Genomic DNA, 72,089 nt, shown 5'->3' on the forward strand with positions numbered 1-72,089 from the left:
ACTATGACATCTAAGATTTTCATGCTGTTAAATTCAATTTATTGTGTAACATAAGGGCAATTAAGGGACAGGAGATGACATTATATTACATCAAAGTGAAGTACAGGAAAAGAAGGTGTGTATTACTAGTCATTGGGTGTATATAAACTTAATTTTGAGTGTTTTCCCCATGGTGAAATGGCAGATACTATTTCCAACAGCTCACTATGTGCCAGATGCTTTACTCAGAACTTCATTACTAGCTAAGAGCCAATAAATCATTTATTGAGAATTGGAATGAATAAAAGATAATAAACTAAAACTTCTCAAAAGTCTAAAGAATACCACACATATCCCAAAACCAATTTAAGAAGTTAATTAAAGTCCTAAAACATCTATCTACCTGATAACATCTGACAAATATTTATCATTCCAAATTATTTGTGGGTCCGAAATCTGGGCATGGCTTAGCTGGGTCCTCTGATCAGGGTCTTTCACAAGGCTGAAAACTGAGGTATCAGCCAGGACTGGGATCTCATCTGAAGGTGTGACTGGGGAAATGTCTACTCCCAAGCTCACATGATTGTTGGAAGAATTCCAGTCCCATCAAGTGTTGTTGGACTGAGAGCCTCAATTCTTAATTGTTGTTTTTGTTTTTTGTTTTGTCTTTTTGCTATTTCTTGGGCCTCTCCCACGGCATATGGAAGTTACCAGGCTAGAGGTCGAATTGGAGCTGTAGCCACTGGCCTACGCCAGAGCAACAGCAATGGGGGATCCGAGCCGTGTCTGCGACCTACACCACAACCACAGCTCACGGCAACACCGGATCATTAAGCCACTGAGCAAGGGCAGGGACCGAATCCGCAACCTCATGGTTCCTAGTCGGATTCGTTAACCACTGCGCCACGACGGGAACTCCTCAATTCTTAATTGTTGATGGAGGTCACTTTGGTTCTTTACCACTGGGAACTCCCCAACAGGTCAACTTTATCAAGGTCAGAAAGGAGAAGGTTTGCTGGTAAGATCGATATCACTCTGTTATCTAACCCAATCACAAAAGTAATGACTGTTACTGTTGCCCTAGTCTATAGCTGGATAAAAATTACAGGTTCTGCTCACATTTAACAGGACAATGACATAAGAACATGAAGTCTAGGAGACGGAAGTTATAATTAGACAACATTGTAGAGTCTGCTTGTCACATCTGCATCACCTCTTGATATGACACTCAGATTCACCTCTTTGCCTCTGCTGAATTTTGTGTCCCTGAATGCAGTTCAATTTCCAGAAATACTCCCACTGCTCCCTGCGCAGATTTACCCAGTGTCAGGAACAAATGTACAGAGACAAAGGTCACATTCTTTGACTTTGGTCAGGGGAACTTCCAACTGTTCTGTGCAAAAGATCTTTGTAGCTGTGCTGCACTTTCTTCCCTATTCTCTTTCCATCCCTTTCTCTTTTACAGGTCAGACTGCTTCATCCTCTGCAGCTCTCACTGCCTATCCCTACTTCCTCTCTTTATCCTTCACAGACCTTCTCCCCACTCCCAAACATCTTATATGTCTTGGCATCCCCTTCTCAGAATAACTGAACTAACACACAGGTATGCATAATCAAATCAATAGTTCTAGGAAAATAACAGTGATCAGAAGTATAGCAGAGCCATGATAAACACTATAAATAATTTTCAACCAAGGAAGAACTGACTGCCCTGTCTTTCCTTTTCTTTTAAATTTTTATTTTCATATATGTGTCCATTTGATCTTGTGTGTTCTCTTAATTATTTGTGACCCTTCACTTAGAGATTTCTCTGGGGTCTGAGAAAGAGAGCTGGGGAGAGAAGGGAAAGAGAGAGAGAGAGAGAGAAAAAAAAAACAGCAAATAGCTTTGCTTTTTTCTCTTTTTAGTGATACATGTGCTTGACAAAAAGAAATTCTTTGCCTTAGACATAGTATTTCCTCACAAGGTTTTAATTGAACAAGTATTATAAATAAATTGTGCAATTATCGTTAAATTTTTGTTACATGTAAGGGATATCACAATATTCACAATTCAGCCCTTTTCTTTAAAGTATCAACAGAGTTTCAAATTTATTATCATGAACAGATATCATGTCATTATGCCCATTTTATTGAAAAACAAAATGGACATTCCTAACTGTTAAACAGAGTAAGAGTCAAATAGCATCAAGAATAAACTAACCTGCAAATTCCAAGAAATCCCAGGCTGATATATTCTAGAGGATCTTTACAGAGTAATTTTCCCTGAATTCAAAATCTTTTGTTTTGTTCATCAGAATTGAGTTCTCTTCTGCACAAACAGAATAACACTGCAGATTGATGGCTTAAATATTAAAGTGCCAGAGTTGATACCTTGTGGAATCTCTATTTGTGGCGTTTCTGAACAGCTGCCCTCCCACCCACACAGTGTATGTAGACACGATCCTCCTCCAGGTGCTGAGCTTATTTCTAAATGTGTGCCCATCTTTCTACTGAGTTATCCTTTTCTAAGGTTGCGTAATTCTTTTTGCACTTGAGATACTAATTTTTGGTTGTTAGATCCCATTGTTAATACCTTTCCCCATTTTCCTGTGTTTTACCTTTGCTCATGATACGTGGTCAGAAAACAAGATTTAAAATTTTTACTTTATCACATTGACCACATATTGCAATTAGGTACCTGCAGGAAAATTATAGAAAGGAATTTCAGGTTACCTGTTATTAAGAGGCAAGCGGGAAAGGGGAACTTGGGATCTTCTCTCACTGTGCCTGCAGTTTTATTTCATTTAATAAAAGCTGAAGCAAATAAGCAACATTTGATACTTTTTATCCTTAGAATTAGGAAGACGGAGTTTATATGAATTTTAGAATTTATATCATGGGTATGGATAATACATAACATATGTATTATCCATGTTTTACATGGATACATTAATCCATGTATTAAACATGTATACACCATGTTTATGTTGCTGGTGGGTGCCATGACACTCTTTCTCTGCCAATTTCTGACTGTTTCAGACCAGGTAGGAATAATGTGAAGAGACCTAGAGAAGTTTCAGAAGGATGTGGAGGAAACATCTGGTTTTGTGACTCAGCTTTGCCCCACTGTAATCAACTCAGGTCTCTAAATTCAGGCTTCCTTCATTTATCCTGTCAAATGTAGTTCTTTCTAATTAAAAATATATCCCAGAAATAAAATGGTGATAAAAGAGAAGGGAGTCAAGGACTTTCCAAGAGACACTTTAGGAAAGGCATTTGAGACTGCATAAAGCACATAATAATGTTTTTCTGATAATGTGATGATACACATTTTATAGCCATTTGCTAAGAGGCAAAATGAAATCCACAGGGAATAAAGGTAAAAATCTGGCTGCAGATGTTGGCAATTTTTTGAGGAAATATGATTGACATGTCTGAAGAGCAACGTCAGGGATGTTTTTAAAGAGCAACAAAATAGAAATTATGCTGCTGGCTTGATATACGAAGGTTAATCACCAAGAGATGGTGCAAAGGAGTAGAAAACAAACTCAAGAGACATAAACAATGTTCCTTTTAGAATGAACCTAAGTGGAAAAAAAGGGAGCCAGGTCAACATTAAACTTGGTGGTAATGTGATTACCTAGCATAGAACAAAAGGCAACATAAGATCCCTTCATTATTCATTTAAGAAGATTGTGTAGAAGGGGTGTAACTATAACAGAAAATATTTTCTTTGGGGTTTATTAACTTCCCATTCGCTTTGACTTAAAATGAGTTCCCTTTGTTCTCTCTGGTTATTTTAATTTTCAGAGGATCTTATATATCTTAGTGACAGCATGATGCTTCATGTCTAGGTTTTCTTGTTAAGCTATATAGCCATTTTTCTTTTCTTCTTTGGTTTTTCAGAAAAAGTTAAAAAATTTGCCTTCTTCAACTTTTCACTCCATTTAATCCATATAAATTTTCTTGAGGCTAAAGAACTCCTGAAGGTGGACAAAAGAATGGCAGCTTGTCGTAACTCATGAGGGTGATCAAAGTCAGCCAGGTGCTCCCTTAACCTTTGATCACTTACACTGCGTTCAATAGCTGATTAAGAACACAGTGTTGTTCTGTGTCCTTAGATTCTGCAGTTCAGGGTAAGAGTATATTGGGGAATAAACACAGGAAATAGAAATGTCAAACGACTATCTGTTACTAATTATAGCACTTTATGTATATTACAATACATACAGCACTGTGTGTGTGTGAGAGTTAATAATCACTCTATCAGTCAATCAACAAAATAATCAAGTAGCTCCTATGACTGGCCTTCACTATAACCATGTATAGATTTCAGTTACACTGTTCTCCCTTTGTCAGGCTTAGGAAACTTTCAAAAGAATAAGCTAGTAAGTGGTGTGGAATAGAACAATAAAGAACTTTCAGAAGGAGGTGTTTCAAATCCTTTATGTAGTTCTGATGATCACTTGTCATAAGATATCTTCCCAGTATTTTCTGAGTTTGCCATTAAAGGGTTTACAGTCATCTTCAATGTGGAAAGCAGAAGTGAAATCAATGATAATATTTCTGAGCCATTACGATAGAGAAACAGGAAATTGGAAGTTGAAAATGCACTAAAAGGGGTGCAATTCAGAGAAAAATGATGGATTTTATTACCTGATATTCGTTTGTCCCTATGGATTACTGAAAGGACCTTAAATAGTTATTCTGTTGAGACTTATGCCTAGAAAATCCTTTGTCAAGAAAACTCTGCCTTTAAAAATATAAAATGATGGAAAATAGCAGGAGTGCTAAGGAAAAAAATCACCTTCTCAAGTTTCTGGCTTTACATGAAAATGAGTTTTGGGTGGTATCGTGGGAGAATGCATAGACAGGAAGTAAGAAAAGATGGAAAGGAATCTGAGAAGGAAATGGAAGAGGTTATTTTCCTATTGGGACCTGGCTTAGGGAAACAGCGTTTAAATTATAGGTATGGTGGGCAGGGCTTGTCTTATTCTGTAGTTGATATAGTGTGTGGTGTCTCCTTGACGTTCCATCAATGCCTTTGAATATAGATAATGAAAATGTCCCTTTGCCTACAGTGCAATGTACCAACTGAATACAAAGATGAAATTCTTATTTTTCACCTATGCTGGTCACAGGTGGACATTGATCTGCATCTGAAAATAATAAAGCATTCCCTTCCCCCCCTTTTAATCCCCCAAGGGCCTTAACCTTTTATTTTCCTTTTAACAAGCCACTTTTCTTTCCCAGAGGGACATTCCTAAACATTCTTAGAAGAAAAACAACTCTTGTCTCTTGGGCATCAGCTGGAAATTGCCTTAACTGTTGGCAATCCAGAATGCAAAGCCAGTATTCTGAGAAGAAGGACACAGTTCCCCAACCACATCAAACCTAGATGGGGATGAATCAATGCCATCATGAGAGGTATTAACTGCTGCAATCAAAAGGAGCTTCCCAGGGCCTGCAAACACTGTTTTGTTTTCATCGGAACACAATTGCTGGTCACATTAATTTAGACATATCTTTTCACAGGGAGTGAGTGGAGCAAATCCAGGCAATCAGAATGGTAGTAGTCTTCTCCTTCACAGAATCACCAGGAAGAGCAAAGGCACAATTAAGAAAAGAAAGTATCGGAGTTCCCATTGTGGCTCAGTGGTTAACGAATCTGACTAGGAACCATGAGGTTGAGGATTCGATCTCTGGCCTTGCTCAGTGGGTTAAGGATCCAGCGTTGCTGTGAGCTGTGGTGTAGGTCACAGACCGTGCCTCGGATCCCACGTTGCTGTGGCTCTGGCGTAGGCCGGTGGCTACAGCTCCAATTGGACCCCTAGCCTGGGAACCTCAATATGCCACGGGAGCAGCCCAAGAAATGGCAAAAGGACAAAAAAAAAAAAAAAGAAAGAAAGAAAGAAAGAAAAGAAAGTATCAAAGAAAAGAAAGTATCTCAGTGTATGTCCTTTCTTGGTATTCCATCAGATGGAAATTCTGCCAGGGCGGGGATCAGGCTTGGCTTCTCTAAACTAGATCTGTGCTGTGCTGAGTGGTAGAATTCAGAAAGCTTGCATGTCATCACAGCTCTGGAAGTCATTCTCAGAGAAAGGTAATCTGTCTTACCTCTCTCAGCCCTTCTCTATGTTGGTATTCTATGTTGGCACCGCCTGTTTTCAATCTGCTTTGTGGTGTTGATAGTCAATCTCTCACCTCTTGCTAGACTGTCCACAGGTCTGGATACTGTTCCTAGAACACATTCCCCAGTCTACTTCCCCTTGCTGTTGGCCATGCAGTTCCTGCTGCCTGAAATGCTTTTCCCAGCAATGTGTGGAATTAAATCTATCCCTCAAGCCTAGTTCAGATGTCATCTTTCAAATAAAACGTCCCTAATTTTCCTAACATGGTGTGTTTGCTCGCCTCTCTGACACCAAGTTTGAACATCTCCAACACACTTATTTAGAATTTTATGGTTTTCACAGTGCTGTCCTGCCAGCTGCTAAACCATAAGATCCCCAAGGACACAGAGCCTTGACTCATGTTTTTGTCTTCTGCATGTTATAGTAAATAAACGTGAACAAAGCAAATTTCAATAAGAAAAAAACAGAAGTAGTAATAATAAGAGTTTACACTTAGACAATGCTTAATAAATTAACTAGAGCCCTCTAATGTATATTAGTACATATAATCATCACAAAAGTAAAAGCTTGGTTTTATTATTATCTTTATTTTACAGACAAGAATATAGCATCACAGATAAAAGAATGTACCAAGCTCACGGAACTATTACATGGCAAAGCCAGGACATATTCAAACCCTGGCAGCCAATTTCTTGCATCCATGCTCTTATCTCCGTGCTCTACTGTATATTGTTTTTGAATGAATGAATGAATGAATAAGTGAATGAATGAATTATATAAAAAAGCACATTTATATTCTATTGATGCATATTATATATCAATATATGCATATAATATTTATATACTATTTAAATTCTATTTTACCATTTAACTTATTTCTTTCACATGTGCCAATATTTCTCTCTCTCTCTCTTTTCTCCCCCTCTTGTACTTAAAGCTTCAATCCAAGGAAGCTATTGACCTTTTTTCTTTTTTTGTCTTGGTCTTTTTTAGGGCCACACCCACATCTTATGGAAGTTCTCAGGCTAGGGGTTGAATCAGAGTTGCAGCTGCTGACCTACACCACAGCTACAGCACGCGGAATCTGAGCTGCTTCTGCAAACTACACCACAGCTCATGGCAATGCTGGATCCCTAACCTTCTCTGTGAGGCCATGGATCGGACCTGAAACCTCATGGGTACTAGTCAGGTTCATTACCCTGAGCCACGAAGCGAACTCTGACCTTTTTTTCTTATACTTGAGTTCTATAGACCAGTGAAAAATTCCCTCATTTTTTAACCTTCTTTTTTAAATGCAGTTTTGTAACTTCTCACAAATTACAAAAATAATACAGAAAGATCAGATGTACCTATCACAGAACTTTCCCCAGTGGTAGCATCTTACATCATGGTAGTACAGTATCAAAACCAGGAAACGGATATTGGCATAACAGCATTGACCTGCCTACAGTTTTCTCCGACATCATATTTTACATGCACTTTTCTATCTTTGTGTATAATTCCAAGACATTTTATATCATGCATATATTTGAACAACCATTATCGCAATCACTATAAAGACATTTTCATATGCTTTGCTTTTAGAATCACACACTCCTTTTCTTACCCTAACCTCTGGCAACCACTAAGAAAGTGCTCCATGTTTATAATTTTATATTTTGAGGATGGATGGAATCACACAGTATGTACCATTTTGAGATTGGCTTTTTTCTCTCAGCATAAATGATTTTGAGATTTTTCCAAGTTGTTGCTGCATCTAAATAATTCATTCCTTTTTTTTGCTAAGTAGTATTCCATGGTGTGGAAGATCTTTGTGTACATGTTTTTGTCTGAATGTAAATGTTCGTGTCTCTCTGATAAGTGCCCATGAGTGCTAATGCTGGGTCATAAGGCAAGTATTTTAGAAAGCTTCACTTTCTAAGAAACTGCTGAATGATTTGCAGAGTGCCTTCTACATTTTCCATTCCCACCAGTAATGGATCAGATGTCACATTTTTCCACATGTTTGTCAACTCTTGGTATTAGTAGCTATTTTTTTTTTAATTTTAGTCATTCTAATGCATAGGTAACATCATCTCACTGTGCTATAATATTCATTTTGCTATGACCTCTCATATTAAACATCATTTCATATGTTTATTTGCCATTTGTATATCTTCCTTGGTGAAGTTTACGTCTTTTGTCCATTTTTCTAGTTGAACTGTGTTTTTCTATTACTATTGAGATTAGAAAGTTTGAAGGCTGATCTTTCATCCTCTTAACTGGATCTTTTTCAGAATAAGAGTGTTAAATTTTTATGAAATCCAATGTATCCATTTTTTACTTTATAGTTCATGCTTTTGGTGTCATATCTAAGAACATTCCATCTAACTCAGATCATGAAGATCTTCTCCTGTGTTATCTTCTAAAAGTTTTACAGTTTTACATTTTAAATTTAGATCTATGACCTGTTTAGAGTTAACTGTTATATAAGGTTGAGGTTTAGGTTGAAGTTCATTTTTATAGCTATTGATATCCTGCTGTTTCAGCACTATTTGTTGAAACAACTATCCTTACTCCTCTATGAATTTCCTTTGCAACTTTTCAGAAATATTTTTGGGTGTAATTGTATGATTGTTTTTCTGTCACTCATTTTTTTTTTTAATTGAGTACATTGCAATGAAAGGAAATGTGGGTGTTAGTTCTTCTCTAGTATAAATACTTAATACAACTGAGATGGTCCTTCTAAAGGTAATGCAAATATAGGAATTTAATATAAAAAAATCCTCTTCAAAGAGACAGTTGTCTCCTTTCCGTATATATACCACATAGTTTGCAATCACCTATATCATAGAAACACTAACCTGGACAGGCCACATCCTCTCACCCTTCACAAGAACACAGCTGACCAATAATTACAAAGCAAAATAATAACCTGTAAGCCCATCAAAGCCAAAGCTATGAGTGTAGGACTAAAAGTTCCAAAGTTACTTGTTCTCAGTGGGGTCTATGTAATGGGAACCATAAGACCCACCAGCTTATCTTTCTCACATGACTGCCAAAAGGCTCCAATGAAATCATGTGAGTTAAGGTAATTTATAGAATGCAGATCACTAAACAGAAATAGAACGCATTTCTTATAAGGACGCCCACTATAGCTCTTTCACTTCTAGACAGACCCCACAGGTGACTAGCTAAAATCTCAGTGTTTTGTGCCCTGGGTCTTGGGTGGTAAAATCACTATTTCCACTATATGTGGATTTGACCAATGCCAATGGAGTTCCATCCAGACAAACATATGTCTCTTTTGGAAAAAATGTCTATCTATATATCTATCATATTTCTAAATGCAAGTCATTCTTGAATTCTTCATTCTGTTCATTGATTCCCCCCCCAATACAGAAAAATAGCTACTCCCAAACTTAAACATTTTAAAAAATGTAGTGTTGATTTGGGTCACTAATGACCTCTATGTGAATACTACATTCTTGCCTATTAGTTAAATAATAAATGTACTGTGTATCTTCTTCGTGCCAGAATCTGAACACAAAGAGGAAAGAAACATATGTCTTTGTAGAGCTCAGTGTCTTGTGCAGGCATGTGACACTGTCCACTGAGGCTGAACCATGCCAACCCCAGGAAGGGTCCGAGAAGATTAGGCCTTTGTCAACCAATGTGTTTAAACAAGCCATTATGAGTTCCCTGAAACAAAGCTCCAAATTCCTAAATCCTTAAAAATCAAATGGAAACATTGTAAATGTCACATAACATTTACATTTGTACAAAAAAGCATGAAATCCTTATATTCATTCATTCAGCAATCACTCATTGAGTATCTGTTCTGTAGGATCTTGGAATAAAAATCACAAGATACATTTCTTTGTTTTTAAAAGATCATAGTTTAACTCTTTATTTAAAAAAAGGAACTAGAAGTAAGATAATGCATATGAATGTCTGTTTTTCAAAAAGTGTAAATTTCTGTATAAATAGAATGTATTGTTATGATTAAATAATTGAGTTATGAAGAAATTTTCACTCATAGAATTGGTTATAATCAGATTAGCAAGAAATACGTTGTCAAGGGAAATGAAACCAGACATTATAATAGCATTTATTGAAATATCTGCTATTCTTTTGTTTAGCCTTAGATCTTAGTTAAGATTAAAAAGCCTTTGAAAATTATCCAAAATACTTAAATTTTGAGAGCAGGGAGACTCAGGCTAAGTTGATAAGCCTGGTCAGATTAATTACTATAAAAGTAAGCCCCAAAATCAATCATTTTGTTAAAAATAAATCAACTACATTTAGGAAAGTTTTATTGGCAGTCTCAGCTATGAACCACTTTAGTTCCAAAGATGTTTCCTGACAAATTACTTTTTACCTAACTTTAAGCTTTTAAAAAATGAAAACTCTCTATTATACTGCCATTCTGTGTGATTTAGTGATCTGTGTGTCCTACTACAAGTAATCAACACCTCTCTTTGGCTGGTTTGCTTTCCTTTAGGTGTGAATTTAAATTCAAACTCTTTTTTTTTTTTTTGTTATTCCATAATTGTTCATAGAAATCACCCATAGAAGCACTCCAGATGCATGGGGAACATAGAATGTTCCTGGCCTTCTTAAACACTGCTTAGGTACAGTGTATGATTCTGCCTAGGGGAAAAATGAATTTTTTGTTACTTTCTGATGCCTCATTGTTGACACGGCTAATCTGCCATATCAGAAGCATACTTCCCATGGCTGCATAATCCTGGAGAATATAATTTCCTTTCCATGTCTCCTTACTTGGGCAACTTCTTATAACCGCTTGTATTTCTAATAGACCTAAAGTGCCTATCATCAAATGGGCTAAAATCCTGCCTGCAAACATCTCTGAAACAGTCCCCGAGAAAGCATCTTCTGAGTGATGGTCTAAATCCCCAGTATAGCCAAGCTGCTGATCTCACTGTGGTGCAGCCCTGCAAAAACACTGCAGATCAGCTTTCTCATTGCTCAGGGGCCTCACCCTATCACCCATCCTTCAAACTCAGTTCCTTCTGGATGTTGTCTTTCTGTTAGACATGGTAAAAGGAATTCTCAGCGACAGTCAGGCCCAGATTGCCTCAGTCTACTGGGTACCTCTGTTTCTCATGTATATGCTCTTGAATTTCTACAACTTGTGAAGCATATCTTCCAGATAGCTATTGGAAAACTGCAGTGTCTTAGGAGTTCCCTGGAAGCCTAGTGCTAAGGATTCAGCATTGTCACTAATGTGTTTTGGATTATATCCCTGGCCTGGAACTTCCACATGCTGCAGACATGGATTAAAAAATAAATAATAATTAAAAAACTGCAGTGATATGAGTATTAAGTATATATTAATCAAATGCATCGAGAGAAATCTTAAAAACATGTTGCACTTTAAATGATATTACTGGGTGTTTGTTTACAAGCACCAGTGATGCACCTTTAGAAATGCGGTTTATCATTCTTAAAGTGCCATTAGCATTTATAAATAGAACCAGTGTCTTCAGACAGCTAATGCAGATGCTGGCATTACGATGACATTATGTCCTAAATACAGTTTGGGATGAGGCTAGCCACTCCTTTAGGCACTACTCAGGAGCGCAGGAAGTTAGGTGTGAACACCCAGGTACAGAACACAAAGGCAAGGTGAATAATATGTGGAAAAGATAGGAGCAAAGGATACAGGGCACTGACAGACAACAATGTGTGTTCTTCCATCCATAATCTCACGTGTATTTGATGAAGCCTCTTGTTCAAGTACTTGATTTATGCTGTTAAAAGTCTCTGATAAAATTAATGAAGCAGAACTACCATTGTGTATAACCAATCAAAGACTTTATACATAAATTTTAAGATTCTAGGAGAGTAAACACAATAAACATATATCTGATTTTGGATTTTCAATAGAGAGGGCAACATTAGTCATGGGCTGATGAGGGTAGCATCAAGAGATAACATGGGAGCTGGTGATCTAGTGATCTAGAACTAAGAGAGAAGAGATTTGCATAATACAGAATGTGTAAATCATATGAAGGATTAAAAAAGAAATGAAAATGAGCTTCTTTAAGTCTAAATGAAAGGAAATTTTCCATGTATGTCAACAACTTAAATATAAGAACATTACTCCTAGAATTTCTCCAGGTTTTGATTCAAGGGTTCTGTATTGCTAATTCCATTTACAAATATAATATTTGGCAGATGGACATGGATGGGACAGGGGTGGGGGCTGAGGAAATCCTGGAGGCAAACAGCAGGTGAAAATAAATAACAGTTGGGAAGCTTGTGTAACAAGAAAAGTTCAATGTAGAGAAAAACTGTTAAAATCTTTCTCCAAAATTTCAGAGTAGGATGAATAAGTAGAATGGAGGCCAGTGGCTTTACTGAAGATTATGTAGTTTGAACCAAGTATGATTAAAAAAAAGAACATTCTTAGCATCCAAAAGGTCCAAAAACAATTTTCTGGAAATAATTGTTTGTACTCATCTACTTATCAGGAGAAATAGTCATGTTAACATTTATTATACATCATATATCATACTGGAAATCAAAAATTTTAAGAAATTCCTCTTTTCCTGCTACACAAAATTGAGGAGCGTATTCATGGCATTAAGGTCAATAAATCTGTAAATTGTTTTGCTTCTTAGTGCATGAACTACATGACTCTAGACTCTTGTGTTTTGTTAAGACAGTACAATATTTACAATTGGCCATCTGATGTCTGTGACAGAGATTCAGTAAAAGACAGTGGAAAAAATATAATGAAGACAAAGTATTCTACTGTTATAGCATTTTATTGCCCAAATATATTTTTGTGCTTTGGTATTTCAGAGAGGTCTGTCACCCTAGGAAATTCTTTACTTAGGCAGACGACAGAATCCTGATGAAAATAATAGCAATTGTGAACTAAACTCCGGAGACTGGGTTAAATTTTTGCATTTCTCTATGGTATATTGGTATGTCTATAAAAGAGTTGCTGAGTTTAGATTTTCTCAGCTGAATTCTGGAGTTGGATTGCTATGATCAATTCCTCAAGAAAAGGAAAAAAAAAGACATCTTTATAGAGATTTAATGCAGATTGACACATGGAACATGGAGATGGATCCTCACAGACTTTCTCAACCTCATTGAGCTTCTATAACCAAGTGTCTCCAGTGGTAAAAATAAAACAAAATGCACATTCATCATGGGCACAGTAGTTTTATATACAAATCTAGCTGATTTTAAGCAAGAACATCTGTGCAAACAAGATTATAAAAGGTAATTTCAAGGCTACAAAGGAAGAGAAAGTATGTTGATTGGATTTTAAAGTAGACATGTTAAATGTGCACACCTACTGTAATGTGAGGTGCATGACATAATTTAATGAGTTTATTTAATGAAGATTTGCAGAAAAGTCTAACCAGAGAAACTTGTTAGGGAGTACTTGTAAGTGAAGAAATATCATATGATATTGCTTATATGTGGAATCTAAAATATGACACAAATTAATTTATGGTTACCAAAGGGGAAAGGGGGTAGGGGAGTGATAAATTAGGAGTCTGGGATTAGTAGATACAAACTACTATATATAAAATAGATAACAAAGGCCTGTATAGCATGGGAAACTATATTAATATCTCATAATAAATCATAATGGCAAAGAATATGAAAAAAGAATATATAAGTATATGTATAACTAAATCACTTTGCTACACACCAGAAACTAACACAACATTGAAGATCAACTATGTGCTATTAAAAATGTTATACGAAAAGTCCATTTTTTCCAATTCAGATATTTACTTGAGAACCTACCTAGAAGAGACATTTCACTACTGGTTGACTCCTTTCCTCCAGGAACTGACAACATTGTAAAAAGGCATAGGAGTAACTTATTGCATTGCAGAAAAGAGGAAGTTGTGGATTATCTGAGAACACAGAGTAGGAGCATCTAAACCATTCCACCCAAATCCAAAAGGTTCCCAGCTTAAATACTGAAGCTAAATGTTGAAAGAGTGAAAAGTTATTACCTAAAGAAGATAGAGGTCATTTCTAGAGAGAAGCAGTAATACATGCAAAGACACAGAAGTATGAAACAGCATGACCATCTGGATAACTGCATGTGGCCAGGCTCTCCCCCTTTTTCTGAATGTTCCTTCTTCACATGGAGAAATACTAAAGCAAGTATAAAGACGGAAAAATGTAGGAAGTGGAGGGCTCAAGCCAGGAAACACTAAAATTAAGTGGGAAAGCAGAAAAGAAGTCAATGAAAGCAACAAAGAAGGAAGGGCCAGAGAAGTAGGAAGATACAAGAAAATGGTATCACAAAAAGTAAGAGTAGAATATGATTGGAAAAAAAACAGAGTGCTCTATAGCTAGCCTCACATGCCAACCAAAGCCCAAACAGGTAAGGAGTAACTTAAATGTCTACTGACAGAGGAATGGATACAGAAAATGTGGTGCATACATACAATGGAATATTACTCAGCTATTAAAAAGAGCAAAATAATGCCATTTGTAGCAACATGGATGGACCTCGAGGTTATCATACTAAGTCAAGTAAGTCAGACAAATACAAATATCATATAATATCACTTATGTATGGAATCTAATAAAATGATACAAATGAACTTATTTGCAAAATAGAAACAGACTCATAGACTTTGAAAACAAATGCATGGTTACCAAGCAGGAAGAGTGGGGAGAGGGGTGAACTAGGGGCTTGTTATTGGCAAATGCACACTTTGTATATAGAATGGATGATCAATGGGGACCTGCTGTATAGCACAAAGAAATCTACTCAATATTCTGTGATAACCTATATGGGAATGTATATGTATATATATGTACATGACTGAATCACTTTGCTGAAATTAACACAACATTGTAAATCAACTGCACTTCAATCAAATAAAAAATAAACATACATAGTTTAAAGTAAAAAAAAAAAGAATATCATAGCTGAATGTAAGACATCAAAGGTCAATGCTGCATTTAGAAGGAAAGGCTCAGTGGAATATTGGTGGATATGTTTAGACTGTAGGCTATTGAAGAAATAATGGCAAATAAGAAATTGGACACTTAATTTTGGGAGGTAGTGGGATAGGTCAATAGCTGTATAAGACAAGAGGGATTTGGGCATGTTGATATAATGTAGGGAACAACCAGAGAGAGGAAAACATACAAAATATGGGAGAAGGGGAAGGTGATTAATGTGGCCAGTTCTCTCAGATGCAGGAGGGAATAATAAGTGATATCCACTGGAAGGATTGGCAATGACATGGAAGAAGGGACAGCTTTCTAAATTTAAACAGAAGGAAGAGGCAGAGGCTGAGGACAAATGGAATATGCCTGCTGAGTACAAAGAAAAAGATGTATCTTCAAACTTTAAATTCAACACATCAAAACACATCAGGCAAACCTCCTTGTTACCAGACCAAAAACTTTTGTTTCATTTTTATTCTTTTCTGCACACTTAATTTTTTGCTTGATTGAGTACATAATGATATTATCAGCTGACGTGTACCTTGTACATTTTCTCTTCTTTAAACAATAGGTGATTTCCATCTAATCATTGAAATGCTGGCCTCTTCTTTGGATGGCTTATAGCTTTTCCTGTTTGTTCACAGACTCATATATTCAAACATAAAAACAGCACAATATTCCTGTAATGGTGAAAAGTAAAGACCTGCATTAAATTTTACCCCTTTAGTATAAAAAGTAGAGCCATGCTAAATCTGGGACTATGTAAGCTGGATATACATTTAGCCTGACAGTCCCCAATCCATCTGCATATTTCTGAATCACCTCTGTCTATAACTTTTACTCCTAGCAACTTTTCTGCTGGAAATGATCAAATAAAACCTCATTAATGATCTAAAATAAACAAATCAGTATAATTCAACACATAATTTGAAATGCATTCATATTTAATGCATACCAATAACATAGCATAACATAATCATGGTAGACTAATGAAAATCAAATGAATTTTCATCAGTACTTACCAATTAAGATTTTTTAATAAAAATGCATAAAATTTTTGATTAGTAAAGAAGCCTGTGCAACAGGGAACACTATAAAAGAGAAAGAAAGAGTAAATCTATTACAAAACTATGGGAACATATGTTCCAGTAAGTTTCTAGTAGTCTCTCCTATAGTTAAATAATGAGGAAATTTTCAAGTTGGTGAAGACATTCTTGTTGCATGAGTGAAGACCTCTTGCATCTCAAAATTTTGATTTTGGCAGTATAACCTCTAAGTAGAAAGGTCAATAAACCACATTTAGTTACTCTGAAACATAAATAGCCAACAAATTATTTTTAGAAACTGATTAGTATCTCTCCCAAATGATCCCAAGAAAAAATGTGTTTCTCATGTTCCAGAATTTCCTCAACTCTTCAGGATCACTGGGCTCTACAAAAGCAAATGGCAACAAAAAATATAACACGTATCTCAATATTTTCAGTGAGCATATTGTTAGTTCTTCTTTTTAAAGTATGTGACCTGAAAAAAGTAATTTAAACTATTTGTGGAGTTCCCGTTGTGCCTCAGGGGTAACAAATCCGACTGGTATCCATGAGGATGTGGGTTTGATCCCTACCTTGTTCAGTGGGTTAAGGATCCAGCATTGCTGTGAGTGTGGTGTAGGTCACAGATATGGCTCGGATCTTGCATTCCTGTGGCTGTGGTGTAGGCTGGCAGCTTCAGCTCTGATTTGACCCCTAGCCGAGGAACTTCCATATGCCATGGGTGTGGCTCTAAAAAAGACAAAAAAAAAAAAAAAAAAAAAAAAAAAAAAGTAAAAATAAAAAAATAAACAATTTGTATCTAAATTTTCAATATGTAAAATGAGGAACTGAATGAGTGTGTTTATGGACACTTCCACTCTGAAATTAAATGGACCTTTAATGTGCAAAATATTTACAGTTCATCTTAAGATGGATTTTCCTGAAATGCAGAATACTTGTACAATTGTAAGACAGGAATCCTGGGCAAGGTACTATCTCCATGTGCCCACTGTGATCTGCTCTTAGCTGTTTTTATCCAGAGTTACAAATAGACACAGAACAGAGAGTGTTGTACAGACTTTTGCATTTGATTTTTTGTTGTTGTTGTTCTAGAGTTCATAGAATTCTCCAAAGTGCCAAAATACCAGTTAGCTGAATGAGATCATCCTTTTAGTTCCACAAAGGCTTATGTGACAGGGCGCCTGCTCAGTCAAGTGGCAAGGGAAATGTAGGAAATGAGGTTGGAGAACAAATAAGGCACAGATTACCCCTACGTGTGGCCTCCAATTTTAGGGAAAATAATAATCTAATCAGTTGTGTAAATTTTTAGGAAACCTAACTCTATTCCCAATTCAATACAGCACACTGAGCAAATACATGGACTTCCTTTCCTTCTGAAAAATCTCACTAAATGACACTGCAAATATAAACAAAAAGTAATGAAATCATAACAACACTAAAAACAAGAAAAGAAGATAATGGGTGAAGGGAAATTTAATTAATTCCTGATGGGCAGAGAGCAGGTGAGGTCATGTGTGTAGTGAAAGCAGGGTGGTAATGGGGCAGGAATATTACCCGTTTATGAGAGCCTTCACAGAATGACTGGTTCTGCATTTCCTTGTTACATAGTAAAGTCTCAAAAGACTTATTTAATTTTGTTTTTTAATTTTTATTGAAGTATAGTTGAATTACAATGTGTTAATGATTCATATATATATATATATATGTATATATATGCATGCTTTTTAAAAAATATTCTTTTCCATTATGGTTTATCATAAGACATTGAATATGGTTCTGTGTTATACAGCAGGATATTGTGGTTTATCCTCTCCATATGTAGTAACTTAAATCTGCTAGCCCCAACCTCCCACACCATCCCTTAAAAAATTTTTAAAACAAAGTTAAATGATAACCTTGGGTAAACTGTTAATGGGGTATTTGGACTAAATTAAAGCAGCCCACTATATATTATCTTGAACATTTACCATGGGCCCAATAAGGAAACATCAGAAATACCCCCGCCCAAGAGAGTAATACTTAAATACTCAATCTCCAATGAAAGTTCTGTTTAATTTGGCATTCGTGAGGTGATCTGAATATGAGCATTTAATCCTTGATCATGACTGCTAAAGGGGAAATTTTCTGGCTACAAGATCCATCTATTTTCATAGAGCCTAGAGTGAGTCCTCCCACAGAAGAGAAAAAGACTTCTGAGGTTTTTTGTTGTTGTTGTTGTTTTTGAGGAAGAAAACATATAATGATTTTAAGAATTTATACACTATCTACTTAAAATAATCCAAAACTTATGGATGAAATGAACTGTTAACTATGGATACTTTACCTGTTGAGAAAAAAAAATAGAACAAGAAAGAGAAGACCAATGTAACCAAGAGATCATACAACTCATACCAGAGGAAATAGAAACAATATATATTAAAAAAAGAAACCATAAACCAAAATTCTAGAGGGTATCTTTAGAGATTTTTAAGAGAATATTACTTTCATGCAATAAAAATAACCTAATAAAAACCATCATATGAATGACAGAAAATAGAAGATATTTGGAAAATTAGAAAAATCATTTTAAAGTAAGAATAAAACAACTGCTAATAAGTCAAGTTGACACTAATAGTCTCAAAAATAGAGTAGAATAATACATTGCTAATACAGATCTAAATGATAAAGAGATGCAATATGAACAAAGTATAAAGGGGCATTTAGAATAAAACCAGAAAATCTAAAACATACTAATAGAATATATTAAATGTAAAGACAAGAAAAATGGGGGAAGAAATGATCATAGGAATATTAGAGAAAAAATCCTAAAACATGTGTAAGTATACAGGTTGATAAAAATCACTATGCTAAGCAAAGTGAGGAGAAAGAATATGTGCTTTGATACATCCTGATGATATTTGAGATTTCCAAGTATAATGCAGAAATCCAAAAGCCTCCACAGAATCAAAATGAGGTTCACACCAAGCTTTTCATTGGTGTTGGTGATTGCAAGATGACAGTGAAATAAAACATTGATATTTTAAGAGAAAAGTCACTAAACTCAGACTTAACTGTGTAGGGTCCATTGGATGGATCTCCTTAGATTCTTTCAAACCATTTGCAGCCATTGCAGTCATGACAGATAATATGGGCACTCACAGTAATCTAAACCTGGGGCAGATCAGCTAAGCATGCTCAGAGTTTTAGCCTGCTCATTACTTTGAGACTGGAATAAAGGTAAGCAATCTGTTTTCTTCAGCAGCTCCCTAAAGACTTAAGTGATGGAGCCCAGCAGTGCAAGTGAACTATCTTCCCCCAGGGCAGACTTTGACTAATGGAAGAAAGGAGACAGGAGGAAGTGCCTGAAGATAAAATTGTCCCCCATCTTTTTTTTCCAATGATCTGTTTTGAGTCATAGTTTTGATACACATGCAAAGACTTTGCTGCTAGTTATGATGCATGTGGATTTGCTTTCCATTCCTCCTTGCCTCATCTTGCTGTCTGGGACTGCATTTGCACTTAAGTCCTGCCTCAGGCTCTGTTTCCTGGAAAACCTGGTCTAAGACACACATCTATTAATCAAATGTGACATCAACTAATTTTATATAAGAAAGCACCCAAAGTTTTATGTTTTGTACTTTCTTTAAAAAAAATGCTCTTGAGGAAAAACTATGCCAAAACACCAATAGCAACAACAAACAAAGAGAAAAAGATTCTATATCCAAGAAAAAACAGGAAGAACTCTGAAGTACAAAGAAAAGAAATACCAGTGAGTCAACTGTATTACATACATAGAGGCATTTGATATCAATTATAATAGGAAGTCAGAGGAGTCCATGAAAAATGTCTTTAAGAAGAAAATATGTTTAGTTGTACAAACGGTATAATCTGGAAGATTTTAGTAATGAGAAGAAAGGCCTTTTAAAACTGAGACAATAACAAAAATCTGTATGTGATTCCAGCATTACGAAAAAAATGGGACATGATCTTTGAGTGATGGGTGAAGTAGGTTTAAAAAGAATACATTGGAACCTGATGTTTAAACATTCTTTTCAAGCAGCACAATTTTAGGGTCATGGGATTATATTTACTTCGCTTTGTGTCAAAATACTACTTGAAGTAGTGTATATGATAATGCATCACATGCTTTTACAATCCATTATTTTAGAAAGAATCAAGAGAAAAGGCATAAAATAATAGCTGGTAGTCATAGATAAGAAATCAAATAGGAAAAGCTCTAAGAATATTTAAAATAAAGGTGGCTAAAGTGAGAAAATACAAGGAAAAACCAATGAGGCCAATTAGCTTATGACTGGTCACAGGGACTTTAAGCAGAGACTTCCAAGTTAATGGAACTAAAACTAAGTCAATAAGTCAACAAATTAAAGTCTAGGCATATTATTTATATATTTAGAGACAACACTTAAAAGAAGTAAAAATAACATAAAAATCAAGAGTTGAATGTGAGAAAAAAAATTGGTGAGTAGTGTAATTTTTCTAATTTTTAACTTATACAGGTGAAGAACTAATATATGTGTCTTAAAATGATAAATTAATAGACAGATATATACATTTTATTCACACTTACAATGATAATCAGAAGAAAAATAAAACAAAAATTTTTTGAAAATTGTTAAAGCATATTCTTCTGGAAGTGTGAGCCTGGAGTAAGTAAGGGGGAGATTTAAGCTTTCCATTATATGTTCTTTTGCATTTTTGAAGTTATTTGTTTACCCACTAATTAAGTACCTTTTCTTTTAATGAACTGAGACATCTTAATTCTCTTGTTTGTGTGGAGAATGGATTAGAAAAAGAGGATTCAAAGGCAAGAGATAAGGTATAATGCTATTTCAATAGCTAAGGTGAGAGATGTTAAACCCTAAAATAAAGGGGTAGCAGTTTATTATCAAATACACTTGAAATTTAATAGATATTAAAAGATTACATATTTAGTAGTTAATTTGAAGTTGGGAATACAACGAAGAATTCAAGGCTACTTCTCACTGGAAGTTCTCTAGTGATATCATCCTAGATAAATAAGGGATTCAAAAGTAGAGCATATATTGATACATTGATAATAGTTATGAGAGTCAGCAAGTTAGAGTTCAATTTCTTCTTAGTGAATTTTGCCATTTGGAGCTTGACATGTCTATGAGTATTGAAGTGAAAAAGCCTGGAGCTCAGTTCTTGTTTTAAGAGTTATATTTGATGACCATAGAATATTAGTGGAAATTAAAAACCATCCTAATAAAGCAGATCACTTTTCATCAAGAGAATCAAGTCCAGAGTTCTGAAGACACCTCCTGTGAACATACAGTCATAAAAAAAAAGGATCCTAAGGGCAATAAAATTTGAAATAGTAATCACAGAAGAAAACAGGGAGTCGGAAATGACTGGTTTCAAAACTGAGAATGAGGAATGAACTTTGAACTTTGAATAAGACAGAGCAGTTAAAGTCACAGGGAGTTTAAGTGAAAGAAATTGAAGCACATTCATAAAGTGCAAGAGGAATGTGTGTTGAAAAATGAATGAGAAGTACTCAAAGAGCTTGATTTTAAAATCAGAAATTAACAGAAAGTGTAGACACGTGGAGTTCCCATGTAGCTCAGCAGGTTAACTATCTGGGGTTGTTACTGCAGTGGCTCTGGTTACTGCTGTAGAGCGGGTTTGATCTCTGGCTTGCAAAACTTCCATACGCTGTGGGTGCGGCCAAAAAAAAAAAAAAATAGAAACGCTTACTTATGTATATGCTGAGGGAAAAAGAACTAATACTAATGGAAAAGATGAAGGAATTGAAATTATATAAATGCAGAGGTGATAACAAAGCATACATGAGACCAGGAATATGACATATGACCCACATATTGAGGAATCATTCTTGAATACTAGACTTCTTTTCCTCTGAGTCTCATAGAAAAGAAGCATGGATATTATTGTATGGATGAGACTTTGTATTTATATCTGTAAGTTTCATATTTGAAAGTATTTATTTGTAATAGCTTAAATGTTCTTCATGCTACTGAAGACAAAAGTAAGTGCTAAGCCATAAGGAAGAAGATTTGGGATAGCAATGATTGAATAATTTGTTGATGGAAAAAGCCTGAATGTTTGAATACATCTTCTAGCAAATGGAAGGTGAAACTGTCCACCATGAGGTCTGAAAAATTCAAAGCAGTGAGGACCTAACTGGGACCATGGATCCCATATTGCTAGAGATAACCTGACAGACCATAAAATTTGGTACCACGGCATTCTGTAGTTCAGCTGTAGGAGTAAAGAAAGTGGATGATTGAATTCTGGATTCTAGACCCTGACTGCAGGACCAGTGAGGAATCTCAGAGGCAAGGGAGTTGAGGATACCAGCAGGAAAGTGGTTATGGGGAAGCACTGCAGATTCTAGTTTGAAGAGGAATGGAAGACAAGTGAAAAGTACTAATAGAAAAAATTTTGAAGCACTGAAGTTCTACTTTAGGTGGAAGAGGTGCAGTGATAATAAGGAATTAAAAGATAAATTCTAGTGAATAAGTGGAACGTATATTTAATATGTGAGTGGAAGGGATGTTTCCAGATGATTAGGTTGAGGAAATAGTCATGAGAGTGTGTAATGGGAGTTGAGTGGGGATTGAGTTAATATTTGAAAGTGAGTGGTTTTGAGATGGCTGTGTTGGATGTGATTTCTACCAAGAAGGTGAGAGCTCTAAATAAAATGAAGTATGTGAACTCTCTTAATACACAATAAGTATGCAATAAATAATCTGTACATGATAAAAATATTGTCCAGTATTTTTTTCGTCTTTTTGCCTTTTACTTGAGCCTTCTCCTGCAGCATATGGAGGTTCCCAGGCTAGGGGTCGAATCGGAGCTGTAGCCACCAGCCTAAGGCAGAGCCACAGCAACACAGGATCCGAGCTGCATCTGCGACCCACACCACAGCTCACTGCAACGCCGGATCCTTAACCCACTGAGCAAGGGCAGGGATCGAACCTGCAATCTCATGGTTCCTAGTCGGATTAGTTAACCACTGCGCCACGACAGGAAGTGCAAATATTGTCCAGTATTAAATGACACAGATACTGGAGTTACCCTCATGGCTCAGCGGTTAACAAACCCAACAAGGATCCATGGGGATTCAGGTTTGATCCCTGGCCTCACTCAGTGGGTTAAAGATCCAGTGTTGTGCCATGAGCTGTGGTGTGGGTCACAGACACAGCTCAGATCCCACGTTGTAATGGCAGTTGTAACTCCCATTAAACTCCTAGTCTGGGAATTTCCGTATGCCACAGGTGTGGCCCTAAAAAGGAAAATAATTAATTAAAAAATAAATGACAGGTGCTGAATGTTTTAGGAATCCACATTAGTTGCCATACATTAAACATATTTGCATCCTCTCAAAATTCATTTGTTGAAAACCTAATGGTATTAGATGGGGCTTTTGGGGTGTGATTAGTTCATGGAGGTGGAACCCTCAACTTCAGCTTTTTTAGTGGCCTTATATAAGAGGTCTCACAGGGATCCCTTGTCCCTTTAGCTGCATGCTGACAGCAAGAACTCTCTTCTGCAATCCAGAAGAGAGCATTGGTAAGAATCTAATCTTGCTAGCACCCTGATCTTGAACTTTCAACTTACTGCCAGAACTGTGAAAAATAAATTTCTGTTTATAAGTCTGTTATTTTAATATAGTAGCTGGAATGGACTAAGACATATTAGTCTTAAGCATTCTAATTTCACTTGAAAAATATAAAAGTCAGAGGAAACATCTGTGTCTACCCTTTCCGATTGGAGTGGATAGAACAAATATTTCAAAAATTTAGTTGGAGGAATGAATATGTTGCCTAAAATGATGAATTTATACAAAAAAATCTGCAGACTAGTATTTGCCAAATCTTCCTCCCACTCAATTTTTTTATTTTAAGTGTATAGGAGCATTTTTAATTCCATTTCTAATTTTACCTGAAATCAGTAGAGTTTGATTCAAGTTGCACTGATTATATCATGATTATAATGTATCTTCTCAATAAAATTGGAATGTTTTGCCACTTTTTTAATGCAGAAATACACTAGAAAGATTGAAAAATATTTCAAAAAATTGCAAAGAAGCTTTTATATACTCAAAGGAAACTTTGTGTGAATACTTTTCCAGCACATTTTACATCTTTATCTTACATTTGACATCTCTGCAATAGCTCTGAAAGCCATGTTTCATCCATGCATATGCTAATTAAAATGTATGCCACATTCTAATAATCATTCTTTGAATTTTTTAAGACAGAGGGCTAGAATATTAAAATTAAAAGTTTTATCTCAAATGACAACATGCATTGCTATGGAAGTTTAGAGTATTTTTTTTTATTCAAGCTTGTAATGATTTGACTTTCATCATTTAAATGACTATTGAGAAAATGGAGTGGAAGTTTAAAAATTATCTGATACATATATACTGCTTAAAAAACAAACAATTCAAAAGAAAATTACACCTGTCTTCGTAATAGCAGGACTGGGCCCATGAATTATTCAGATGATGGGCTTGATGCTGTCATTGAATGGCCCCAGCATACACTTGAAGTTTCCAGATGGAACCATAAGGGGGAAGTTTTCCTATTCTGTGAGGATACTATTATTAATAAGGGAGCATTCACCCCTCAACCTCTTCTTTGCCTTTACTCCCATTTTGACACGTAAATTGGTCACACCTTCCTTTATTTGTTAGATTATAAGAATTTTAGTCCCAAGGACAATTTTTCAAATGTTATCAGTGATTGAAAACAAGTGGTTATAATGAAAGTGGATTTGCAATCTTCAGTCTGGCATTTAGAGCTCTGAATGCTATAATTATGAAGCCATCCATGTGTGTGCTTTCATAACATATTATGACAGAAGATTACATTCCAAGTCAAGATTACTCCCCAGTATAGTGGTTTAAAATACGGCTTTTCTCCTTTTTCTCTGCACCATCTTCCAAATTAGAGTTTAGCCAAAAAGAAGCTAAGGAGGACTTAAAAAAAAAAAAAAAAACAAAAAACCTCCATTCACTAAAAGTAGCTTGTTAGCATTTTCATTCCTATTTCTGCAAAACCTTCCGGGTTTATAAAAATGTTTATTGTGGGGTATACAGAAGGTAATAGTGAGGTAAGGGTCCATTCTCCCTACACACATTCATCAAGTACCCATCATATAAATGCTGCTAGAAAGGATGCAGTGTTATTGGGCATTTTATACATCAGGTATTAAAACATGATTGTTTTTAGTGTCCCATTTCAAATCTTTCATCTAGTAACAAGTAATGTCAAATGGAAACTGTAGGAGGACTACCTGAGGGTTGTCTGGGTACTGTCACTTTTTGTATGTATCACAGTCAAGAGTTGTTGGGTGAATGACTTCTTCTTCATTGAACTCACCTAAGCAATGATCATTTACATTGTCCTTTTATTCACTAATAGGTTTAAAAGGGGAATTCAAAGACAAAGCTAATCGTGAAACCATCTGGTATAGAGTGGATTAACTGTCAGGGAGGCTTTACAATCCCCATGTGCCCACATGAGGGGAAACAATGTATTTTTTGGTGTCCCTTAAAAAAAAATCTGATAATATGCTTTGGGGCAGAAGGAGGAACCAAATAATTTAAGAGAGAGAGAGAAAAAGAAGCCACATATTTCACTGGATAATATTTTTGGGTACTAGACATTTGTGGCACAGATTCGGAATTTTTCTCTTAAAATTCCTCTCTCTTTCTATAATATTTTTACCTTGAGAATTTCCCAGTTTTGTTAAAGAAGGTGTATGTACAATCCCTGCCTGTCTGTACATGTTTTGTGTTTGTTGATCATCACCCCTTGCACTAATAGGTATTTTAATTGCTTCCAAACTTGTGTTATTAAACCATGTAGAAGGATTGAAAGAACTCCAAAACTAAAGAAAGTAATTTTGGTTTAGAAACCTCAGCTCCACAATTGGGAAAACCCACTATATTTCCCCTCGTTCCACCAGGAAGGATCTCTCCAGATTCCCCCAAGCTCTCTCAATCTTCTCTCTTTTCCCCATTTTCCTGGTAAGGTCATCACACGTTCAAACCCAGCATCCTGAGTGTCCCCGGGTGGGCTGTGCCATCTGGTATCATTATGAACAAGGAAGCACTGTTCTTCCCAGAGTGTAATCAGACTCTTTATGTTAGTGCAGCTGTCATCCCAGCACTGTGGCTTCCTGCCATTATGGCTGCAGGGGCTAACTCTGGCTACGAGAAGACCAGCAGCCCCGGAAGAGCCGGCACCTTGCACACCCAGGACCCTCCCCACCCCTGCCTGCCTTGCACTGGACAGCTGGTTCCAACACTTGGCAGATGGACACCCATCGTGATGAAGTCTAGTCAGTCGATGTTATTTCTCAGTTAGAGGCATTACGGTTCTTTCAGCTTTGGAAATCTCACCAGACACCCGTTATTTTCTTGTTCCTAAGTAGCTTAGCCATGGATGCATCTGAGTTCCTAAGGTTCATTGTGTGTTGGCCAGATCTATGTCAAAATTCATCCTCCACATCCACCTGGACCCAGGGATTTCACAGTCTGCTTGAACTTTGGGGAGATCCTGCTTCCAAGGAGGGCCTAGAAACTTGGAAGATGCATAATCCTTTGATTTCAGGGCTTCCTCAAACATATAGTTATTAAGGAAAGAGAGCAGGCATGAAAGAGAAAATGAACTTAAAATCCCTGCTAGAGGGGTAGTCATGGACCCAATTCACGTTCCAGAGGGGCAGAGTGGGAGGCGCCAAGCAGATATCCTTCTCACCAAACAATGCCATATTTAAAAGATATGATAGTTACTTGCCAAAATAATGTGTTAACAAATACAACTTTTACAGAGATTTGTGCTTATAATCAATTCAGAGATTCTAGCCTCTTTTCCATGACCTCACTTAAAAAAATAATAATAGAGAAATGCTGGATATCCCCACAGTCTCAGAAACCCTATGGAGTAATGGTACTTACTCAAAGGCTCTCAAGCTGCATGTGGCTCTTGCATAAGCTCTCAAGTACTCTCATTTCCACACAAGAATACTGCATTATTCTAGACTCCATGGGGATGACATAATCGTAGAGTCCTTCAGGAAGCACTGATTTGCAAATGAGGCCACAGAGTCACATGACAGATCCTGTGTGTTGGATGGCTAGACTATCCCAATTCCAGAATTACAGATTGATTCTTAAAATAAGAAATACATATGTGAGCAGGAGTGCCTATTTGTGTGTAATCCTTTTACATTTTGTGAATATCAGTTGTTTTATTTACTGTTTATGTGCGGCTGAAGGAGGTGCCCTGCATAATATTTTTAAATTGTCAGATTGCCTTTTCCATTAGGCAAATAGGTGGATTGTGTTCATTAGATTCATTATAAAATAGGGACTTTTTCACTGGAGCATACTTAAATAAAACTCTGTTCGTATGATAGGTAAGAGTGATATTTCTCTTTTTTTTACTTTTTAGGCTGTGAAGCAATTAAGAGGAGGTTCACAAGTCTAATTTCTGGCTATGTGATCTACTGAAACAGGATACTTTTCCTTCAAATATCAGATTAGGTAGTTGGAAGCAAATTAAAAATTTTTGCAATAAAACTGGGCACTGAAAGAAGAAAAATTTAGAAATGAAAGCATTTGAAATTCCTAATGTCTTTGATAAGCCCAGCCCACACCAAGTAGATTGTGGTTCTCTGGAGATGTTGACTACTCAGCTGAACAGCAGCTTTTACTCCCCCCCACCTTTTTTTAGCCTAAAGATTGACTTTCCAACCAGAACAAATTATATTAACATGTATGTACTCCATAACCAAACACCCAAAATGTACTTCCAGAGAATTTGAACCTCAGATTGTATATGTTTAAATTTTCTGTCCTGCAGCACAGTAAAAAAAAGGAGGGTCTAACTATGTATATAAGCAACACTTCTGTAAAACCAGAGCCTTCTTTTTTTGCACTTATTTTTTGCACTGCTCATTTGAAACTCAAAAATGAATTTGCTCTATTAGTCAACCTTTCAGATGGATAAGTAAAACTCCTCCTAGTAATTTTTTTGGAAGACAAATAATATATTTCACTCTTTCAGTTTTGTGCACAGTGGAGGTTACAGTAAGCGAGCAATCAGATTATTTTGATTTAATAATTAAGGCATATGTGTTTGGCTAAGGGAAGATTTGCTAAATGGAGATTGCTGTTTATTAGGATTCCCACAATCTCATCAAGAATTTTCAAGTAACAGAAACGCAATGGCAATAGCTTAATTAAGACAAAAAATTAATACATTTAAAAGGTGTGATCTAAAAAAATATTTTAAGTCTATAGGTGTGTCTTCTAGAACATAAGTAGAGAAGTGCAGCCCAGATTCTTAGTAGGAATGGAAAAATATCATCAGGAGGATGGGCATTTTTTGTTGTTGTTGTTCTCTCTGTCTGTCTCTTTCCCTCTCACCTGCTTTATTTTCCTTTTGCCCTACAAAATAAATTCCTTTGCTTCTAATTCTCTATGACAGGTAGAAGATAACCACTTCACTATTTTCACTGTACTTATTTTAAGAAGCCTATTTAGAATAATCTGAAATTCCTCATCTCAGTTAAAAAATACATTATCTATAATAGCCACTTCTTAAGACAAAGTAGGATTTCACAGAGAGTGAAGGAAGTAGTAGCTTTTTTTTTTTTTTAACCACATTTAGTAACCCAATAAAATACTAATTTTTAAAAAGTTTTTTTTTTCTCTTCTGAACTCCCTAATTTTTCCCCCACTAGGACACCTGCATTTTAATGTTGCCTTCTCACTGTAAAAGACCTCTACTTCAGAGTGAATCCAGCCTTCCTTGGATGTTCCTCCCAATATCCTAGGATTTAAATTCAGGTGTCTGGGAACCAGGCAAGTAACGTCTGCTGGCAAGAACAGATAAAGATTTTAAGAGACAGGAGAGAGTGGTGGGGCATCCCGGGGACTGCTGGCAGGTAAAATGTGTAGTTGTTACTCAGTTTTAGCCATGAACTATCTCAATATTTAAATGTAAACTGAGCTTTTAAAACACTTTAAGGACTAAACCAAACATGCTGAATTTGGTCTCTAAATAGGCTGTAGCATCTGCTACAAATTGGTCCTCCTATTCCCTCATAGAATGTGGAAACTCTCAGTGTCAGTAACATACATTGAAATTAGCAAAAAAAAAAAAAAAAAAATGGATATTAAATACATTCTCATTAAGGAGTGGATGTTTTATCCCTAGAGGAGAAACTGTGCCTAAAACCCCTGGACTATAATGAAAGGAAAGAAATACATAACCAAAATCGTTAAGATTCATTGAAAAATTTTGTGTTGCCATGCTAATTTTACCTACAGGATTTTTCCTATTATCTTTAAAATTAATGAGCCTAAAATTAAATAGCTTTCCCAAGGATATATGGCTAGTAAGTAGTAGGGCTAGACTTTAGAAATAATAAAATTGGTCTAATTTCAAGCCCAGATATGTAACTACGATGCACTGTTGCCTCAAAGAGATTTAAGATATCCAGTTTCCATAGTATTTTGGCCACGTTTTTCATCTAACATGTTCTCTATTTTGAACTCAACAAAGATAATTTTATGATTAGATTCCACACTGTTTTTCTGATAATGACTTTGCCTGACTCTAGCACCTCCTAGTAAGGAACTAAGGAGTTGTTTTGCTATAACCAAAGGTTAAAGTGGTGGTTTGAGGGGTGCTTTAAATCTGGAAAGGGCTTGAAGGGGCTTCAGAAAGAGATGCTTTGATTTTGAGACTTCAAAGTAGCCCTTTTACTTCAATACGCTTCAGAACCTGTCCTTTCATTTGAGTTAGGGTCCGAAATTAATGGGCCTTTCTCATCTACTCCTTCTTTGTAGGCAATAATACTTAAGTTCTTTAACAGCTGGTGCTGCTTGATTTTGTTTATAGGTAAGTAGTTTTTATTCTCATTCAGCTTTTGAACTTTGGCTTTTCTAGGCAAGTGAAATGTGAAATAAAATTCTGAGATTTTTTTCCCTTAGGTAAAAACATATTCTTCCATACATTTTTTTTGTAGTTGTTTTGAAAAGCATTATTATATAGAACATCACTATGTGTCACATATATGTCTGTTTGAGAGAATAGTTAAAAAAATTTTAAAGCATAGATATGTACCTACCACCTAAGTTAAGCACTGGAGATTACTGGTACTTAGAATCACCATGCATGCTTCAATAATTACATTTCTCACTCTCCCAACTACCACACTCATCCTCCACAAGATAACCACTACCCTGACTTTTGTGTTAATCATTGTTTTGCTCTTAAAGATTTACTTAGGATCTACATAGATCTGAATAATATATTATTTATTTTTGCCTATTTTAAAATTCATTCAATGCAATTATATTTATTTCATTCACCTATAACTGGTCTTTTACTCAATGTTTAGCTTGGAGATTTAGACATTTTGACATATGTGGCTGTACTTCATTCACTTTCATTGTTTTATGATCTTTTCATTGTATGGCTCTATTGATCTATGACATTCTGGATGAACCCTTGGGTTATTTCCATCACTTTGCTATTGTGAAAAATGCCACCAATAATATCTACACATGCATATGAGTGTGTGTATATCCTGAACACACATGCTTAGGATACAAGATACCATTTCTCTAGCTTTTAGAATTGTCAAATATCCTAGGTAATGACATTCACACAAGGATGGACCCATTATACTCTTGCAAGCTGCAGGTAAGATTTTCTTTGCTCTACATTTTCATCAATACTAGATATTTGCCAATTTAGTGGGTGTGAAATGGTATCTTATTTTGGTGTTAATTTCCTCTGGTTAATAATAGAGTGGAAGATAGTTTTAAAAATATACATTGAGAATCATTTTCTTCTACCTAATTTTATGATTTAGAATTTCCTTTAGCAAATTCTACAGAGCTTTTACAAAAACATTCCTTTTTATTTATCTGAAAGTTACATTACTCTCATTATTGAAAGATAATTTCAATGAGTATAGAATCCTGGGTTGAGATTATTTTCTCTCAATATACCTAAGAAGGTATTTCACTGTTTCAATCTTCCTTTTTTCTTATTATCTAGTCAATACATAGTCCAATGCTGTTTTTCTATCCCTGGTCCATTCTTATTCATGTGTCTTTAAGATAGTTTCTTCTTTTTTGGTATTGATTTTGTACATTTTAATTATGAGCAGTGTATATTCATTTTTATTTATACTTAAAAAGTTTTTGAGTTTCCTAATTTTGAATTTGCTATCAAAAATTCTGAAAATTTCTTTGCCAAATATTCTCTTTCAGGTTCAACGTTCTAATTCTAGAACTTCAATTATTCACACATTACAATTTCTTAGTCTATCCTTATGTTTCCTCACCTATATTTTATTTAAAAAAAAAACAAACTCTCCATTTCTTATCTCTCTCTGAGCAATGAAAATCACATTTTGTTCCATGAAAGTAACTTGATAATTACGTTGTTGAAGTCATTCTTAAAATAAAACTTTGAAGAGAAATATTACCATAGATTATCAGGTGATTGGAAAAAAATATGCACTTTTTACGTTAAAAGAAATATACAGCATTTTGTCTTACCATGGCTTAACACACAAAAACAGTGTCTACATAAATAAGACAGAATCTTTTTTTTTTAAACTTTAAAAGCAACAAGGTGGCTATGAATCTATGGAAATGATTCTTCATTTATCCTTTCAAAGAATTTAAGTGCATTTAAAAATAAACTTACTGGAGTTCCTGTCAGGGCACAGCAGAAACAAATCCGACTAGGAACCATGAGGTTGCTGGCTCGATCCCTGGCCTTGCTCAGTGGGTTAAGTAACTGGCGTTGCCTTGAGTTGTGGTGTAGGTCACAGATGTGGCTCTGATCCGGCATTGCTGTGGCTCTGGCGTAGGCCGGCAGCAACAGCTCTGATTAGACCCCTAGCCTGGGAACTTCCTTATGCTGCGGGTGCAGCCCTAAAAGGAAGAAAGACAAAAAAAAATAAAATAAAAATAAAAAAATAAAAACAAACTTACTATCCAAAATAAATATTTATTTGAAGATAAGTGAAAGAGGTTATGCACAAACCTGGACCAATTCCAAGTGCCCTCAATTTGGGGGTCATGAATTTGATCCTATGATATTGTGATTTGTGAAAGAAATACTTATTTGATCTTGCTCATTTCTCACACAGAGCTCTGAAAACCCTTGGAATTTCCTTAGCAAGGTGGACATCACATCTTTAGTTATGTTAATGAGGGGACTTTTGGAAAGCCCCTGGGTAACCTAAGGAGGAGGGATTGGTTACCAGGAAAATGTTCAATCCCACCCTCTGACCTCTGTGGAGGGGAGAGGAACTGGAGATGGAGTTCAGTTCACCCATTGCTGATGATTTAATCAACCAGGCCAAAGTAATGAGGCTTCCAACAACCCCAGAGGATGGAGTTTAGACAACATTCAAGCTGGTAACTGGGAGGGGTGCTGGGAGAGTGGTGGCATCAGAGATCATGGAAGCTCCATGCTTGCACATACCTTGCCCTATATATTTTTTCCATCTGGCTACCCCTGAGGTACATCCTTTTATTTAAAAAACTGGAATCTACTAAGTAAAACATTTCTCTGAGTTCTGAGAGCTACTCTAGCAAATTAATCAAACTCAAAGAGGTGGGTCTTTGAAACCTCCAGTCTATAGCCCATGGTCAGAAGCCTACAACCTGGACTTGTGATTGACATCTGAAGTGTATCTTGCCCCCAGGGGATAGGGAGAGGAAGTGGAGAATGGGCAGTCTTCTGGAACTGCAGTGAATCTTGTATTGGAATCTGATGCTATCTCTGGGTAGAAAGTGTCAGAATTGAGTTGAATTATATGACACCCAGCTGGTGTGGCAGAATTGCTTAATAGTGTGAGGGAAAACCCCCACATCAGAATTATAATTATTGATCAGAATTGCTTGAATGAGTAATGAAGCTTTCATAAAGCAAATGATTACCTCTATTCTTTGCATGAGTATCATTTCACCAATGAGAAGCTGGTGTTCTAATGATCTTCTGAGTATGGTCTAGCAAATATCACCCACAGTGTGAGTCTTGAATTATTGACATGTTGATATTTAAAAGGAGCAAATAATTCAGACATGGGAAACCAGAAACTTTGTTTGCCTAATTAAAAAGAAGCACACTATATAGACTAATGATTTATTTTTTAAGGCCACCATGGCGACAGCTTATAAGGTCTAAATAGTGCCCTTGAGACCAGTAAGTATTAATATGTCTCCAAAAGTTTACTAAACCATCAAAAGCACTGGCACTCAGAAAATCTGTTTCATTATTTGTCTAAATACAAAGTAGGCAAGCACCTTGCATTTTTTAATTTACTGTAGCTAATTTCCACATATGTGGGTGTGTGTCATTTCTTAAAGAGTAAATAAAGTACTATGTCTCCTTTAAAGAAATAATCATGGGCTTAGGACCACTGACATGTTCTTTCAACCACCACCTAAATCACAAACCTCTCAAAAGCCCTTTAGTCCCCAGATTGTCAACAAGGTAGGTCTAGTTCCAATGAAGAATCACAGGGCACATCCCATGACCTGTTCACTAAGGGCAAAGAGCAGGTGCAAGGTCTATGTTTCTGGCTGCTTGGCGCCTTGTTATTATTTTTATAAATAGTCGGTGCATCAGGAACTCTACAGGGATCCAAGTCTTTCCTTGAGCCCAATCAAAGGATTAGTGTGATTCAGGCAGAGATTGAATCTGCGTGGAAAATTGTCCATGCTGAGTTTTATTAGAGGGTGCTGCTGAGTGAGATTTGTTACTAATCACAAGACAAAATTACAGTCTCTTGAAATGAGAAACCAGTAAACAAAATAATAAAAGTCATTTTAATTATTAAATGACAGTGTTACAAATTATATGCCATTTATCAGTGCCATAATGAAATACAGTAAATAGAAAAAAAAATCCGTATGGTCCATTCACTGTAATTTACTTTTGTCTAATATATTATTTTAATGATTTTTAAATGTAACTAATTAATAAATTGCTAATTCTCTTCAGAAAGCAATATCTATATTTTAATACGGATGTACCATTTTTATTAACCAGTGCTTTATGTTGACTGAAGAACATTGAAAACTCTGAAAGGTCTTCTTTACAAGGTCCAAGTTATCAGTGCCTAATGATGCTAAGTGATGAATTGCTCCAATTTTAATAGAACAATCAGGGCCTAGTGTTTCCATTATCCTTCTCAAAACACTTCCCATCCATGCTATTGTTGTGCTGATTAGCCAGCGTTATTTGTAAAGACTTTGTAAATTGTAAGTCAGAGATAACAGGTGATTCTTTCTTGTTATTTGAAAACCAAGCATGTTTGATAATTTTTCAAGTTTGTAAAAACTATTAAAGTGTCAATATCATTTTAGGAAAAGAGTGATGAGCTGTTCTACTCAGTACAACTGGATGCAAAAATGGCTTTTTCCCCTAATACCCTTGAGGACAGACCAAGTATTAATATTACCTGGCAATAGCTGTTTGGGTTAAATCTGTTTATGTTTAAAATTTGATTTATCTATCTATCTCTCTTTCTATCTACTATCTATCACCTACCTTTCATCTATCTATCTTGTTAAGCTTCTGAAATAAAACTTTTAGCCATATATACCAGTTTTCAGGAAATAGAGCACAACTAAAAATGTAAAATGACCTATTAGTGATTAATACTTGACTTACCAAAGCTTTTCTATGCACAGAAAAGAGGGACATTTTAAACATAGTCATGCTTCTAAGGCTTTAAATTTAACCAAAACACTCCTTGAAGTAAGTATGCTCTATTCTCCTCTTAACATTCTAGTGAATACATATGAAATGCCTATTACCTGCCAGCCTCAAGTCATTTCTACAAGATGAAAATGCTTAATAGTTAATTACCCAGCGAAACACAGCAACAAATTCTTATTTTTTATTAACTGTAAGATTCATTATCCAAAAGGAAAAATTTTCTTAAAAAGAAGTATTCTAATTTATAGCATTTTATTAGATAATCTAGGAGATGAATTCAGGTAGGATGTGTTAGGATAGATAGCCAGTGAGAAGAAGAGTGTTAAGGAGTAACTGTTGGGAGTTCCTCTCGTGGCGCAATGGAAACAAATCCAACTAGGAACCATGAGGTTGATTGAGGGTTTGATCCCAGGCCTTGCTCAGTGGGTTAAGAATCCGGTGTTGCCATGAGCTGTGATGTAGATTTCAGATGCAGCTAGGATCCTGCGTTGCTGTGGCTGTGGTGTAGGCCAGCAGCTGTAGCTCCAATTCGACCCCTGGCATGGGAACTTCCATATGCCGGGTGACTGCAGCCCTGAAAAAAGCAAAAAAAAAAAAAAAAAAAAAAAAAAAAGGAGTAACTGTTGCATACTCTTGAATCCCCATAAAATACTGCATTGTCAATCTAAGACATCTATTTTTGGTGGGGATAATATAACATGGCAATGGTGCTGCTTAGTGTTAAGGCAGTCTGACAGGTAGATGTGTTTTCCTTTTGTGTGGCTACATCCTAAGAAGACAGCTGATGATTTTCCTCATCTTCTTGGAAACTCTTAAAAAAGGTATGTTGAAAAGAAAACTGAAGAGAATTAGAATGTTCATAAAGAAAAAAAAAAAAAGAGAGTATCATTGCCCCATTATTTAGAATGTGCGAGACACAGTTTAGAGTTATTTCAGTCTCCTTCTAACTGAGACACACAATGGAATTAACATTATTGATTCACCAAATAAGGTCCCTGTTGTTTTTCTTTTACGCAAAAAGGTAAAAATATGCTATGGGCTAGAAAAGTAACGCTTAGAGATGATGCTTAGAGAAAAGGTAATGGCAAAAGGCTGAATGCAGAAGGGGATAGAAGAGGAAGGATGATGTGATCATTGCAGTTATTCATAAGATGCAACATACAGCTTTTGAAACTTTAGACTATGGGAAAAATATGAGTTAGACTGGCTATAAAAAACTGATAAAGCCTAGAAACATTGGCTTTTATTGGACTATAGTAAAGAAATTCATTTAGATTGCTTTTATATTTGCTTCAAATAAAATTAGGAATAGTTTATTTTTGCAATTCTATCACTAAAAAATGCACACACATGATTTCTGTGAAAGTTTGGATTGTTTTATTTATTTAGAACAATCTCCCATCATTATCATTAGTACTTTTACTTTTCTGTGTAGTCTATAACTACACAGAACAAAAATTAATTTCTCACATTACTATTCTGAAGATTTCTTAATATGTAAGCTGGTTCTTTATCTATTAAAATGTATACTCCAACCACCAAAATTTAAAATTCTTTATTACATTTTATATTTATGTAAATATAATGGCTGTGGTTGTGTGTGAGTACATCCGTGGGTATTTTTCTCAAGAAGGCTTTTCTTTTTCTACAAGTCTCTTTTATAAATTTTCTTTTGCATTCTCCTTTCAACACCAAGAATAATACTCTGTATGCAGTGTGCCATTTCGATTGCTTTAAAACATCAACATAGATAATAAGAACAAACACTGAGAAGGCCCTTAATATGTGTCACAATATCTAAACACTGTATGTGAATTAGCCAGTAGGTAACTGTTATAACCATTCTCATTTGCAGACACTGAGATGTTATGTAACTTTCCCAACGTCACATTGCTAGTAACTAGGAAAGCAGTCTGGCTCCAGAGTAGATAGATAATCTTTTCCTTTCCTTCCTTCCTTGCTCTCTCTCTTCTTTTCTTCCCCTTTTCCCTCCTTCCCTTCCTCTGTTCTTCCTTTCCTTCTTCCCTTCTTTCTTATTTATTTATTTACTTTGCCTTTTTTTGCCTTTTCTAGGGCCGCTTCAGCGGCACATGGAGGTTCCTAGGCTAGGGGTCTAATCCGAGCTGTAGCTGCCAGCCTATGCCAGAGCCACAGCAACGCGGGATCCAGACTGTGTCTGCCACCTACACCACAGCTCACGACAACGCCAGATCCTTAACGTGCTGAGCAAGGCCAGGGATCAAACCCGCAACCTCATGGTTCCTAGTCGGATTCTTTACCACTGCACCACAACGGGAACTCCTCTTTCTTTTCATTGAAGTATAACAATCATACAATAAACTGCACATTTTTAAAGAATACAATTTGATAAATGGTGACATGCATATATCTCTGAAGACATCACCATAATGAAGGTAATGTAAGTATTCATCACCCCTGAAAGTTCCCACTCTGTCTGATTATAGCCCCTCCCTTGCCCCTGTGGCCAGATAATTTCATTTGCTTTTTGTTAAATTTATTTTTATTTTGTGGTATTTTATATAAATGAGGGATATAATGTGCATTTTCTTATTTCAACTAGAGTATTGTTTTGAGATTCATCCATGATGTTATGGGCATTAACTGTTCATTTCTTTATATTTATGAGTAGCATTTCTTTATGTGGCTAGTCCACTGCTTGTTTATCCATTCACTTCCTGATGGATATTTGGTGGTTTCCGGTTTTTCACTCATACAAATAAATTGCTATGAACAGTTATATACAAGTCTTTGTTGTGGACACATGATTTTATTTCTCTTGAGCAAATACCTAGGAGTGAAAGGTTGGATTGTATGACAGATGTATGTTTAACATGTTTAACATTTTAAGATTCTGCCAAACTGTTTTCCAAATTGGTTGTGCCATTTCACCCTTCCACCAGCAGTACATGAAAGCTCCACTTCCTTCACATTCTTGCCAGCACTAGATGTGCTCAGTCTTTTTACTTACAGCTATTCTATTGATAGGGGGTAGGATCTCATTGCGGTTTTATTTTCATTTCATAGTGACTAATAATGCTATCCTTCATTTCACATGCTTTTCTCCCTATAATATATATTCTTTGGTGAAATGTCAAAATCTTTGCCCATTTATTTTTGGTTTGGAGGTTTTCATATTACTGAGTTTGAGAATTTTTAAGGATAGTTTTTGGATGTAATTTTTTTTTTTTTTTTTTTAAGGGCTGCACTTATGGCATACGGAGGTTCCCAGGCTAGGGGTCCAATCTGAGCTGTAGCTGCAGGCCTACACCACAACCACAGCAACGTCAGATCTGAGCCATGTCTGTGGCCTACACAATAGCTCACAGTAACACCAGATCCTTAACCCACTGAGCAATGCCAGGGATTGAACCTGCATTCTCATGGATACTATTCAGATTCATTTCTGCTGAGCTATGACAGGAACTCCTAAATTCTCTATCAGACATATGATTTGCAAATATTTTCCAGTCTCATGGTTTTAACTTTCATTTTAACAATATGTTTCAAAGAGTAGAATTTTTCATTTCAATCAAGCCTATTTATCAATGAATTCTTTTATAGTTTATGCTCTTAGTGTCATATATAAGAAATCTTATGAATTTCTCATATGGTTTTATTTTAAATTTTTTAGCTTTAAGTTTTACATTTAGGTCTAAGACACATATTGAGCAAAGTTTTGTACATAGTGTAAATACAGATTCAATTCTTTTAGCATTTTTGTTGAAAGTAATTCCTTTTCTCAATTAAATGTCATTTGTACCTATGTAGAAAAATAACTGTTCATATACATATTTCCGGATTTTCATTTCTGTTTATCTATTCCATTTATCTGTTTTTACATTGAGATCACATTGTTTTGATTACTATAGCTTTATAATAACTGTTTAAAACAAGTAATGGTAATTTCCCAATTTTGTCCTCTTGCAAATTAGTTTTGACTCTTTTAGAGCCTTTGTGTTTTCATATGAATTTTACTATGCTAGTCCAACACAAAAAAATCCTCTTGGGAGTTTCATTTGGACTGCATTTAAATCTATAGAACCATATTGGAAGAATTAACATCTTTATAATATTGAGTCTTTTGAAGCATAAGCATGATCTATCTCTCATTTATTTTGTTCTTTAATTTCTTTCAGCAATGTTTTGCTGTTTTCAGTGTAAGTTTTTCACATTAGATTTTTGCCAAAGAATTTCATATTTTTGATCTTATTGTGATATTCTAAACTTTAATGTCTGATTTTTGTTGTATTTAGAAACAACATTGATTTTTATACATTGATCATGCCATCTGAAACCTTACTAAACTTACAAATTGTTGTTTGTAGCTTTTTTTATAGATTCCATCACATTGTCTACATAGATAAACATTCTATCTGCAAATAAAGACAGTTCTATTTCTCTTTCTAATGTGATGCCTTTAGTTTCTTGTTCTTACCTCATTGGACTGGCTAGACTCTTCAGTACAATGTTGAATAGAACTGCTAAAAGTAGATATTCTTATTTTGATCTTACAAGGAAGGTATCCAATCTTTAATCATTAAAAAAATGTTATCTATAGATATAAGAAATTCACTCACATGTCTATAGAGGCTGGAAAGTCAAAATCTGAAAGGTGGACCAGCAGACTGGAGACAGGAAAGCAAAATGCTCTCATAGAAGCACCCAATATCATGCTTGATCAAACACGTAGTCACCCTATTGCCCAGCCCATCACATTTTCTTTGGTATAAAACAGTGCTGTTCTCTTTCCTTACAAAAATGAAATTACTGGCACTCAAATAACTAGGTAAATAGGAAAGAAATTAAATTCAAAATGAGATATCAGGATTTTAGTTCTGTTGTGTTCCTACTACCTCTGTGACATAACTACAATTCAACAATAAACTGCATCTGAGCGCTTTATACTTACCTGGGTGATAGCATATCAGAAAATCATGTTAAACTCTAAGAAAAAGTAACCTTTGTAAATATATTAAATTGAGAAATTCCTGTTTTGGTTCGGTGGTAACAAACCTGACTGATATCCATGAGGATGTGGGTTTGATCCCTGGCTCCACTCAATGTGATAAGGATCTGGCGTAGCCACAAGCTACAGTGCAGGTCACAGATATTTCTCTGATATGACATTGCTGTGGCTGTGCATAAGCCAGCAGCTACAGCTCTGCTTCAGGCCCTAGCCTAGGAACTTCCATATGCCATGGGTATGGCCCTAAAAACAGGAAAAATATATATTAAATTTAATTCTACTAAATAGGAACTGTTTTTTTCAATATGAAACATGACTTAGGTCAGCAAGTTTAAGTCATCACCACAAGCAAGAAAGTTCCCAAATAATCAAAATATTGAAATCTACTCATTTTGATATATGTATTTGATATTTTGCTGCTTGACCATTCACTGTTTCCCAGTGTTACTAAAAGATTAATGATAGCAGGTAACTGTTAAAGAAAATAAATATGAGAAAAAAAACATAAATAAATATGAGAACATTTGTTAGCTCTTTTTCCATTATATATTTCGAAGACTGCTATTATTTGAAGTGGGAGTGTCTGTCTTAGCACAACACAGGAACCACTTGGAACATAGATTGAAAGGAATGGAAGAGATGATATTTAAGATATAGTTCTTTCTTGAACCAAGTGCTTTATAAACAAGGACATCAGAAAACATGAAGTAATTTGTTGACTTTTATGGACACACTTTCTCAAAAATGTAATTCTAAAAAAAAAAATTACTGCAAAAAGAGAGCACTGAGTGGGCTCATGCTTTGAATGTTTTATAGAAACTACTATGTTAACTCTGTCAGCATGAGTGTAAGTGCTCTTTTGTGTGGTTTACCCAATTTCAGAAAAAGGGGCTTTTGAGAACTCAAAATGTTTAAGTCCATATTTATAGTTATATGAGTTAATTAAAATCATCTATTTTTTTTTTTTGTCTTTTTGCTATTTCTTGGGCCGCTCCCGCGGCATATGGAGGTTCCCAGGCTAGGGGTCTAATCAGAGCTGTGGCCACCAGCCTACGCCAGAGCCACAGCAACGAAGGATCCGAGCCGCGTCTGCAATCTACACCACAGCTCACAGCAACGCCGGATCGTCAACCCACTGAGCAAGGGCAGGGATCGAACCCTCAACCTCATGGTTCCTAGTCGGATTCGTTAACCACTGTGCCATGACGGGAACTCCCAAAATCATCTTTTACTATCCCAAATTTCTTAACTCTTTCATTAATTCAAAGTATCTAAAAAAAACATTCAAATAGATGGCACTGATGAAAATGCAATTGATGTATTTAGTTACTATATTTTCTCTCTAGTATTCATTTGAGGAGGAATTTTGGTAATTCTTAGGTGAAAACTGACAATAGTACTAGTAGGAAGTTTCTGCTTTTTGTCAACATTGTGGACTACAAAAACTTGAAGCTGAGGAATAATCCTTATGCCTGTTGAACTTAAAATTTTATGCATTGTAGGCTATAATGCCTTGAGACTGAGAAATAAACTATTGACCTTTCAATTTTATGCAGTCCTTTCCCATTATCTACAACTATTTATATGTGCCTAATCTCCATGGCATCGTCCTTGGCCCATGAGCATTGAGCACCATGAGGTTTTTCAGGATGCTCTTTCCAAGCATTGTGAGGATGCTTGGAACACAGGATTCTTTACTGAGCTCAGAAAAGAACCCCTGGGATTCTAGAAATTAATAGATCTCTTTACAGCAGCTACTCTTCCTATGAAAAATATTTGCATTCATGGAGCTCTCTCCACAATCCACTATCCATCACACCTATAATTTTGACCATTATTCCTTCTCCCAGCTTCCATTTTGCTATTCAAGGATAGATACCATCTACGCTTTTCCCCCTACCTTTAACTGACTTGTCTTATTTTGCAAAGATGTATATCTTTAATTTAAGGAAAAATTACTTAGCATTTTCTTTGGAAAGTAGCATTTGAATGAATAGTAGCTCAGAATTAAAATATATAAATGAGGGTCCAGCTGGTATAAATAACAAGTTCCTGATGGAAAAATAAACGTGCAAAACTGTGCATTCAATTCTCTCCCACTGGTGATCTAAATTAACAGTGTTCAGGCTTGCTGGCCCTTTTCATTCCTAAATCATTCTTTAAGAAACCCACAAATGGAGTTAGAGCATCTTCACAGAAGTCCAGCGGAGCCAGCATGCTGTCTGAAGTAATGTTTTCACCTCTAGAGAAGGGAGTGGGCTTTTTGAAATTAGCAAGGATGGCTTTGATATATCCTCCTGTCTGTCATGAAAGACTCCACTTGATCTGGCTTGTGTTCTTCCTACCTGTCTCTGATTGATTTCATGTAATCCTGATGTGTTCTTTGTCATTGCCTTTCATGAAGCCAATTTCCTGCAGGTGGTAGTTCATTGCTTTACCATAATACAATGATATCTTGTGGTATCTTTTTTTCCCCCTCCAGTCAAGCTGAGGCATTATCTGCAGAGATAATAAAAATATTTTCCCCTAGATAACATTTTAGATATGTCACCTCATTAAACCTCCCTAAGCTCTTTTCATAAGTTGCAAATGTTACCTTGTCTACTTGAAAAATTGAGAAATCTAGACTGCAAGTTAATACAATTTGCCTTTAAAGTACAGGAAAAGTGTCAGGGATTGAAATGGTATCCTGGACTTAAATTCCAACCTTATTTCCCTTTTATCAGTTGGTCAAAGCTAGACAAATTTGTTCAGGAAATTAGCCATTTCAAAATGACAGAAGACACTAAATATGGACTCATTTTCCTACTTATTCAAAGTCATCAGAATTTACTAAATTCCGCCAACCTATGCAGATTTCTTATAACCTTGTCATGAGCTCAAGATGCCATTTTTCATAGTAGCTTATTTGGGACACTTACTTCATGAGAATATAATGATCATTGCAACATATCCATTCACACAAATTGCAATATAATTCACAGTATTATCTTACACTGTAAAAATGAGCAAAATCTGTGTACCATCACTGGTCCTATTGACCCAATGCATTTGATCAACATGTGTCTTAGGTGTGTAAGGGTGGAAAATTTTTCCCTTCTTCCCTCCTAGTTTCTTTGGCTGGTCTAAAAATTTAAAAATTGAGAGAAGGCAGATTAGGAGGATAAAAACAAACTGAATTTGAAAAAAAAAAAAAATGAGACTCCAGCACAGTCAGGCAATGGAGGTTTATATAATCCTGAGCTAAGGAGAAGCAGGTAAAGATCCAGGGCTTTAAAGGGGAAGAATTCATAGGAGGACAAGATGGACACATGTTTGGTAAACAATTTTTCGCCAGGCCATGCAGATGTCTTTCTGATATATAAGTCATCTCTGATAATAGCTCTCTTCCTGGTCCAAGTCTGCTATCTAAATTCTTTCAGGCAGTTGAGGGGTGGGGATGGGGAGGTAAAAAGCTTTTCCTGCATCTGCTGGGTCTTAATTACCTTTAGCTCAAAACAAGGCACATGCCAAAGTGATACATTTTGGGGTGTCATATTCTGCTCCCCTTAAAAAAATTCTTTTGGTGATATCATCAGTAATTTGAAATTCTGTCTTCCTTATATTTACCAAAACATGAAAGAAATATTTCTAGTTTTATAAAATATGCCCCTGACATAATGCTAACTCTGCTCAATCACTGAGAGGACAAAGAGTTTGCTTTGATGCCCTTTAGCTTCAGTTCTATTAAAGCTATCTGGTTTATGTTTTTCTGCTACTGAGTCAGCACTATTAAAAAAGTGACACTTTATTTTTTTCATCAATAGAAAATTACTTGTTCTAAAAGCTAGAATTTACAGGACTTAAATGGCTTACTTCCATAGTTCATAGATCCTTTCTCCTAGAGTTTTAATTTTTGTAAGCATGGTACTACATTAATTCACTTATCAGTAGCTATTTGGAAGCAAATTTTATGTAATTTGGGGCATAATCTTAAAAAGTGGCTTTAATCCACAGCAACCAAGCTCTCTTATATTTTTGTTCTACTCTTCTACATTGAAAAATGTAAAAATTTCTTAATTATTATATATTTTATTATAATGTAATTACTATGAGTCACCAAACCAAATCTTCCCTTTTCATCAAAATCCGTTTTGCCTACAAACTATGTTAGCTATTAATAAGTACAATAATACAAACTCATGTTTTTACTTCTTTCTTTTCATGTATTGTTTGGTTGATTATGTATTTTCTATTGGGTTTGATCTAGTTCATCATTTCTTATAACTACGAACTTATATATTACCAAAGATCAATTAATTTATCACCCAATGTAACCTCACCTGATACACTACTATGCAGGGTTTTTAAATTTATAATTTATGCACTGATTATCATAATAAGTGATCCCAGAAGTGTTGCTATAAAGCTAAGGACCTTGTTACTGCATATGTTAAAACTTTTTCAGTTTGTTAGTAGGCTTATTGTTCTACTGTTAGAATATGTATTTCAAAAGAAATTGAAACTATTAAATTATGAAAGGTTATTTTTAAAAGAAAATTTGGTGGCTAAAAGGAATCATGGATACAAAGAGTGAGAGGGAAATGACGGGGAAAAAGGAAAAGGAAGATGGGTTAAGAGAAAGTTCACCCTAAGGAGATGTCTTTCTTGGGGAGGAGGAAGTAATTTACAGGACGACAAAGTAGTAACACCAATGTACAAAAAGGGCCAAGAGACTCTGCCAGCCTGAAACAGGTGTGCATGGTCCCTCTTCAATAAGAAGAGACTGTCCAAGGTTGTTTCAGAATTAGAAAAGAAGGAAGAATTAATTTTACTAGGCTAGTGAAAGTTTTTATATCTCACATTTGGGACCATCTGAAGGAGACAGAAAAGAATAGGAAGGATGATGGAGAGAGAGAGTTGCAAAAGGTCAAACAAAAAACATTTGGCATTTTTGGTGTATTAATAATAACAAATATGACCTAGATTCTCTGAGGTGTGATCTTTTAATATGATAGAGGTGAAATATATATTACTTACTCCAGGTGGTAAAATAACAAAGTTTATCATAAAAAGAGATATCTGTAGAACCCAAATGAAGAAATTTCTCCTTTTTCGTGTGGGGGTTTGGAATATTTATTATTGAATAGTGTCTAATTAGGCTCAGCAGCTGATAGCCATCTGCAAACATTCCTCTCGACTATCCACTAGGATGTAGACACCAAGACGAGGGAGGAAGAGAGAGAGCAGACATGAAATACTCTAAAATGATAAATCTTTTCCAGTCCCTCCAGCCAAAATATCTATACATTTGAAAACATCAAGATTGATTGCACTTGATCTTCAGCCACTCTCCAACATAAAGAATATCACATGAAATTTCAAAGCCACTCAAAGCTTCTGGAGCCACGCTATTCCCTTCCCACCCTTTCAATGACTTGTATTTAGGAGAGTCTATTATCAAAGGAAAGCCTGTCCTCAGACTAGCACATGAAAAAGGCACCCAAGTGGCCAGGCAACTCCCTGTTGCCTCCTTCGGTGTGAAATGTTGCCTGGGAGCCTGAGGAAGCACTGTACTTTCTCAGAACACAACTTCTGTGTGCAGCTTTGCTTATTTTCTACTCTAGCCTAAGCAGATATACCATCAGCAACTTGACCCACTAAAAAGAAAACAAACAATCAACAAACCAGTCTTTACCTAGTTTTCAAGTTTAAATGTGTTCACAGAAATCCAAGAACTTGCACAAATTCTAACCTGTTCACTATTTATCCAGGATGTTTGGTTCAAATGAATATTAGCTGCTAACGGTTTAATTATGATTGGCAAGGCTTGAATGCATTCTTGCTGTTTGAGGATAGGTTGAATAGATAAGAAGAAGATGAAGGGAATTATATGTGGCCATCCAATGTGATAGTGGCAAGGAAATGCCTGCGGAAGGGCTTGTTTGTCAGTGCTCACTCAAGCTTTTTGGCTCCTAATATTTCTAAATTATACCATATCTTGAAACATTGAGTTAGATTATTTTACAACATAGCAGAAAAGTACTGTTTTGTTTTCTTGTTTTTAAAATTGCTTTCTCTTTTAGATTCTATGGCTCTGGATTTCTTTCCAGCCTCAAGATATAGAATCTAATTCTATGTTGGGATTGGGCTTGATCTTGTTTAGCTTGTTCTATAGTTGCTTTTTTTTTTTTTTAATAGTATATTTTCTTCATCGATCATGTGTCCTAGTCTTTATTGTCTACCTCTTTATAATTATCTACTCCTCCCATCCCTCATTTAATACAGTGGTTTGACTGAACGCAATGGCACTTTATTAATTTCATTTTAATATTCTCAAAAAGAAATTTACCAAAACTGCACATGGAATTTCTTATATTGAAGTATCATCGTTGTATATAAAGGCAGAATAATGTGTTCTGCATATTTTCTACTAAATGTTTTGAGGAATTCCAATATTTGGCAGAAAAAGAAATGCCATTGGAAATGACTCATTCTATAATTAATTACTCCTGGTGAAATACCACCCAAACTACAACTACATTTCTACATTAGAAGTTTTCTAAGTTCAAGCTTATAAATGTACCAATTTGGTCATCATGATTTCTGTTTTGAAAAATGGTATGTAATGTGTTTATGTTCTTTGTAACATCTGTATCTTCAAAGAACCATATGAAAATAAGATTGTATCTTTTCTCTGTAATAGTATTGATTTTTTTTCCTTAGGTGAATAAGAGACTTTCTTGTAAAGAATCTGTATTTTAAAGTAAAACAGAATAAGGTTTATAAGCCTGCAATGGAAGACCTTATAAATTGATCTCTGAAGAGACACAAACTCAATAAATACTTCTCTACCACAAAAACAATTCTCTCATAAGAAAAATTATGTACCTTTTCTTCTTTTTTTTTGTAAAATCTCTGCTCTTCATATCAAGAATACAATCCATTATTTTTATCTAGCCTTCTTTTCATCTCAGGTAGATGCAGGCTAATTTTATAAGCCATCCTTTGAGTTTACAACTTTAATCTTCAGTATTAAGATTTTATCCATTAAGAATATGAAAAACCCAGAGCTCATGTTGTGGCTCAGTGGTAATGAACCCAACTAGTATCCATGAGGACTCAGTTTCAATCCCTGGACTTGCTCAGTGGGTTAAGGATCCAGCTTTGCCATGAGTTTTGGTACAGGTTGCAGAGGTGGCCTGGATCCTGCATTGCTGTGGGCTATGGCTCTGATTTGACCCTTACCCTGGGGACTTCCATATGCTGCAGGTGCAGCCCTATAAAAAAAGAGAATATGAAAAACCTATGGGAAGGATTTAAAATATTTTTTCTGGATTTCCCGTCATGGCTCAGCAGAAATGAATCTGACTAGCATCCATGAGGATGCAGGTTCGATCATTGGCCTTGCTCAGTGGGTTAACGATCTTATTGCCATGAGCTGTGATTTAGGTCACAGGTGTGGCTCAGATCTGGCATTGCTGTGGCTGGGGCATAGGACAGCTCTGATTCAGCCCTAGCTTGGGAACCTCCATATGCCATGGGTGTGGCCCTAAAAGAAAGAAAGAAAGAAAGAAAGAAAGAAAGAAAGAAAGAAAGAAAGAAAGAAAGAAAGAAAGAAAGAAAGAAAGAAAGAAAGAAAGAAGGAAGAAAGAAAGAAAGAAAGACGGACCTGATTCTGCAACTCAGCAAGAGCTTAATTAAAATCAGTGGAGAATTTTTTTTTTTCTAAATGTCTAATGCAAGCTACTACTTTGTTCTTCTAAAACACCTTTTCCTCTAGAGAAAAGTTCTAGAGAGTGTGCTATATGATGAGTACAATAATAGGCACTGATTTGCATTATTGGGCAAGCAAAGATTTCCAACTAAATGTCATATGAAAACAAGGCAAAAGTGGCCTGAACTTTCAAGGAAAGTCCAAGTCAAAAGGCCCAGGACCTCTTGAGCTGCCCAACTTGAACCATAAGTCTTTGACTATGGTTGTAAGACTTATTCCATACGAGTTACAAGTTTCCTTTCTCATGTCTCCACATGGCTGGCTCTTCATCTGCAATAAAGCATGTATTTTATTACATCCACACTTGTCTCAAAAAAAGCAGATGTTTTTAAGACCATCACTGGATAAATGTTGGCTAAACAAAGCCAGAACAAACCCTTCCATTGATCTCTTCTGAACTTCTGGGCAAGGGTCACAGTGCTCTGGGCTCATCTCCCCCTCATGAGCTCATCCTTCAGAGAGTGTTACCTCCTTTAGGGGTTCAGGATACCATATGGCATGCAGAGGAAATGCTGAACGATGACAGCTAGTGAATCAGTGTTTCTAAACCTGGTCTCAGTTTAATAGTTACTTGGGGAGACTTAAAAACACATACTCCTGAAGTTCCCATTGTGGCTCAGTGGTTTACTAACCCAACTAGCAGACTAGTATCCATGAGGATACGGGTTAGACCTCTGGCCTTGCTCAGTGGGATAAGGACCTGGCATTGCCATGAGCTGTGGTGTAGATCACAGACATGGCTTGGATCTGGCATTGCTATGGCTGTGGCTGTGACTGGCAGCTGCAGCTCCAATTTGACCCCTAGCTGGGGAACTTTCATATGCCACAGGTGTGGCTCTAAAAAGAAAGAAGAAAAGGGCCAAAAAACATACTTCTAGTTTTCCACAAATTTTCACATTGTAATTTCTGTGGATGTGTCTGCGAATGTGAATTTTTGCAAGCTCTCCAGCTGACTCTACTGGTCAAGCATGTTTGTGAAATATTGTAGTACAAATAAACCTGAGAAATTGTCTTAAATACTATCTTGGTTAAGCACAGCATACAAATAAAAATTTTAAAGTCTGTTAGAGCTGCTACATCTCAGATCTGAAGGATGGGATAAGGCCTTAATGATCCCAGCTTGAAATTGAGGTCAAGGTTATATCTCTTTAAAGCTTCCTAAGAAGTGTGTAAATAACAGTCATTGCACTTTCTCAGGTACCTAGCTACAGAGCCATCCCATTCTTCTACATCCACTAAGGAAGGAGGGGTGTGTGGTTGTGGGGCAGGACCCCTAGGAATTCAAAGAAAAGGCAATTAATTCAAATCTGATGAAAACTCAACATTCATCTTCTCTGTTGCTGTGGGTTAGGTGAAATAAAGTCACCTCTGGTAAACAGTGCACTACCTTATTTCAGTAAAACTTTAAAATTATTTATAAGGTTTAGAAAATGATTTTGCAAGATATATGGAGAAAATCCCCATCACATACTCAAATCCTGGCAGGAAGAACATTTATTCCAATAAATATAGTCATGGTATATCGCTTCTTAATGAAAGTTATTTGGTTCCTTCCAGATGGAAAAGTAAAACCAAAGTCCCCAGTCCACTCTGTGGATCAAAACCTCAATAAGTTTGTTAATCCAGGCATAGTTTGCTTATAAAATATGTACATCTTAACATACTCTCTTGGGATAGAAAATATCAATTTTAATAATTCCTTCTTTGAAAAAAGTTAATACTTGTCTAGACATAATACTTTCAGTTTTAGAATTACATTCTATGGTAGTTGGTTATACCCAAATGCATCAGAAAAAATTACTTTTTCTCGTATGTTTTGAAAAATACTCCTGTCTTTCCATATGTACTTTATATTCCCACTCTATGAGATTTTAAAAAGTTTAATGACTTTCATCCTATATTTACTATCACAGTCTACACTTTTTATCATTTTACCCTTTTATTATTTTCCTAGGATTATATTAAATCTGCCAGAGTTTTTATTTCTATTCAAGAACTATTTATTGAGGTTGTGTTAAGTGTCAGATACTGCACTAAGGCCCAGAGATACCATGATGAGTCAAACAAACTCTCCAACTACTTTTTTGGTGATGCTTCGTACTAGGAAAGTGTTCTACATTCAGAAGTTTGGGGTTTTATGCACCTGAAAAATCTTGACATGATATGAGCTTAGCATTAAAAAGCACCCTTAAAGATGGACATATAGAAGCCACCACCATGGAGTATTTGTCCAGCCAAAGTTTGAAGAATTTCCCTCAATAGGAACAACTCATTTCATTTCTTATTTATTTATTTGTTGAGAGAACATATCTCATTTTAAGTGTTCTTACCACAGTCATTTTTTAAAAAAAAAATCTATGGATTGTCATTTTTCTTTTTATTTGGTAACTCATTTTACTTAAAATATGCTTATGTTTCAGTCGTGTTTCTTGTATTCTCCTTCTTTGCTCCAGTTACAGTTACACTCCTGCTCATTGCTTCAACCTTCCTTGGTGTTTCTTTCAGAGAGTTACCATTGGTGACTAGTAAATACCAATTTTTACTGTATGGAAAATAATCTATTTTACCTTTATTCTTAAATAATGGTTTATATGGGCTTAGAGTTTTAAATGGATCTTGAATCCTTCAAAATATTAAAGGTACTTCCTATTGTCTTTTGCTATTTATTGTTGTTGCTGAAAAGTATGCCCTTGTTCTAATCATCATGCCTGTGTAGCCAATGTGACTTATTCCTTTAGTAGCCACAGAGATAGCCCTTTACTGTTTTTAGTGTGTTGCTACTTCACAACAGTTGTTTGAGGATTTGTTTCTATGAACTCTCTCAGGACTCAAGGTTTTCTCCTTTAATTTTTATCTTATATTTCAGTGCCCACCACTAGAAAATTCTCGACAATTTTCTCATTAAATAATATCACATTTACTCTGCTCTTCCTTCTCTACATTCTCTTAAACCTGTGTTCCCTCTTCTCACACTTCTTTCCTACATTTTTTTTGGGGGGGGCAGTGGTTGTGCCAACACATGCAGAAGTTCCCAGGCCAGGGATCAAACCTGCACCACAGCAGCAACCAGAGATACGGCAGTGACAGTGCCAGGTTCTTAACACACTGTGCCAATAGGAAACTCCTCCTATATTTGTCTCAACTCACTTTTCGTATTTTCTATAAGTTTATATTTATTGTGCTTTATTCCAAGTAATTTCCTCAGAACCATTTTCCAGTTTACTCATTTTCTTCTCAGTTGGGTATTTGTCTATGCCACCATTTCACCTTGACTATAATTTCATTTATTGTTTTGGAAGAACATTTACAATATGCCTCCAGTCTTTCTCATATTTGCAAAATATTTTACTCACAAACTTTCATAATTTGTCTTTGACAACTTTTTCAGACACTTAACAAATTTGGTAATATTAAAGAGAGGAACAGATGTTGACCCAGAGATTATTGAAGTTTTTATTTAAAACCTATATGTTAGTGAAGTTTTTGAAATAATTATGGAAATACAGGGAATTTATTTGGAATGAATTCCAGATTTATTTTCCCTGCCAACTATTAACCCTCAGGCAATACCTCACTCCTAGGTCATTACTATAATTATAAGGCAAACATTTAAAACCAACATAGATGTACATGTATATGTGTGTGTATGCAAATGTGTGTGTGTATACGCACACACATGTGTATGGTACTTAGGTATTATCATAACTGGTGTGTGTGAATAGAGGATTTCTGGGAATTTTTAATTAACTCATCACTCACAAAAATCAGTTAATTAGATTATTTTTCATTTTCAGTTCACATTATTATAATTAACTTATTCTTGCAAGTACCGTTGGAATAATGTAAAAATATCAGAAGCTGCTTTCAATTAAAAGCTTCATGTTGTAACTAAATAGACTGGATGTTTACCACTAAATTTAAAACACATCTAATTCTGATGAAGAAAAGTGCAGTATGCCATTTATGCTAATCGTGTGGAGGTACAGATGTTAAAGAGCAAACGGCTTGTTCTTGTCGAGTATTTTGTCTCATGTGTCCCAGTTAAGACTATCTTATCTTGGACTTGCTTTTGATACTGCAGCAGTTGCTGGGTCTCTGATTGGGCGTGAAGCCTTTGCTGTGACTCCTGCTAAGATAGTTTGCAGAGTGAAGCCAGTAGTGCCACCACACATGCACCCCTTTTAAATTACTCTGCAAGGTTGAGAGCTGGGTGATTGCTATATATAAGATCTCTCATTTCTTCCCACCAAGCTAACCCCCCTCAACCCACTTCTTACCATTCAGTCTGTGCTTCTGTTGCCTTCTGTTGAGTGATTTTTAGCTTTTTCCTGGCATTCAGCCTAGTGTTATCTGTGAGTATGCTGGTGCATCTGTTTGTGTTAGGAATTTATATCTTCTTTAATATCAGTAATTTGAGTTGAAGCTTTATAATTAAAAACAAGGAATAAATGTTTATTGATTAATGAAATGGCTTGCATAGTATAAATAATATAGGTCTTGGTGGCCAACCTGACCATCAAAAGCGTCAAATCTGATGATACTCTGAAATAAAGCCATGCATTTAGAATCTAATCTATTCAGATTTTATTTGAACCCTATCTGTTTTTTGGATTCTACAATCATAGAGTATCAAGGAAAATCTAGAATTTAGAAGAAAGTCAAGAAAATGACTTAATGGCCAAGAAACTAGATCTATTGGACAAGAAATTATGTCTCCTGAACAATTCAGCTAGCACAAGAAATATGTTGGACAGGAAAGAGCTCAGTTGTAGTTATATGTGTGCCAAAAAATAGAGGGTGAAAGCATATATTAAATAAAGAGAAAATCAGGGATGTTTCAAAATTGTCTCTGTTGCAGGAGGTTTGAGGAGCTTTGCCATTTTGGTTTTCTCTTTCAGTGTTTGCATTTATTCCTCAAATAAATGGGTCATGGATTCCTCTGTTTTTGGTAGGCTAAGTTCCTGCCTCTATCTTCCCATTTAAAGTAACCTCAAATCCCAGGATCAATGAAGTCAGGCTGTGGATTGTGCTCTGTTTATCCAGAGAAACAGAGTAAGGTTATTAGAGTAGACCATCAGATTTAAAATAAGATGACCTTGACCAGAATTCCTCCTCTGCTCCTTACTCTCTGTGGGATCATGAGCAAATCACTCAAATCCTCAATTTTTTCGAATATAAAATGGGCAGTGATAACAGATAATTTATAGGACTCAGCAAATTAATAAGCTATGGTTCATTAGAATTATAAAAATAAACAGATAGTTATAAACTTTATGAAATGAAAAACAATCTGTGGTAAAATATTTAGTGTTCTACAAAGGGAAGAAACAGGATCTTTGCACATCGTATGGGTGAATCTGCAGTAATTTTGGAACCATTTTCTCTGGAGGTCATGAAATGCTGGGCATCATTTTAACATGGCAGAGCTAGAAGGAAAAACTAGCTAATTTTCAGACCCCTTTCCAGCTTTATTTGTCTTTGACAAAATTAATATCATAAAAATATTCCAATTTTTCCTTTTTAGAGATAGTTATCATTAATGCCTTAGTAGAACTGTCTTGATAGATACAATCTCTGGAATTCCATTTTTTGCTTTCATATAGTTTTCAGTATCTAAGTTTTACATAAACAAAAACAGAAGGCTTATTTCCAAAATACCAAACTCCATAGATTACTAGATTGGTCACATAATGAAAGAAATATATCTTTGTTTCCAAAAATTTGTAATGGACAGACTCACCCTCTTTGTGCAAACCAGAAGTATACATTAGTCAAAGAATTTCCTTGGCCATGACTCTGGATATAGGTCTTCAGGAAGATTTAGGGAACACAATGATGGCAGCAAACGTAAGTATCTATAAGTCATATAGAATCCCCATATCCCCAGGAGCAAACCACAACTCTACAGAGTTCTCCTGATTCCCAGAAGAATGCCGGCTTAAGAATTGTTGATAAACAATAATATTAGATGAAATACAGGTGTCATCTAATATTATTTATCAACATGGATACCAAATGTGTCCAAATGTCTTTGGCAAGAGTACCAGTGCCCCCAGTTCCCAGGCAAGCATTTTTTCCTCGCCTTCACAAGTTGCCATCTCCCAACTGCCCGGTGCTACCGCCTCTACTACCACACTTCTACACCCCATGGACATCTCTGTCAATCTCCAAACTTCTGTGGGATCCCTATCTCCAGTTGGGCTTACACATGACTCAAGAGTGGACAAGGTCCTTCTTCTAGCTTCCTAGGGTCCTCTTGCTATGTTGAGTCTTCTCTGGACTCTGTGTGTCCTCCTGTTTGGGGATAGCTCATGGAATTCTCACGTCGGAACGTCTATCTTATGCTTGTATAAACCTTTTATCCCAACAAGGTAACATGTCTTTGCAGAAACAACCCACGAATTTTAAACTCCTTTTTCATACCTTTTCCTCTGAGGGGTAATGGTGGAGTCCACTTCCTTCTCTGTCCCCAACATGGATTAAGGCGCATTGTCAAAACTTTCATGTCCATTAGAGATTTCCTTCCCTGGATCTTCATATTTGACTCCCTCCTCCCCAAACAACTTGCCTCTTGCATTCAGGATAACTCTCTGTATATACGTATCTATTTGCTCTAAAATTTATTGATTTGGGATTCTACATTTGTTGTATTCAGAGATACCTTGCTTAACACCAATACATAGTATCTATCACGTCCTAGTTTCTTCCCAGGAAAATTTCTGCAAGACCTTATGGGGAGAGGTATTCCTTGCTGAAGTATTAGTTATTTTCTGTATTAGTTTATGAATCACTTTTAAATAATGTGAATAGAAATGACTCAATTGATTAATTTATTAATTTTATACATATTAATTTAACACCTACAAAGTGCCAGGTACTAATTCAGGAATATAAAATGAAAAATGGATCTTGTTATCTTTTCATAAAATAATTCTATTAAATAAATGAGTCCACTGTTCTGAAATAAATCTCTAGTTAATGGGATTATAGTTCACAGGGAGTGTTCCCTCCCATCTCCACCCCAGAGCACATCTCTCTAGGCATAACTGATATTTTCAGGTCTCCACTGATACTGCCAAAAGTTAAATTTCCCTCATCTGGCATGGCAATTACACTCTGATGAAGTTCTGGAGTTTCACCAAATTTTCCAGAATTGTGAACAAGCGATTAATTGACTAATTCCTTCCAACACTTTTTCCTTGCCCTCTGACCTAGCACCCAGGATGGAAACAAGTGATGAAACAAGATAAGAGGAAGACAAAACAAACAAACAAACAAACAAAAAAAAAACAGAAAAAAAACCTCGGTGTCTGGGTAATCCACAGTTGGACCATCATTCTCCATATGGTGCCAGACTGGGATGTGGTAATGCAATGTTATTGATTTCCCAGTTCTGTAACTCTATGCACTGAAAGAATAACTCTTATTATTGGAATTGACAATCTTCCTTTTCTCTTTTCTTGCCAAAATCACACATATTTCAAGGAGGGAAAATCTTGCATAACACACACCTTAGTTTATAAGACTTACTTAGTTTTCATTTTTGTTTTCTGAGTTGCTTTTCGAAGTAACAATTATCTCCTATGCCTTGTTAGCCTATACTACTTCATTAGCATGTCTCATTACAGTTTAAATCTCCTGGTCTTGTCCTGATAGTGATGGCTCTTCCAAACAGCACCATTTGCTTAGGATTACAGCCCTATTAAATTGTATGGTTTTTTCTTCTGATAATATTAAAAACATTTCTCTATCAAGTCAGTATTTGATATTTACAAATTCTGGAACTTGGATTCTATCAAATAATATTCATTAGTATGTTCTCTCTATCCTCTGTGTCTAGCTTAAGAAACCATGAATGTATTACTATGTTGGCATCTGATACCATGCTTAAGTGTCATTTCCAACAAAGGAATCACTATATTAGGAAGATGGGTTACACTTTTTTAAAGAATAAATCGGTTATTGACTTTTCTATAAAAGTAAAATATAGTGTCTGCTAATAATTTAGTATCTAAGTGCACACACATATAGGCAGACAAATATGCCCACACAAACACACACATCCAGATAAACCACCTAAGTTTTTATCTGAGCCAGAAGGAATTAATCCAGATCTTTGAAAGCAGAGAAGCTCCTGGTGAACTCCATTACAAAAGTCACATTATTCTAACATAAAATAGAACTTGACATTTGGCCTAATTATACTTTCCAAGTCTTTAATATTCTGCTTATCATTATGGATATTTAAATAAGGAAAACCACTCTGATACCTTTTGCCCTTTTTATATTTCATAGTCTTCTTTGAATTAAAAAGGAAATTAAAGTTTTCTCAACTAGAAGTTTTAATAGATAAATGAATAATACATAAAAATAAATAATACTAAAATTTTTTCCTAACATTTTAGAGCAAGGAAATTTTCTATACTAGGAAAAGCATCTATTACTCTTTTCCAATTATTTTTTAGAGAGAATAGAGTCCTAAATGAGGTATGGCTCAATGCAACGTTGAACTTTGACTTACTCAATCCAGTCATCTATAAAATTCTAGAGTTTGCTTTGTCTTTTTTTCTAAATACAGTTTAGTATTACACTAATGGATTTACACAAATCAGAGAGGGAGTATGTTCCAATGATTTATCTCATTATATTTCATTAAGTGCACAGAAAAATGCTAAATTTCAGATTGCCAGTTTGATTCATATAAAAAATATAAAGTCATTTACTGAGATCAATGATCTCGCATTGTGGAATTCTACCATATTTCTAAATTTCTACTACTTTTTATAGTTATTTAAATGGTATTTCTTTATATCATCCCTTTTCCAGGTTTTAATTTTTAATGATACAATTTTATTTTACATCAGAAGACCATTCTATAATATCTTCAATTTGAGTAAATTTTTATAAAAAATTAATGACTAAGATATAGAAAGAATAATGAATAGCTTAGGTGATGAAATCATAACACATTTTCTTTAAACAGGAAGAAATTATTAAGGTAAATAAAAAGTTAAATATCGATGGGCTCAACTAAGGTAAGAATAAGGGGTGATTTTACTTCAGAGGGTATAAACTAAATACAGTAAATAAACAGAATTCATTAGTTTTAATACATAGAAGTGATGGATTAGGTCTGCTGTATTTTGTGTTTTGTTCTGTTTCAAGATAAAAATGTAATTCTTGCCCTGGGAGATGTATTCTTTACCATGGTTTAATTATTTAGTTCCCTATTACATATGCCCATACCAATCATTAATTATTGGCTGTAATTTGATGATTTCTGTTTTAAATTTTCTTATAAAAATTGGACCTTAAACTCAACACATCCAAAATTACACTTAGCATCCTCTCTTCTATCTAAAGGGATACCCTCTCCTGCTATCATGTTGTGCTTGATGAACTTCTGTGTTCCCACTCCCTATGGCTTCAAATCTTAAAATTAACACCCTTCTCTCTCTCAGAACATCGGAAACATTGCTGAGCTTTGCAAAATTCATCTCCAATTCATCTTTAAAATGAATTTCCTCAACTCGCATACCTCCATTTTCACTGCTGCTTCTTTAGTTTTTCTTTCCTTTGGACTGCAAAAATGGCTTTATAAATTAGTGTCCCCAGCATTGGTTTTTCCTCATTATATCAATCCTATATTCTACTGTCAGATTAATATTTCTGGATCATAGACCTGATGAATACATATCCAGTTCATTTGGGGCTTTATGACTTTCAATGAATTTATTTCATTTATATAGCACTAATTATAATTCTTGCACATAGTAGGCTAACCAATAAATCTGCCTCAAATGAATAAATCAATGATGAAATGAAACCACTCTTCATGGTAATGCATTTTATAATATTATAATAATAAATATGCAGGAAAAATTACAAAATTTCTAAAATAAAAAATTATATAAATACAAAAATACAAAAAATTATATAAATGCAAAATTATAGATCCCCTCAAAACCTTGTTGTTCTGGCCTCCATTCTCTGTTACATGTCCTCACAATGACAATTGAGTATGAAATTTTTCAGATCCTTCAAAGCTCAGATTAAATATTACCTTCTCCTTCATGGTTTCTATGATTGCTGCAGGCGAAGTCAAATTTTGCACCCTTGTATTTTTCTTACAATTTACATATTCACAGTTGTCCCTGAGTAGAATATAAGATTCTTAACCTGAGTTTCCTGTTTCTACCACTTCCCTGTTTTTTCATATTATCAATAATTTCTGGATTCTACTTCAGAGCACCCAGCTTACCAGCAGAAAAAATGAGAACCTTCCTGCAGAATTAACACTCTTTCAAATGTATTTCTGCATGTCCTCAAAGGACATCCTAAACTTATTAAATCTAGTGCATTCACATTCCCAGACAATATTCACCACTATCTCCCTTTTCTGTTCCAGCTTATACTTAATATCATTTGAAGAAGCCCCACTGCTCATGCCCATTTTGACAAAGACACTGAGCATACTACCCTGCAGCTTCTTAAGTCTCTGAATTCGTGATCGTTATGGGTCAAACTAGTAAGGTATCTTGAGACAAAGATGGAAAGAATGGCCTCTCCCTAATTCTGGGCCTTGTTGAACATGAGCTCTAATAATGCCATACTGCTCAAGTGCAAAGCCTGTTGAGAATATAACCCATTTCTCTTCTAGCCTTAACCCATCCAACCAATTCCAATACCATGCTTGCCTTTAAGACGAGCTAAACTTTTCTTAAAGCAAATTATTTTCCATGACACACATCCATGGTCTGCAACCTATCAGGGGCCATGCTATCCCCTAAATTTGTTGCCTCCTATTTTCTCTCCAAAAATGAAGCTGCAATCTCTACCTTCTGCAGTGTCATCTTGATCCAGGGTATTTCTAACATTGGCCTCATGATGCAATTACATCCAGATAAAGTAATCCTTAACTTATTATCTTGCTTTCTTTATCTCAATTCCTTTATCCTTCTCCTTATCTCAATCTTTTTTCACTAACACTGTGCATGAATGAATGGCATACATTTCTATATAGATTTATCATTCTTTGGCTCTGTATTCTTTCCATAGTGTTCTGCTTGGCCCTAGACCCTCCAAATTGCTCCCTTCATCATTTTACCAATAAGCTTTGACTCTCTTTATCCTCTAGTAGACAACATCTCAATATATAAAAGTAAGCCTCTCTCTTCTCTCTAACTCTCCAAAGCTTTCATGAATATTCTTTCTTTTGCCAGAAATACTCTTCCTCCTTCCTTCACCCAGCTCAGAAGCTATTAATCCTTGGCTTGTGTCAGGTACCATCTCCTCTGCGTTGCCTATACTAAATGTAGGACTTCAAGGCCTCTTCAAGGAGATAGAACTCAAAGCCTCTGACCAAGACAAGAATTACCAGACCCTTATCAACCCACCCATTTCATTGTAAAGCCTTCTCCTCCCCCACCTTGAGCTACCTGGCCTACTCCTTCCTACCTCCTACTAGGAAAGGTTTGTGTCCCACTCCTCACCCTACCCCATAGGGGCCTTATATGCCCCCAACCAACCCACAAGAGTGTTGTAAGACCCCTCTTTCCCCAACCAATCAGCTGGTCAGTGAGAGCATTGCAAGACCTCTACTTGCTCCCTGAGCTATAAAAACAGACATGATCATTCGCTTTCAGCATCACCTCTCCCTGATTACCAGGAGGTTGTCTCACTGTGCTAGCAGCATTTCTTATCACTTCCAACCCACACTAATACCCCAACATTTTGGTGGCCCACAACACTAAAGTCTCTGAGTGATTTTGATTTTTTACCTTCACAACTTTATTTTTATTCAAAATAAAAGAGGAACTCTGTTCCTGGGCTCACATTGTATGTTTCTTCCATATTGACTGTGACTTACAGTGTGATGACAAGTGTTCATTGTACTGAACGAAGTTAATATTTGATAAAATGACATATGAAGTAGCAACAGGCCAACTCCTGGTCTTCTTGCAAGGCCTTTCCACATGATAGTTATCCATCTTACTTTCCCTATACTCCATTCTAGTTAATTAATGTCATTTTTTTGCCTCTTCCTGTCAAGTAACTGTGGAAGTTTCTTTTATGCATCTATCCAGGGAACCGTTACATCCTTCTTATGAACCCTTATTGCAATTGCCAGCTACCTGAAAACTATTTACTAGCTTGACCATCTTTCTCAGAGTTCTCATCTTCCAACAGCAGGGACTGTATTTTCCCCCTTGAAGTCCCCAGAAAGTAGCAAAATGCTTGGTACTTCACTAACACACAATATATACCCATTGTTTGTTAAATTCTAAATGAAAATAAGATATGACTATTTTATTGCATTATCAGGTTGCATTATATATAGTATATTATATTACATATGCATTGTATTGCATTTTTTCATTGTGGAGGTAAATTTTCTACCTTCTGTATCTAAAATAGAAGTGAATTTTATCCAAAATAAAATTTTCTTGACAACAGGGGGAGAAGTAGAGAGCAGAACATGGGAAGGATAAAGGATCAGTGTTTTTTTGCAACATTCTTCAGGGTGTTCCATGTCATCATATGGACTCTTCTTCATTCTCTAATGGTTATGCAAACAAATTCTAATATAGAACTTTCACAATGATCAGTAAACAGAAATGTCCATATCTCATATTTGGAAAGCTCTTCTAGAATGGAGGTGCCTATAGGCATGTAAATATCAAGATTTTGTCTTGCCTAGACACTTTAATTTGAAAGAACACAAAGGGTGGGGCCAGAGCCTGGGGAAGTGAGCACAGGGAGGATGCCTGGCATCTGAAGCTTAGTTCCACTTGGATGGAAATTTGTCAACATTTAGGCCAATGATCGGTTGTAGGAGGCCTAGAATAATAGCAGGGGATTCAAGCATACAGGAAGAAGGAGAACACATGGACACTGAGGCAGGCAATTCTTAGAAGTCATGGAAGGGAGAAATGAAAATCAGGATCTGATGGAAGTGATAGAAAATTAACAAACTATCCCTGCATTTATAGCTTAAAAATCCAATCAAATCAGATGATTCAAGAGAAGGAATGTTTTAAATTTTTATTTCCTTTGCAGACCCTAGTATCAGACAGGACACATATTGAGAACATAGAGAAATATTCTCTTTTGAGACAGAAAAGCCATAATTATAAAATGAAAGTTCCTGGCAAGAATTGTTTATTTGCCTTTTTTTTTTCTTTCTTTTTTTTTTTTTTTTTTTGTCTTTTTGCCATTTCTTGGGCTGCTCCCACGGCATATGGAGGTTCCCAGGCTAGGGGTCCAATCGGAGCTGTAGCCGCCGGCCTACGCCAGAGCCACAGCAACACGGGATCCGAGCCGTGTCTGCAATCCACACCAAGCTCACGGCAACGCCGGATCCCTAACCCACTGAGCGAGGCCAGGGATTGAACCTGCAACCTCATGGTTCCTAGTCGGATTCATTGACCACTGTGCCACGACGGGAACTCCTGTTTATTTGCTTTTTAAGTAATCTTCCATTTGCTCACAAAGTATCAATATAATTATATGTAATTAAATAAACAACTTGGGCATAAAAATAAATTCCATTTTCACCTAAATTATTCTCTTGGGAACTTTGAGCAGTATACCCCTCTACCCACTGATGAAAGGTTATTGTCTTTTTTAACTATATTTAGTTTTTGGATCAATACTTTGGGATCATCTTCAACTTCCAGAGTCTGCTCTAACTTCAAATCATATAGGCAAGTCTGATTTTTAAAATAAACTGGAAATCTTGTAGAACCAAAGTTAAGGAAGGAAAAAATTCATATATCCTAATAACATTATCAAAATGCAGATTTAATAATTGTATTAAGGTCCTAGTGTTTCAGGATCAAAGTACCACAAATGAGATGGCCTAAAACAACAAAAATGTATTGCTTCACAGTTCAGGAGGCTTTAAGTCTAAAATCAAGGTAGTCACAGGGCCATGCTCTCTTTAAACCTGAAGAAAATTTCTTCCTTGACTCTTCCTAACTTGTGATAATTTCCTGGCAATCCTTGGCAGCCCTAGGCTTATAGGTGCATCACTTCAATCCTCCATCTTCACATGGGACTCTCTTGGTGTCTCTTTGGCTTCACACTGCAATCTTCTGATAAGGATACTAGTCATCTTGGATTAGGGGCCTACCCTACTCAAATGTGGCATATAACTTAACTGATTGCATTTCTATTTCCAAATAAGGCTACATTTTGTGGCACTGGGTTTTAAGGTTCAGCCTACATTTGGGGGTTACAATTCAGTTCATAACAATTGCAAATAAATGCAACTGATTTTTTTCATGGAATTTATAAAGTTCTAAAGCCAATGTCAATAGAAGTCTAAGAATATTCATCACTTGGAGTTCCCATCGTGGCGCAGTGGTTAATGAATCTGACTAGGAACCATGAGGTTGCGGGTTCGATCCCTGGCCTTGCTCAGTGGGTTGGGGATCCAGTGTTGCTGTGAGCTATGGTGTAGGTTGCAGACGTGGCTCGGATCCCGCGTTGCTGTGGCTCTGCCGTAGGCCAGTGGCTATGGCTCCGATTTGACCCCTAGCCTGGGAATCTCCTTATGCTGTGGAAGCGGCCCTAGAAAAGGCAAAAAAGACAAAAAGAAAAAAAAAAAGAAAAAGAATATTCATCACTTTTCAGCATCAGCTGCAGCCTTGCAAGGGGGCCACATTGATAGACAAACCCCCATGTTATAGAAACTTTTTGAGAGGTGGAAGGTTTGTTCTCCATTTTATCTATCTTAATACACATGTGGTGAATGATTATTCTATATTTCTTCAGATTCATGTTGACTGTATTTCTCATATTTCTTTCAGGGCTTAAGAAAGGAGAGGTTGTACTTAAACTATGATGTCTTTTGTCAGAAATAACTTTATATAAGGCCTACAAGATACCAAACTAGAGGTTACCTTGAGAAAACAGGTCAAAATAATAAGATCCTCATGCTAAGAATAAATGAATAATGTCTACGCTGTTTTCATTACATTTGTTCCTTGTGACAAAGATAAAGTTAATTATTCAGAGATAGCAAAGAAGTCTGTTTATTAAATGTGACATGCTAGATGCAATTCTGGATTGCAGTATATTGTAATACTAAAGATCAAGGATCTTTTAATCGGAATCAAATGCAATTTTTAATTGAACTCGTTTATTGCACACGTGAGCTGTATTGAAAATTCTCTCGAATAAAAAACTCAGTAAAGATTATTGCAATTAAAAAGTAACTCTATTAGCTGAATCTTTTTCTTTTTGCTTAGATTCTCTTTAAATAAGTTACATTTTAAATCAACCCATTATAAATTATTTTTGTTAAAATTTGAAGTTGATTCAATGTTAACTAGATGCTTTTTTTTTTTTTTATAAATTTGTCCTGTTTCTTCTTGACCTCTAGCTTGTGTCACATTCTCTGTCTTCAGTAAAAAGAATTCATTGATACACTGTGTCTATATGATGCCATGACATCTGAATGAGAGATTTGATATTTGTCATCCACATGCTTCACCTTCTTGATGCCATCTGGATGTTTGGCCTTGTACTTACAAACCATCTGGGTCTGTTACTATACGTTGTGCTTTTCATCCAGATGTTTTGGCACTGTGTGGACAAAGCATGTGTCATTGTCTATAAAATGTAATTACACAAAAATAAATAATACTATGTAAGCAATTAAGGAAGCAACATTTTCCCATCTACAAATCTCAATAAATTTTTCTTAGTAACATAGTCATGGCAGAATAGATTTTCCCTTGCTATGTTTTAAAACTTTAAATTTTGTTTCTGAAAAATAAGGGACAAGTATTAACCATTCTACCAAACTCAAAGAAAATATCCAATATGTTAACAATAACATAACAGTTTCTGACAGAAAAAAAAAATCTGTGATTTAAGATATTAAAATTTTTAGTTATAATTAATAGACTAACTGCAATTATAGTATATCTATGGAAATCTAACTTTAAAAATAATAAAATATTTTAAAATTATTTCCAATTAAATTCAATGTATTAAGAAAACAATTCACATTTTACAAAAACTTGTTGCAGACATCATTTATACAGAAATATATATTTCTCCAATCATCTGCTCAAATCTCTAATATAGATATTTTTTTCCATGATTCTGGTACCTATGTTCCTATACAAATTGTGTCATTGCTCTAGGAAAAAAGAAACACACACACACACACACACACACACATGATCACAATGGCTAATATTTCTGATTAGGTTTGCTTTCAAATCTAAATATTATTTAACACATGAAGACTGTATATTATACAATAAACATGCATTTCTAAAGAAAGGATAAGGAAAAGTATAATCAAAAAGTGATAAATCTATCCCAGAAGTTTCCTGGGATCAATTCCAAATTCTTTCTAAGCAAGTAAGAGTATATACACTTACGAGTCCATGGAACATTTTGGCCAAAGCTTCCTAAACATGTAATATGAGAGTCTCACTTAACTGGCTCAGTTTATCTCAGGTTTAATAGCTTTAATTCTGGGCCCAGAATTTAAGGGTGGGGGTGATGAAAAAGTATAAGACAGGCATTGATCAGGCTAGAAATAGACTGGAGCCCTACTAATGTACAAAGTATTCCTAAAATAAGATATTTAGCATGAAAAAGACAAGACAGAGGAGAAATAATGAGATAATTGTCTTCAGATACTTAAGGGTTATAATAATTAAAATGCATTAGAAATTATTTATGCCCTCAAGGGCAGAGCTAGAATTAAAATTAAAAAAAAAAATGTTTTGCTTCAATGCCATGGAAGAGCTGCATGACTTGCGGAAGTGAGTTCCCTATCACCTGAAGATTCATGCAGGGAACTCAATTATAAGTTAGGAACTCAATTAGATGACTGCTAGGTTCTCCTCAAAAACTGTTTAATGTCTTCAGTGTCCAGAATACTGCCTGCCAGATAATGGATGGTTAACACATATATAATGAACAAATTCTAAAGTTATTATTTCAGATATCATTGTTCAAATTGAGACAAGCAGATTTATGATGTTCATAGTATGGCCATTTGCACCCTCCAGGGCACTCCATTTGATTGAATACAATGTGAAAGTTACCTTTTGGACTTGTACAGGTAGTGGGCCCTGTAAGAACTTAATTATCTAGGAAAGTCCAGGTAATATGATTTCATGTCATTGCAAATTTTGAAGACAGTGTGTAAAGTCAAATTAAGTAGATTCACATATAGCTAAGAAAATCCGCAATATTAAAGACCAAAGTATTGTCACCCAAAAGTCCAAAAAAGAGAGTTATTCCTTGGCACTGAAATAATCTGTTCAATTCAGTAGTATATAAAGTAGCTGGCTTCCATTTGGGGGACATTCTGAAATAAAGATTTTTTTTTTAAAAATACTTTACAATAGTATTCAATTTAGCAAGATGGTCCCAGCCTAGGAGGCCCTTGAAAGGAAGGAAATTGATGGGATGTGGTTAAGTACCACGTGCCCTATCATACTCACTCAGGATAGATGTGCAATATATGGAATTGGCTACAATGTATAAATATGAATTACTCTTTCTCTATCTGTGTAGGTCCTGAGTATATATATAGTTCAATTTGTATAAGCTAAATATACACACAATAAAATTCCACTCTACTTGATCAACTTTCAAGAATGTAATTGCCTCATAGTTACTTTCCACAACTATGCACATGGCTCCCAGTCTAAGACCCAAATAACTTCCATCCTCACACAGTCATATTGCTTCCCTGCAGTCACCAGGCTACCATAATAAAGATAGAGTAATATCATTTGCCAGAATTTTAGAGATCTCATGACCCTTGGCAAATAACAGCAACAAGGAAAAAGTTTTTCCAGGTCTCAAGCATGGAAATAAACCATTTCGAAGGAATATATTCCCAAAACCTCTCTCCTATTGAAATATTATATGTAATTCCTCCTATTTCACATACCTGCCTTTGTAACTATAAAAACCCAGATACTAAAAGAAGCATAAGGCTACTATGGAGGAATGTGCAAATTTACCATCCCCCAGGGGGTCTCAGCCACTTTGCTTATTCCCCCTCCCTTTTTTTATGCTTATATATCCAGCAGCAGCCTCTTAATAGACAACTTTCTGGATTAGTATCCTCCCTAAATCTTGTCCCAGGATGTTGTCCTAAAAGTGGTTTGAGTTCTTTCCATATGCAGCATCAAAACATCTGTGGAAAGGCCAGCACTAAACTTAGCTAGATTTTGGAGAAATAAAGATTTCAACTCCAATGAACTATTTTCCAATTGTAAAAGAGAACTATAAAATATTCTAAGATGAAAGGAGTTGCACTGGGCAGTACTACAAATAAGAAAAGGTTCTTTACAGAGAGGCAAATTGCCTATTCAAAGGGAAGGAACACAATCAATTAACTGAGGCAAAGGTGAGATTTCCATTGCACAATTTACCCTATAAATGGGAAGGCAGACAGTAAAATAACCACTCTCTTTTGAGTACCTGATTATTAAACTTTAACATTAATTCATTTATTCAACTAATATTGATGAAGTTCCTACTACATGCTAGCTACTGTGCAAGCACAGAACACACAGCAGTTGAGTAAAAGAGACTTGGTCCTAATTTGCAACATGCTTGAATGGTTCTAAGATCTGATATGGTTAAGTTCATCAGACCGGGTAGTAGCCCACCCCAGGAGATACCAGGGCTTGGTCATCAGGATTCAATCCTAAAGAAAAGTATCTTTGTTGCTTTGGATGAATATTCTGTCCTGGAGAAATTCCAAGAGATATAGCTAATAGAAAGGAGTATCCCCAAGGATAGGCTCAGGTTGACCTGCAAACATGGCTACCTGGGAGCATCTCATATAGATTCTGCCTGAGCTTATTAGGCAATGGAAAGCCATTGTTTAGTTTTTTAGCCATTGTTTTGTTTTGTTATTTTGTTTTGTTTGTTTGTTTTTGTCTTTTTAGGGCTGCAACCATGGCATATGGAGGTTCCCAGGCTAAGGGTTAAGCTGGAGCTACAACTGCTGGCCTGCACCACAGCCATAGCAACGCAGGATCCGAACCGCATCTGCAACCCACACCATAGCTCACTGCAATGCTAGATCATTAACTCACTGAGCAAGGCCAGGAATTGAATGCAGGTCCTCATGGATACTAGTCAGGTTGGTTAACCACTGAGCCATGATGGGAACTCCATTGTTTAGCTTTTTTGTCCATTCAGATTATATACAACCCGCTTACATATAATTCTCAAAATAATGATTACCACAACTTACTGAAGAGAAGATTCTCAAATAGAGCATTATTGTCAACATCTATTAAACACATCAATTGTAAAGAAACTTAATGTGCTTTTTGAATTAGGAGATAAAAATTGTGCCAAAAAGTCCTTCACATGATGTAAGGCATGGTGCCTTCAAAGGAAACACTAGAGGTGGCTTTAGCAGGACCACAGATTTCAATTATGTGGAATAGAAATTCTGAGGAAAACAAACTCCCCAAAATGGCACTGTCTGTTTCTAAATAAAGACAAGTTTTACTTTGAATGTATACATCTTTCCTAGGAAGGCAATACAGCAGCAAATGACAATGAACTGGTTGGATTCTTTCACTGAATCATTTTTTGTCTTTTTGGCATACTAATTGCAGGTAACCAGCGTTGACTGCAAGGATAATCTAAAAGTAGATAGGCTGGAATTATATTGTAAAGTGAATTTTATAACATGATAATGGATTTAATAGTGTCCCCTTCAAAATTCATGTCTACATAGAACCTCCAAGTGTGACCTTATTTGGAAATCAACTTTTTATAGGTGCAGTTAATTAAGATGAGGTCATACTGGATGAAGGTCATATTAAGCTATAATGGAGAGTAGATTTCCATTAGATAGAGGCAGAGACTGCAATAATGCTTCCACCAAAAAAAGGGAAAGCCTGGGGCCATTGGAAGCTGAAAGAGGCCAGGAAGCATTCTTCCTGAGAGCCTTCCAAGTGAACAAAACCCTGATAAGACCTTGATTTCAGACTTAAAGTCACCAGATCTGTGAAAATAAATATTTTTACGCCACCTGATTTCTGGTTCTTTGTTACGGTAGTCCTAGGAAACTAATACACCATGGTGAATCCTAGAAAACTAATACACCATGCTGAAGAGCTGGGCAGACTTTGACTGTGAGGTTGTCCATGTGATTTACTGAGCAAAACATAAACAAACAAACAAGCAAACAAATAAATAACTAAATAAACCAAAAATGTTAAGACAATGAGGGGTGTCAAATGAATGAGGGCTGTCCTTCTGTCATCTGGGAAGGGAAGCTAAACAGTGAGGGGTCATTAGAGAGGGCCACCAAGGCTGTGAAAGCTAAGTTCAACCAAGGACTAAGTTGGGCAGACAGGAGCAGGGCGTAATAAAGAACACGGAACAACTCTGTTAATTGTGTGTGTTTGTGTGTGGGTGTGGGTGTATGTGTGTGTGATGCTATAGGATGTTATGACTCAGTCACACATGCAGGGCAATGCCATTGCACTTTAATATCATTTATATGATACATAGTTACTTTCATTCTTTGTTTTATGTACTTTTTAATAAATAATACGTTGCATGATTTCTTTTCTATGATATATTGCTTTCTCTTTCTATGGTCAAGTTAACTCATCAAGGCATCTCTTCTATTCTAGGATGTCTTTCAGAAGCATCAGTTGATCTAGTCTTCTTCCTTACCTAAACCCATTCCTCCCCGCCAACACTGGGTCTGGTCCATTGTTTCGTGGTACACAGAATAACTCAGAATAAGTTTTTAGCTCACCTGTATGGATCATGACAATGAAACCAGGGGGTTATACAGTGTGTGCTGATTCATGATCACGTGAATCCTGCTACAAGAAGAGCCAATAATATATCCCACATGGACCATGGCTCTTTTTTGACTGTATTCCCAATGACCAACACATTTGTCCCATTACATACAGCTTCTCAATAAAGGAATGGGAGGCAATTTGAGAGAAAACCTATAGAGTAGACCTTTGTAAAGACAGAGAAGTGATCTAAGTACTAACTGTAGAGTTTTTACAATAATTTCCCATATAGGCAGAGGCTTCAGCTACTCATCAAGGAAATATCCTCATGTCTTTGTCTATTGGCCTCTCAGATTTAAGTCTGGAAACAGCACAGAGCTTTTCAGAGCTCTGCTAGGCAGATATTTGCAACAACAAACAAAGCAACAGAAATTTGAAAAGGAAAATATGGGGTCTGAGTTCCTTGCTAGTTTAGAAAAACCTGCCATGAGATGTACACTGCAGAGTTGTTCTCAGTAACCAAGCTTCCTGATTACTTCATACGTTAACTCAAAGATGGTGTTCAGGGACTTGATAGAGACAGTTACTTTGGTCATTTGATTTTATGCTAATACATAAAAAAATAGGTGACCCAGCAATTCAATATCTGCAAGAAGAACTCTTCAAAAAAAAAAAAAAAGAAAAGTGAATTAAATAGGATAGATTGAAATTATCTGGGATAGAAAGTATCATCTAATTTCATTAATCTTATAATCAATACATGTTTAGGGCTCGTTATAAAGTTTACACTACACCAGGTCCTGGGATACAAAGCCTTCAGAGATGTGCCCTAAAAGGAGGTGCTATGTGTGACAAAACTATAAAGAGCAAATTACCACAGTGTGATCATTCATTCCTCTATTCATGCATTTATGCTGCAAATACTCATTAACATCTTTTATGGCTCAGACATTTGTGCCAGGCATTGAGAATACAGAAATGCAACAACTTGGTCCATGCCCTCATGGAATTAATTTATATTAAGCAAATAATTACAAGTGCTTTGCACAACCAAAAAGAAATGAAGCATGCCACAGAAAGGTTTAACATGTGAACCAACTTCACCTTCCTGGCTAGCTAAGTTTACCTGGAGGAAGGAGAGCCTATCTTGAGGCAGAATAGTAACTAGGAATGGAGTTCTCTGCAGTGTTACAGGCATAATAACATCACATAAAATACTTGAGTTAAAAGAGTATAAACTTACTAACTGAAGGATTTCCTATATGACCGATGCATATGTTTTTAAAAAGAGAATAGTGGGAAAGAAAGCTAAATAGGTGGGCATACCTTGAGAATTTAGGAATATAAGTGTCAGAAGTTCCCACTATGGCACAGTGGGTTAAGAATCAGACTGAAGCTTCTCAGGTTGCTGCAGAGGTGTGAGTTCCATCCTTGTCCCTATGCATTGGATTAAAGGATCCAGCATTGCTGCACTGTAGGTTGAAGCTGAAGCTCAGATTTAATTCCTGGCCCAGGAACTTCCATATGCCTCAGGTGTGGCCATTAAAAAGAAAAAAAGAATATAGGTGTTAATTCTTAAATCCTTAATTCCTAAGATCTTAATCCTTATAAGCAATAGGAAGCCACTGAACTAATGAAGAGTTAAATGGTCAGATGCACTTTTTAAAAATATACCTTAAGGAGCGGTGTAGAGTCTGCATTCCAGGAAGCCAAGTGTAGCAGATGGATGATAAAAAATAACATGAATGTGAATCCCGGAGGCACCTCGAGTTAGGATTTAGATTTAGATTTGTGATCCATTCACTAAGACAGGTAAAAGAGGGAGAGCCTTTAGAACGAGTCTCAAATGTCTGACATGAATAAGGGATATCTGTTGACCCACTTGCTAAAAGCAGGCATATTGAGAAAGAAAAGTCTATGGCAAGTTCAAGTGCCTGTAAAACATCAGAGTTATGATCTGAACAGTCTTCCCTGGGCCAAATGATGCAGCATCAGTCTAAACTGCCTATAGAGAGAGACAAAAATCATAATTTTCTGCTCATGGTGGAAATGGAGTCTTTTTGTTGCTAATTTCCATTCCTTTCTTATGAGAAAGCATCTTTCTTTGATTTAGAAAATTTTCCTTATCACTCCATAAGCTGAAATGTTTTTACAGACCTCACTTCTCCAGGCTGATCAAAAATATCTCCTGGGATTTTCAAATGCAGGACAAAGAAGTATCTAAGCCAATCCCTTTGTGGAGGAAGTTGACCTAAATGTGAACCCTGGAGCAGTTGGTTACCATTTCCCTTGTACAAGGAGGAAGATGGTTGGCTAAGAGAGAGGGAAATAAGATGGGTAGGTGACTACTTTCAGTGCAGAGAAGTGTCAGCTACTAGAGAAACTTAAAAGAATTTAAATAAAGGTTGCATATGTGTTGGTAAGGAATAATATTAAAACTCAGAAAAGGAGTTCCTGTTGTGGCTCAGAGGAAACAAACCTAACTAATATCCATGAGGATGTGGGTTCGATTTCTGGCCTCACTCAGTGGGTCAAGGATGCGGTGTTGCTGTGTGCTGTAGTAAGCCTTTCCCAGCTCTCAACTCAATTCAGAGAAAGTGGTCCATTTTTTTTTTTCTCTTATACATACCAACTATTTCAAAATTCCCATACAAATGTTTTATTCATTCTTTACTACTTTTAATAATCTATGTTACAGGGCTGCCAGCCTTGCTGGGAATTGTCTACCTTGAAAAATTTGTCTTTGTTGAACTCAGCCTGGATCATAGCTGTCCTATCCAAAAGTTGTAAGAGAATCACTAGTTGTGTTATCATCACTAGTATTTACTTAGGCAGTAACATAATTAATTGGAAATGAGATATAATTTAATTATAAAATACACCAGATTTCAGAGATTTATGTGGAAAAAAATGCAAAATCATTAATAAGTTTTTAATATTATTTATATGTAAAATAACATTTGGATATATTGAGTCAAATAAAATACATTATTAAAATTAATTACACCTCTTTTGTTTTGCTATCTTTAGTGTAATAACTAGAAAGAGTAAAATTACATGTGCCTTGAATTTATGTATCATATTATATTTCCATTGAGCTGTGTAGTCTACCAGCTTCTGACAAGAGATTAAGTGGAATTATTCTCAGGTTTTAAATATGTGTTGTAGGAGGGAAGGAGGATCATAATATTTGGTTTTTTTGGAAATTAAGTGATAAAAATATAATTTGGGTTATGGAGAGAACAGAAACCAAGAAATCATTTACCTGAATTTTTCATGAGTCTAAACAGAGGTGACAGGAAACTGACCTGCATTTGCAGCTTGGAAGAAAACAAATGGATTTAGGACATGTCTTAGGTTTAGGATCGGGAGTAGCTGGGGTTGAGGGAATGTTTGTATTAAGGAAACTGGCAGGAGTTGAGAATGTTGTCCCCATGGTCTGAGTAGATATGGTACTACAATAATGTCTTTAGCTGAGAGGAAAAGACAAAGAACACATTTCTTATATCCTCAAAGTGAACAAAAGAACTGTCTCGAGAGTGTTATTAGCAATTAGTCAACTAAAATCAACTGTCTTACACTAGCTTCAAATAGTTCACCCCAATTTAAACTCCTAAATGGAGTGAAAAGATTTAGCAAGCCATCTAATGAGTTTCTTCTTCCCAAAAGAAGCTTCTGGGGAGAAATTTATAAAACAGAAAATTTTCCCTAAAGCAAAAATTTTT

This window comes from Sus scrofa, chromosome 1, assembly GCF_054392235.1.
Source record: "Sus scrofa isolate SSC_HxYL_T2T_F1_AM1 chromosome 1, Sscrofa_HxYL_maternal_Yorkshire_Landrace_v2.0, whole genome shotgun sequence".
In the NCBI taxonomy this organism is placed as follows: domain Eukaryota; kingdom Metazoa; phylum Chordata; class Mammalia; order Artiodactyla; family Suidae; genus Sus; species Sus scrofa.